The sequence below is a fragment of the Vipera berus genome (assembly GCF_964194415.1).
Source record: "Vipera berus genome assembly, chromosome: 4".
Taxonomy (NCBI): domain Eukaryota; kingdom Metazoa; phylum Chordata; class Lepidosauria; order Squamata; family Viperidae; genus Vipera; species Vipera berus.
The window spans coordinates 56,445,535-56,510,983 of record NC_138206.1 but is presented as its reverse complement, the minus strand read 5'-3'; the positions used below and the strand labels follow the sequence as shown (position 1 = coordinate 56,510,983).

The 65,449-nt window shown below is 44.0% G+C and overlaps 1 protein-coding gene and 1 long non-coding RNA gene across 5 annotated transcripts; both read right to left on the bottom strand.

The window, feature by feature from the left end:
* Positions 1–6,529: 6,529 nt before the first annotated feature.
* On the bottom strand, positions 6,530–12,892 carry LOC308667434. Its single transcript, XR_014026282.1, has 3 exons — positions 12,820–12,892; positions 11,891–11,946; positions 6,530–11,174 (listed from the first exon to the last, which is right to left on the bottom strand). It is a non-coding gene; the product is annotated as an uncharacterized lncRNA (long non-coding RNA).
* Positions 12,893–23,825: 10,933 nt separating this feature from the next.
* On the bottom strand, positions 23,826–53,819 carry SH3BGR (SH3 domain binding glutamate rich protein). Of its 4 annotated transcripts, XR_014026234.1 has the most exons (9): positions 52,541–53,814; positions 38,169–38,354; positions 37,804–37,884; positions 35,258–35,332; positions 34,237–34,353; positions 31,414–31,443; positions 30,291–30,416; positions 25,704–26,195; positions 23,826–25,362 (listed from the first exon to the last, which is right to left on the bottom strand). XR_014026234.1 is itself a non-coding variant. In XM_081326232.1 (8 exons), exons 1-7 carry the CDS (start codon positions 52,583–52,585, stop codon positions 30,327–30,329), a joined length of 624 nt encoding a protein of 207 aa, XP_081182358.1. In that variant the 5' UTR covers positions 52,586–53,816; the 3' UTR covers positions 26,282–27,503; positions 30,291–30,326. The 4 variants fall into 4 exon arrangements, 1 of the variants encoding a protein (XP_081182358.1); XR_014026233.1 differs by lacking the exon at positions 35,258–35,332 and having other exon boundaries at positions 52,541–53,819; XR_014026235.1 differs by lacking the exon at positions 31,414–31,443 and having other exon boundaries at positions 52,541–53,812.
* Positions 53,820–65,449: the final 11,630 nt, after the last annotated feature.

The window sequence follows — 65,449 nt, the reverse complement described above, 5'->3', positions numbered from 1 at the left end:
AGGCAACTGGTGGTACTCAGATGTTGCCATATCCTAAAAGTGGTACAATGGGTGAAAAGGTTGAAAAGCTCTGGTCTAGAGACTGCCACAAAGAAAAGGAGGTGGACCTATTCTGCAAAGCACCTGAAGGGAGGACAAGAAACAATAGATGGAAACTAGTCAAGGAGAGAACCAACCTAGAATTAAGGAGAAATTTGCTGACAGTTAGTACAATTAATCAGTGGAACAACCTGCCTCCAGAAGCTGTAAATGTTCCAACACTGGAAGTTCTTAAGAAGAGACTGGACAGCCATTTGTTTGTAATGGTATAGGGTTCCTCTTTGTGCAGGGCGTTGGACTAGAAGACCTCCAAGGTCCCTTCCAACTCTGTTATTCTGTTATTTTTTTCAAAAACTGGAAAATAGCCAACATAGCTGCAAAATTAAAAAAAACAGATTGAAGACTATGGGGAATCAAATCTTAATGGCCAACAGGAAAAATGCTAAAAAAAATGGAACGTAAAAGAATGAGTCTTCTGAAAAGCTTCTTCAAAGATAAGTGCTCCCTCATTAACTATTTAAAATGTATGAAGATAACAGAAAGAAAGCAGAGACGTTCCAAATTTCACTATGTACTTGGAGTTCCAAACGTTATTTAACAAAATTCCTCACTGAAAGAATTAGGCAATCTCAGCAGCTCTCAGTATTTGCTTTAATGGATTAATGACAGAATAAACAAGAGACAAAATAGATTAAGCAGAGAATGGGCACACTGGGAAATTATGCCGCCTAGTGATTGGAGCTGGGATCAGTAATTTTTTACTTTATTTTTGAAGTTTCTGATGTTAAAGGTGAGCAATGGTAGTCAAAGTTCCTGATAATCAGTAAAATAATAAAGGGACTTTCAATAAGTCCGACAAGTCTTTCAAAGTTGGTAGAACAGCCAACACAACTCACTGTAGACAAGTTAGTTTGCTTCTTGCTTTTCTCTATTCTTATGTAACAAATCAAGAGTAAAAGTTTAATAATACTGAACTGAACTGGATGTAAGCAGGTGCAAAATAATACATGTTGTTACCATCACAGTGCCACTCATGGAAAACGTATACACAGAAAAGCTTTTCACTTTTATTGTGTTAGAACTCTGCGTCTTTCATCATATTAAATGAAGATAATTCAATAAAAAGGAGTTCTTATTTACACTTGTTAAACTATGGAATTTGCTGCCATCGCATCTAGTGATGGCCACCAATTTAGATGGTATTAGAATGGCTATTGGATTTGAGGGCTATATTTTACCACCCAGAACTATAGACTGTAAATTTCAAAACATCGATTGCTAGAGAAAAAAAGTGAAAGAGTGTTGGTTATTCCTTCATCATCTGCATGCAGGTTTTTTGTATTGCTTGGCTGGCCATTGTCCAACACAGAATGCTGGACTATACGATCCCTCAGACTGATCCAGGTAGGGCTTTTCCAGCTTCCCTTCATTGTAGGCAGCTTCATCTAATAGGCTAGATTAAGCAAAAATTAATCTGCAATATTTTATAGATTAGTGTGCTACATGAATCCAAGTTGCCACATTTTAAGATCTCTTATTTACCATCTTGAAAATGTTAAACTGGTTTGTTATTATCATATTTACAATAATCCATTACTAGAACTTGTATAAATTGAATAATATTTTTCTTGGATTTAGCCCATTTTATAAATAGAGACCAGTTTTTAATTCTGGAAAAGAAAAACATTTTTTAGAAAAGAGATAGTGTCATATTCTTCAGATGACATTTTTTTAATCTCTATTATCTGAAGCTTAGAATGCATAATAAATTTTCAAGGATTTTCTATACTATATCAAAGTAGTCTATTTCAAATTAACAATTCTGGGTTTTAGAAGTTTTCTGCCTTATTCCAAACTCTGATACTTTATTTGCTATGTGTTTTATACTGTTACATTTATTTAGCATTTCCGTAATGTTTAGTTCCAGAGATTTTAGTGATTCAGCTCATTTCCTTTCATAATAATTATTTAATTTTGTTTGCAATTTCTTGTATCACTGCCAGAATCTATTTTGTGTATCAGAGGTGGGGGGGGGGTTGAGAGAGAGAAAGAGAGAGAATCAATAGGCTTTCTTTCTGTTAAACATGACTTTTTAGATCTTTCTTTTGTCATGCGTGGTGTAACAGAATGACCAAAAACCTCTTATTTACAGGTAACATAGCAAACATGTTTACTCAGTGTGTAACAACTGGAAATAATGAACTTCATGTGACAAATGCAGTAATAGAAAACCAAATGGAAAATAAAACTGGCAATATTGGTGTATCTGTGTTTAAATGCTATGTACCAACATATCAAGAATAGAAAAAAGAAATCAAAATGACAAGTTAAAATTAATGCAGTTGGATTTAGATCAGACAACAAGAATCAAAACTGTTAAGCTACTGAAGCTAAGCCTCCTTGAATTTTTGGTGAAGAAAGAGTCATCCATAGATGTAGAAAATGAATTGTCCTCACAAATTTCAAACAGGTTTTCTTTAAAGTCATTCTTAAAAATAACCATTTTCAGTTTTGCAACTGCAGAGAGAAAGAGAGAGAGAGAGAGAGAGAGAGAGAGAGAGAGAGAGAGAGAGAGAGAGAGAGAGAGAGAGAGAGAGAGAGAGAGAGAGAGAGAGAGAGAGAGAGAGAGAGAGAGAATGGGCTAAATAAATACTAAATACTTGGGAAAATAATGATCTTAAGTGGAGTTCAGATTTGTCTATTGTGATTGCATAAATGTCACAGCTCTTTACTGAATTGTGTGTTGTGATGGTGGCTTACCTCCTCCACTGCCTTTAAATGAATAAAGTTAGACTGCATCTCCAGATACTGCACCATACCAAATGTAGAACTTTATGGAATCAAAAGAAGGGGCAAAGCAATAGCAATGAGTTATTGTACTGGAACTACAGTGACTTCAGCATGGAATTTTTGAAACCATATTGTTGAATGCTTCTGTTCAAAGGGATTCCGAGAAGATGTGGCCAAAGTAGTCCTTTAGATCCTGTCCATTCATCAGGATTACTTAATATCTTTGAAAGCTACGCATTTCCTTTTCTCCTGTGCTAGTCCATGCATCTAGCAACACGGCTTTAATGATTCTAATAGCAAGCATGCTAACAGTAATCTCACAGCAAGGTTATTTTGCTTTTCTTCATTTTGTCAAGCCCCGTGGGCTCGACATTGATGGGAGGGTGGAGGGGGATGTTGTGTAGCCGGTTCTTTGCAGGCATTGAGCGAGATGGAAGGTTCAAAACAGCAACATGCTTTATTGAAGGTCAGAACAGAACAGAAGGAACAAGGGAGCTGCTGCGCAGCTATTTATACGGTTGGCCAATAGGCGGTGACCAATAGGTTTGAAGCATAGGTTTCCTGCCCCAAGACCTACTTAGCCGGCTGGAGACAACTAGTCTGGGCCAGCTAGCAACCGTTACAACATACATGTGAACTAGCACTTACCAATTGAATGCAAGCAATTAGCAAGCAGTGCAACAAGAGCAAACACAACATATACAAAAGGCTAATACATTACTGGGGACACAGACAATGCCTGGGAGGAGGCCAGCGATGGCCTTGCCCTCCCCCGCACCTGGGCTGGTAGAGCATGCGGTCACTGCCAAACAGCTGAGCGGCTCAACAGCTGGCCTGCAAGACAGCTGTTTGGCACAGGGAGGCATCAGGGAGCTGGAAGCCTGCCATGCATCCCAATGAGCAGCTGATCGGTGCAGGGACATACCAAGAGGCCAGACGCTTGGGGTAGTGTGTGTATGTGTAAACGTGTGTCTGTTTTCTTGAATTATTTCCCACCGTTGACCAGTCTGGAAGGGTTTGTGCCAGCCACACCTAGGGGCCACCTCTTTTTTAGGGTGCTGGGGGCACCTAGAAAGCAAGGGGCATTAATCTTGTACTCTCGTGCTCCAATGGGTTGTGAGTGGTGTGTGGTTTGAGGTTTGTGGTTGCTCCTTATATATACAGGGGTTGCTCCTCTGTCCTAGTCCTATTAGATCTCTCAGCAGCTTTCGATACCATCGACCATGGTATCCTTCTGCGGCGTCTCAGGGGGTTGGGAGTGGGGGGCACTGTTTTACAGTGGTTCTCCTCCTATCTCCTGGGCCGCTCACAGTCGGTATTGACTGGAGGGCAGAGATCCACCCTGAGGCCTCTCGCTTGTGGAGTTCCTCAGGGGTCGGTTCTCTCTCCCCTCCTGTTCAACATCTACATGAAGCCGCTGGGTGAGGTCATTCGTGGTTTCAGGGTGGGGTATCATCAGTACGCTGATGATACCCAACTATTTTTCTCCACCCCGAACCAACCCAGCAATGCCCTTTCCGTGATGTCCCATTGCCTGGAGGCGGTTCAGGTCTGGATGGGGAGAAACAGGCTTCGTCTCAATCCTGCCAAGACTGAGTGGCTGTGCGTATCGGCATCTTGGGCTAACCAGATTATTCCACCTTTAACGATGGGGGGTGAGGTGTTACCCCCCCGTTGATAGGGTTCGCAACTTGGGCATCCTCCTGGATTCACGGCTCAATTTTGAAGATCATATAGGAGCCGTGGCCAGGGGGGCTTTTGCCCAGGTTCGCCTGGTGCACCAGTTGCGACCCTATCTGGACCGAGATGCCCTACGCACAGTCACTCATGCGCTCATGACCTCCCGTCTAGACTACTGCAACGCTCTCTACATGGGGCTGCCCTTGAGGACCACTTGGAGGCTTCAGCTGGTGCAGAATGCGGCCGCGCGAGTTGTGATGGGGGTTTCCCGATACTCCCATGTAACACCTCTACTCCGCGAGCTCCATTGGCTTCCGGTTGCCCTCCGGATGAGATTCAAGGTACTGGTGATGACCTTTAAAGCCCTGAATGGCTTGGGTCCGGGATATCTGAGGGAACACCTGCTGCCGGCGTCAAGCTCCCTTCGTCCAGTGCGTTCCCACAGGGAGGGTCTTCTCAGGGTGCCGCCGATAAAAGATTGTCGGCAGATAATACCCAGGGGAAGGGCCTTCTCTGTGGGTGTGCCTGCCCTCTGGAACCAGCTGCCCGTGGAGCTTAGGACTGCCCCCGACCTCCGCACATTTCGCCGGGACCTGAAAACCTGGCTCTTTGAGCTCTCCAGCCCAGGCTGAGAATTTTTAACTGGGGTTTTTAATTCTAGGGATGATTTAATCTTTTTTAATTTGTTTTTAACTTTTGTATTGGTTGTTTTAAATGCCCTGTAAACTGCCCTGAGTCCTTCGGGAAAGGGCGGTATATAAATGTAATAAAATAAATAAATAAATAAATAAATAAATAAATAAATAAATAAATAAATAAATATTTCCTGCTGTTGACCAGGCCTAGGTGTGATACTGATCTTAGCTGAAGGTCAGTGGATCTCTTGTGGCCCAACAAGTTGTGCAAGTGGTGTGAGTGACTTGAACACATGGGCTCAGCCCAGAAAGACCAGTTTGACTGAATAAAAAGACAGTTAGCATGAATAAAAGGAAGGGATGTATCCTCAGCCCCCTTGAGTGTGTCATAAGGAACTTTGGTAAGCTTAAAACCTGTCAGGGATATGAAATCAAAACTCTGATTAAGTACAATGCCCTCTGTCACCAGGACATACCCACTGTTTGGCCCACAGAGGAATCCATAAATTTGGGAGTTTTTGAAACCATGGAGACTGTGCTTAAAGAGACATGGATCATGATCAGCATCCTTCATATGCTCTTTTGGTTTTTTTTGTTTTTTGTTTTTTTAGACCTTACATGTGAATAAGCAGGTGCTTAGAGACTGTGGGCTGTGGTGACCTTCCACGGCACCACCTTTTCCTGCTTGAGCTTCTGCTCCACCACCCCATGAGGAGATCTACTCCCTCACAGGGCAGGTAGCTGTTAGGAGGGGGGACACTGATGTGGTCCTGGTTCATACTCCCTTCTCCACATCTGATCTTTATGCATGGGAGGACCAATTGGGTTCTTACACTGACACCCCACACAAATATTCTGAATTGGTTCTGTCCACTAACTGGGCAGACCTCCAAGCCACGTTGGATATCATTTTAACAACAGAGGAGGGTAGGCAATGCTACTAAAAGGAAGGAAGGTCCTTGATCTGCAACTTAAAGGTTTCCAAGATATTATTGTCACTGCATCGCAGATTGCCCTCCCTAAACAGGAAATGTGGGCATAATTTATGATGTTCATCAGTTGCCAGCTGAAAGTCCCAGTGACTTCCTTGAGCACTCCAGATGTTAAGTGTGAATTACAGAAGGTGGAGGGGACTTCAGGTGATGATAGACAAATTGTTGGAAGGAGTGTATAAAGCCTACATGACATGACCAGAAGTGATAACCGGGGGGGGGGGGGGGGGGCTGAAGAGGGTGAAAAAAAAGCACAGTATTGTTTTGCTGGCTAAAGCTCTGTAACAGGTGCCCTGGTGCGGGGCTTTTCAACCTTTTCCCCCATTGTACTGCTTTTCAGATACAATATCAGTTACGATATTTGAGAATACACCCCAAAACTCTTATGCATCATGTCAGTTGTAGGACAAATAATATGAGCAGGAAAAAAGAGACTGTGCATTTCATTGATGTAGAACAAAGGAACAGTGAGTAACCCGGACTTAAGAGGAAAAAGTAGGCTAAGGATAAATAAGAATAAAAATAGTTGACACTAAGTGAAGCAAGGTGCCAGAAAGTGGATTTTATTCAAGAAGCCGGACAGAGAACTGATTCAGCGATGACTTCTGGACTAGCTTGTCAGAATCACCTACATGTGTGGTACACTTTATACTCTTTCCTGTTTTAAGTTTTGATGAGATTTGTGAGGGGTTTGTTCTTAATTTCCTAGCTTGGTTTTTTCCCCCCTTTCAGTAGGATTGATTACTCCTATCGCCCAGGGATGGGAACAACGTTGATGTGGCTTTGTCTTGTCTTTGTCTTTGTCTTGTCATAGGTGCTGGTGTGTTTGGGATTAATACTGTTGTTGGTTTTTATGTGTGTGTGGGGCAGACCTGTCAGCTTTCTGTTGATTTGTTCATGGTTAATGATTTTCCTTTGTGTTTCTTGGCTGTCTCCCTGGGGCTGTTAACTGTGCTGGGCAGGGGAGGAAGAGAGAAGGGAGAAAGAGAAAAAAATCTTCCCTGGTGCTTTTTATTTTTCATCTTGACTTTCCTGAGACAAGGGGGGGTTGCAGAAGCCTTTTGTATTTTAATAGTTGGTTTGTGGGGCTAGGTTTTCTACTTTTTCATCCATGCTGGCTCATGGATTCTGGGAGCCGAGGTCCATAAATCACAAGAGGACCAAGGTTGCCTGCCCACCAAGCCCTGCCCTAGTGGAAGGGGGAGGAAGTGGGACTTGTGGAAGAGGATGGCGAGGAGTGGTAGGGTCCCCTCAAGAGAGAAATGGGATGATGTCACTCAGATTCCAGGCACCCCCAGACCACCCACTGCAGTCTTTTGCCCTGAGACAGGACCGGTGTTGTATATGCATGACATTTGGCCACTGGAGCAGGGAATGTCTTTTATGTTCCCTTCTTAACTGTCCTATAGGGTACTGTTCCTTAACCATGCTCTGGATAGAAAGGAGGGGTGAGGGGCTGGGGCCTTGATTAGGATTAGGATTTATTAAATTTATATGCCGCCCTTCTCCCTAAGGACCCAGGGCGGCTCACAACAATAAAAATTAAGAGACATAAAATACAAAAATTAAAAAAGAATTAAACAATGAATATAAGAAATACGGGACAATTTAACACAATAAAAACCAAATTAAAAACCATGGTCAGTCCAGGCCCGCTTGTTGGAATAACCATGTCTTCAGGTCATGGCGGAAGGATCAAAGGTCAGGGGCCGTCCGCAGCTCTGGAGGCAGTTCATTCCAGAGGGTCGGCGAGCCCACAGAGAAGGCTTTCCCCCTGGGGGTTGCCAGCTGGCATTGCCTGGCCAACGGAACCCTGAGGAGGCCGACTCTGCGGGAGCGAACTGGGCGATGGGAGGTTGACATTGGCAGCAGGTGGTCTCGCAAGTACCCTGGGCCTAAGCCATGTAGGGCTTTAAAGGTAATTACCAGCACCTTGAATCGCACCCGGAGGGCAACCGGAAGCCAATGCAGCTCACGCAGGACAGGTGTAACATGGGAGTATTGCGATACTCCCATAAGCACCCGCGCAGCCGCATTTTGCACCAGCTGAAGCCTCCGGGTGCACTTCAAGGGCAGCCCCATGTAGAGAACATTGCAGTAATCCAGGCGAGAAGTGACAAGGGCATGGGTGACCATGCATAGGGCATCTTGGTCCAAAAAGGGGTGCAACTGGCGCACCAGGCTAACCTGTGCAAAGGCCCCCCTGGTCATGGCAGTTAGATGATCTTCCAGGTTAAGCCGTGAATCCAGGAGGACACCCAAGTTGCAGGCCCTTTCTGAGGGGGCCAATAGCTCTCCCCCCATCAAAAGAGATGGAACATGTTGGACAATACGAGATGCCGGTATCCACAGCCACTCGGTCTTGGAGGGGTTCAGCCTGAGCCTGTTCCTTCCCATCCAGACCCGCACCGCCTCCAGGCACTGGGACATCACGTCAAGGGCATCACTGGGTTGGCTCGGGGTGGAGATAAACAACTGGGTATCATCCGCATATTGGTGATACCTCACCCCAAAGCCACGGATGATCTCACCCAGTGGCTTCATATAGATGTTAAACAGGAGGGGGGAGGGAACTGACCCCTGAGGTACCCCACAAGAAAGGGGCCTCGGGGTAGATCTCTGCCCCCCTGCCACTACAAACTGCGAACGGCCCCAGAGGTAGGAGGAGAACCACCGTAAAACAGTGCCTCCCACTCCCAACCCCTCGAGCCGTCGCAACAGGATACCATGGTCGATGGTATCAAAAGCAGCTGAGAGGTCAAGTAGGACTAGGACAGAGGAGCAACCCCTGTCCTGGGCTCGCCAGAGATCATCTACCAGTGCGACCAATGCCGTTTCTGTGCTGTAACTGGGTCTGAAACCAGACTGGTATGGGTCCAAATAGTCCGCTTCGTCCAGGAAATGCAGAAGCTGATGTGCCACAACACTATCAACAACCTTCGCTACAAAGCAAAGGTTGGAAACAGGAAGATAGTTATTTAATGAGGCCGGATGCAGAGCAGGCTTCTTGAGAAGAGGCCTCACCACCTCCTTTTAAGGCGGAGGGGAAGACACCCTCTGTCAATGAAGCGTTGACAACTGCCTGGAGCCAGCCCCCTGTCACCTCCCCAGCAGCTGAAACTAGCCAGGAGGGACATGGGTCCAATAAACAGGTTGTAGCACTCAGTCTATGCATAATCCTGTCCACATCATCCAAAGATACAGGGTCCAACTCACCCCAAATGGTATAACCAAGACCTGCCCTCTCCACTCTGCCGGATTCCACCCAGTTGGAGTCCAAGCCAGTCCGGATCTGAGCAATTTTGTCCTGCAGATACTATACAAATTCCTCAGCCCTACCCTGCAAGGGGTCATCCCTTGGTCGCTGATTAAGCAGTGAGCGGGTCACTGTAAACAGGGCAGACGCAATGAGAGCAGAAAAGTAAACATGCTTGCCACTTCCATCACCACTAGGTAAGAGTTAAGATACGTTCTTAGCTGTGTTCAATCTGATTCGGATCTGCTGGACCTCCAACAGCTCTCTAGGTGTCTTTTCCGGCGCTTCATCTCTCGGAGTCCCTCGGTAAACCAGGGGGACACCCGGGATCTGCAATGGGTCAGAGGCTGCAAAGGCACAACTCGATCCAAGGCCCCAGCAGCCGCCCTCTCCCAGGCCACCACTAGGGCCTTGGCAGAGTCATGGGCAAGGGAAGCAGGAAATGTCCCAAGCTCCGTCTGGAACCTCTCAGGGTTCTGGAACCTCCCAGTGGTGGGGGGTGGCGTACTGAAAGTCTAGCTGGAGAAGGAAATGATCAGACCATGACAGGGGTTGGATGGTTAAATCTCCCCTACCCAGACCATTAATCCACTGCCCAGAGATAAAAACCAGGTTGAGTGTGTTCCGTCCATTATGAGTCGGGTCCTGAATTATTTGAGTCAGGTCCATGGTCATCATGGAGGACATGAACTCCCGAGTCAACTCAGATGCCTCACCTATGGAAGGCAAATTGAAGTCCCCCAGAACTATGAGCCTAGGGAACTCAATCACCAACCCAGACAAGACATCAAGAAGTTTGGGCAGGGCCGCTGACACACAGCTGGGAGACAGGTACGTAATCAATAGGCCCAACTGAACTCCAGGATCCCACTTCAAAAGGAGAGACTCACACCCGCCTATCTGAGGGATAGTGGCCACTCGCAGACAAAGACTCTCCCTAATAATAACCACCACCACCCGCCCCTGCCCTGGGCCCATGGCTGGTGAAGCACCCAGAAGCCTGGTGGGCATAATTCCGAGAGGGGGACACCCTCCTCTTGGCCCAACCAGGTCTCCGTGATGCAGGCCAGGTCCATGTTCTCCTCCTCAATAAGATCATGTATGAGGGGAGCCTTGTTCACCACGGACCTGGCATTGAAATAAACCAGCCTAAGCCTAGGGTCCTGCAATCCTATGCCCCCAGGGGAGTGAAAAGAGCAATGAGGACGGGAACAGGCAACTGCTTGAAGACAGCGGTGGTCCGTTCCCCGATTACAATAGAGCCCTCTGCTCCCATACTCTCCCCCAAGTTCATTCTGGCTCCCTTGGGCCTCCCCCCTCCCGGATCCCCTTAACATTTTATTTAAAAATCTCAATAAAAATCCCCTTAAACTCCTCTTTGCAGCATGCCATCTCTCAGGGTCCCACAACCCGTCATCAAGAAAGATCTTCTGCAAAACAGATGGATGCTCCTGCGAGAGGGGGGAATCTCTCAGCGAGTAAAGTTCTTTTAAGGTATACGCTGGCATATAAAGGGAGACGGTAATGGTAACATCAGGCAATGGAGGGTGCCAGTAGATGGAATCGATGAAAAGTTGAAAAGTTCAGAAAAGTTCAGTCGGCCGGTGGCAGGTCCCAAAGCCACAATCATGATGATAATGGAATAATCAACAGCAGCGACAGCAAAAGCCATAATGAGGTAGAGATGACAAATCCAGAAGAGGGGGGAGGAGGCAGCTCGATGACAATGCCGATGGACCCAAAACATCTCCCTGCCCTTATGATGATTCTTCCTCTTCACCCCTGATACAATTCAAAGTAAGAAAAGAACAAGACCCTTTTTGGTTGGTACAGGAGCATCACATTCAGTATTAAATAAGCCCCTTGGAGACCCTTCCTCGCAAACGTTTCAAGTCTTTGGGGCCAATGGCCCTTCTGTGTCAGCTGCAATACTCAACCCTTTGGAATGCTTTATGGGTGGTATTGGCCTTACTCATCTTTCTTTACCTTTCAGACTGCCCTATGCTCTTTTAGGATGTATTTGCTTGCTATGTTACAAGCCACCATCTTTTCTCTAGTGGTTAAGTCCCTATATCAGGCCACTACAGGCATGGATAAAGAACCCTTTACATGGACCAAGGATTGTCAAGTGGCATTTGATAACATTCAAACTGCTTTAGTCAATGCTTCAGCCCTTGGCAATCCTGATGTCACTTAACCATTCCTCTTGTATGTGGCTGAAAGTAAAGGGGTGGCTGCTGGGGTCCTTACTCAAACCCTTGGTACTTGGTTTCACCCTGTAGCCTATTTTTCCAAACAATTGGATCCTGTTGCTCAAGGATGGCCAGCGTTCCTTGGGATGGCCGCAGGGCCATTCTTTTTTGGGGGCTGCTGAACAATTAAACTTTGGGGCTCCTATCACAGTGAAATCCCATCCAAGATTTGTTAGCATAAGGGGGGGCATTGGTTTACAGCCTCCTGACTGGAATGGTATCAGATAGCACGCCTTGACAACTCACAAGTTCATAGAGTGCAGTAGCAGATTTGCAGATGGAGTGTGGTTCAATCACCGCTCCTATAAAATTTGGACAGGACATTTTAAGGCTATTGTCGGGCCCCGCTGGTTTGACACTTCAAGGGGACGCCCTGCCCACCCGAAAACACACCCGCCCGTTCGATGACACATAGCTCACTGTCCCAGGACATCCCTGAGCTTCCGGGCACTTCCAATGGGTCTTTCACACCGGGGAGGACTCCTGCAGCCGCCCAACAGCTGAAGACCATGCATGCGGCCGCCCAACAGCTGACGGCCACGTCTGCGTGGTCAGGACACCCCGCAGGCCCTCCAGCATGGCCTGCTGGTTCTCCAACGCGGCAAGCAGGTCAGAGGTGACCCGAAATGGCCGGCCCTGCTAAACGGGGACGGCAGACCACCACAGAAGGTGCTGGACTTGGCTACAATGTTCGGCAGATGGCAGGAAAGGGACGACTGCTGCAAAGGGTGATAGAGAAGGTGGCGGACACCAGGCCCACGCTGGGCACCATGGGCATGGGGTCTCTACCAGTCCTGTCTGGGGATGCGGGGCGACAGTTTGCCAGGCTCGGGGGTGGTGGTTTTGAGGTGGGGGTCGTGTGGCATAGGTGGTGGAGGTGTGTATAAGACGGATAGGGGGGGCAGGAGAGAGGGAATTAGGGGCTGGGCTGCGTGTTACCTGGCGGACTTACCTGGCATTGGCGGGCGCTTAGTGGGGCATGGAGCAGGCGCGCATGGGGGGAAAGGGTGGGGTCTTTATCGGCCTGCAGACGGATGTTGGTTTGCGTTGGCAGGGTGGAGTTAGGGAGTGGTTAGACGATAAAAGGTGTTGGAGCAAGACGCTGCCAACGCTGACTTTGTTCCGGTTTAGTCTTTCTGTTTGGTTGCATGAAGAAGAAACAACGTCACTCGTACCTTTGGCTGTCTGTGGATTTTTCGTCAAGGATGCATCGTGATAGTAAGGTCGGGTATTCACGAGATTGGACCTGTGTGAAGCATATTATTGAGTATGGATTAAGGCTGGGGACGAATGGAAGACAGCATTCAATAGCCCATTGGGCAGTTACCAATTCCGGGTGATGCCATTTGGTCTCCAGGGAGCCCCAGCAGTATTTATGCAGTTCATAAACCAAGTACTACACAAACACCTGTACCAAGGGTTCCTCATCTATCTTGACAACATATTAATATACACTAACACTATGGAGGAACATGTCACCCTGGTTCGGCAGGTTTTGAAGACGTTGTTGGCTGCTCGTGTATACGTGAAGCTCACAAAATGTGAGTTCCATAAATCCAGCCTGGATTACCTGGGGTACAGTGTATCAGTGGCTGGGTTGGAGATGGACCCCCGGAAAGTGGAAGCCGTACAGCAGTGGCAGGCACCCCGAACACGTAGACAGTTGCAAAGTTTTTTGGGATTTGCTAACTTCTATCGGCAATTTATCCCAGCCTTTGCACCAATAGCGCTACCATTAACAGACCTACTGCGTACATGGCGGTCTGGGGAGAAACCACGTCCCGGACTAAAAGTGGCATGGACCACCGAATGTCAACAGGCATTCGAGTCTCTTAAGGCTTTGATTGCTAGAGAACCCATGCTGTTGCATCCCAACCCAGATGTCCCATTTGTAGTACAGGTGGATGCTAGTGACGTTGCGGTGCAGCTGTATTGTTACAACAAAATGCTGACGGTGCACTCCAACCGTGTGCATACTCCTCCAAAAAACTGACGTCCACTGAGCGCGCATGGATGATATGGGAGAAGGAAGCATTCGCTGTCCGCTCAGCTCTAGAGACATGGCGTCATCTATTGGAGGGGGCAGCCCATCCCTTTGAGTGTGGACAGACCATAAAAATTTGGAAATTCTGCAATCACCAAGGAAACTGGCACCCAAACACGTCAGGTGGGCTATTTACTTTCGGCGCTTTAATTTCACATTGAAATATGTTCCGGGTGGAAAGAACTTCCTCGCCGACGCGTTGTCACACCTGCCCCAATACGACCACAAACAAGAGGAGGTAGTCCAGGCATTCATACCGCCCACTGAATCAACGGACGACAAGAACGTGGCAGGCAAGGTGAAGTATGATCTGACTCGTGTTCTCCGTGAGACACTTAAAGGGGATGCTTGGTTAAAAGAGCATTCACATCTCCTCACTTCACATGATGGCCTGACTTGGCACGGGGACAGAATGTACGTAACCCTGGTGCTTCGGCCTACTGTGTTATACCGGTGCCATGATACCAAACAGGCCGGGCATTTCGGTTATTTAAAGACTTTACACCTGGCGCGATGGCAGTTCTGGTGGCCATGCATGAAGGCAGAAATTTTTCGTCAAGGATGCATCGTGATAGCTATTGGATGCTGTTTTGCTCCCACATAAGGTAGCTGTCATGCATGTGAGGGCCCATGTTAGGATTGTACTGTACATGGAAGTGCCTTGGCCAACTGCACCTTAAAGTCTGCCGCATCAGGTCCACTGTCCCCTTGGTATATGGGTGCGCTTGTACCCCCATGTTTGCCTGTGCTGGCTCCAACATATATGTACTAGATGGGCACAGAGCTAGGTGCTGTTTATTGTGACGTAGGCTGGAGAAGGATGGGAAGTGCCTTCTCCCAAAACATGTATTATGGGCCCTCTTACAAAACTTGCATGCCAGCACTTATTGGGGTTACAAGGCCATGGCTAAGTTTCTTATTATGGACTATATTTGTCATGGGATCTATAACAGGGCCCTCACAATGACCAGGTGATATGTGTTTTGTGGATGTAACAACCTGTGGAAATTATTAAGTTCCCCTTGGGGAGGCTTGGGGCTGGCCAGAATCCTGCTAGTTTTGGGGAATTTGATTTTACTGAGTTGCCATGGATGCAGGGTTTTAGGTACTTGCAAGTTTTTGTGGATGCTTTTTCTAGAGGGAATGAGGCCTTTCCATGCCATTATCCTGCAGGAAATTCAGGCCCTGGGTGTTTTTTGGTGGTTTTGTCTGTCCTATAGGCTCCAGTCTTCAGTACACATGGGGAGGCCTGTTCCCCTTTGGGATGGTGTATGGTCAGCCCTTTTGGTACTGTCCTCGTGTTGCGGGTGAAGAAGGAGAGTGCAAAATTTGGGTTGAAACTTAACATTAAGAAAACCAAGATCATGGCATCCGGCCCTCTCAATTCCTGGCAAATAGATGGGGAAGAAATGGAGGTAGTGACAGATTTTATTTTCCTGGGCTCCAAGATCACTGCAGATCACTCCAAGATCATTGTAGCCAAGAAATTAAAAGATGCTTGCTCCTCAGGAGGAAAGCCATGGCAAATCTAGACAGCACACTAAAAAGCAGACACATCACCCTGTCAACAAAAGTGTGTACAGTCAAGGCTATGGTCTTCCCAGTTGCAATGTATGGTAGTGAAAGCTGGACCATAAAAAAGGCTGAGCACCAAAGAATTGAGGCCTTTGAACTATGGTGCTGGAGAAGACTCCTGCGAGTCCCTTGGACTGCAAGGTGATCAAACCGGTCAGTCCTAGAGGAGATCAACCCTGACTGCTCTTTAGAAGGCCAGATCCTGAAGCTAAAACTCAAATACTTTGGCCACCTAATGAGAAGGAAGGACTCACTGGAGAAGAGCCTAATGCTGGGAAAGATTGAGGGCAATAGAAGAAAGGGACGACAGAGAATGAGGTGGCTGGATGGAGTCACTGAAGCAGTAGGCATGAGCTTAAATGGACTCCAGAAGATGGTAGAGGACAGGAAGGCCTGGAGGAACGTTGTCCATAGGGTCGCAATGGGTCAGACACCACTTCGCAGCTAACAACAACATGGTCAGCCCTTTCTTTCTCATTTGCCTTATCCACTGGTTTTTGTTTGGGTTGTTCATCCTTTCTTTTTTGGTACTCTGTCTTGCTTTTCTTTCCCTACACCATGGTCTCTTGCGGGGGGGGGGGGATTATGGGCGGATTATGGGCATTGGTCAGTTCAGTTATGGGAGGTGGTCCCCAAAATTTCCCAATCCCTCTTTGGGGACTTGGGGCTCCAATACCCATGCACTGGATATGCAAGCATGGGTTCAGCTTTTGAATGTAACAGATTGCTAAAGCTGTGCACTTATATCCCCCACTGGTATACATGGATTGGCCATGGAAACTACACCCTTGAAAGCCTTCATGTTCAGCATGACCAATGTAACAAGGGGCTGGACTCTTCCTGTTTGGGGCAGGAAAGTTCTTCCAGAGATAAGTTAGGGATCTATACACCTTGCACAGTCACATGGAAGGTCAGTACTGGCATGTGGGATGGTTGGCATAGATGTCATCAGACCTTTGGCCTTGACTACAAGAAGGTCCCCTCTGCTCTTTGAGGTTTGTTTGCAGCAATGGGACTCATGACTTATATGTCTGGTGTTAGAGCTTATATGCCTGAGGAGTTGGAAGGCAAACCAGGCATTTATCTTGCTAACTACCCGGACTGGTGGTTCCTTTGTGGTCAGTTTACCTGTAAGTCTTTGCCAGCTTACTGATCTGGTACATGTACCATAGGGATTATCTTTCCCTCTGTTCATATTATCCAACATAAGGATACCATTCATCTCATGGAGGAAGGAATTAGGAATTACCCTAAAGATCTGAAGATTTCTACTGATACTGTATGGTTTAGGGAATTATTCTTGGTACTCTCTTTGTAGTATTCCTTGTTCTTGTATCCTGTTGTGCCATTCACTGCTTGCCCCTACTCACCTCTGCCTGCCCTCAACAATGTGGTCCGCATACTGCGGAAGCCTATCCCATGTTCATACTTTTGCGCACTGCTCTAAGTATGAAAGGGGGGATTATGTTGACCCAGAATTAGGGGACAGTATAGGAAATATCAATTGTGAATGTGCAGATGGCCCTACTGTCTTTGGGCTTTTGCAAAGTCCTGGATGCAGGGTCATGAAAGGCCAGCAAGGAAAATACCCAATGTCCTAACCCGCCCAAGAATATACAATATCTTTAGGAAAACACCCAAAAGGGAACATGTTTGTTACTTCTGCTCTCTTATCTACAGTATACCAGACTTACTGGGTGAAATCTTTATCGTATGCATGTCAGCTTTGCTGGATGGCTTGCTTATGTAACCAGAAAGAATAAATACAAGGATTTCTTGTCTTTCAGGGCTGCTCTCATTTAGAGGAGCCCATCTTTTTGTTCAGCTGAATAAAAACGTAAAGCTTGAAGGCAACTTCTGGTTTCCTGTATTTTTTACCAGCAAAACCTCAGAACCTGCATATCACCATCTGAGGCTGGGGTGGCAGCGCCAACTTCAGATGCTGGAGATGAAGATGCCCAGCTGGTGGTGTGGCCCAAAGTGCATAAGGCCTGACCTGTAGGACTGGTGAGTGACACATGGGTGGTTCCGGTCATGGCCGGAACACCTGCTGGTCCACCAGTTCCAGGCTGGTTTGGACTGTGACCTGTGCTAGGCGTGTGTCTACCGAGGTATCCCCTACCGCTGATAAGGATCTATTGACCCATTTGGAAAAGGGTAGGGTGTTCACTAAACCCGACCTCCATGAAGCATATTACAGGGTCCAAGTCAAACAAGGGGACAAGTGGAAGATGGTGTTTAACCACCCACTAGGAAGTTACCAGTTCCATGTGATGCCATTCGGCTTGCAGGGAGCCCCTGCGGTGTTCATGCAGCTTATCAATGAGGTGTTACATGAGCATTTATACCGTGGGGTTCTCGTGTATCTGGACGATATCCTGATCTACACCTCCAAAATGATGGAACACATCTGACTAGTAAGACAGGTGCTAGAAAAACTACTGGGGGCACACCTGCATGTAAAGCTGTCCAAATGCGAGTTCCACCAAACTTGGTTGGACTATTTAGGGTACCAGATATCGGGGGAAGGTATGGAGGTGGACCCTACCAAAGTCAGGGCTGTGCTGGAGTGGCAGGCACCACAGACCCGTCATCAGTTGCAGAGCTTCCTGCAGTTCGCAAACTTCTACGGGCAGTTCATCCCCTCATTTGCTAAAGTGGCCCTACCCCTAATGGACCTGCTCCGCACGAGACATACAGTGGGCAAACCACACCCCGGTCAACCACTGACATGGACTCTGGCCTTTCAGAGGGCCTTTGAGGACCTGAAGGCCCTCTTTGCAAGGGAGCTGGTCTTACTACATCCCAATCCTGACCTGCCATTTGTCATACAGGCTGATGCCAGCGATGTTGCAGTTCGGGTGGTTCTGCTCCAGAACGGGCAAGGGACACTACAGCCCTGTGCATACACTTCCTGATGTGCACAGAATGGGCATGGGCGATATGGGAAAAAGCATTCACAGTACGGTGGGCACTGTTGACTTGGCAACACTCTCTGGAGGGAGCCAAAGAGCCATTCAGGGTCTAGATGGACCATAAAAACCTTGAGGCCTTGCAGATACCATGGCACCTGTCCCCGAAACAAGTACGATGGGTGCAATACTTCCAACAATTTCATGTCCAGTTGAAATATGTGCCTGGGGGGGAGGTGTAGTAATTTCTTAGCAGACACACTGTCATGTATGCCCCAATATAATAGGCAGGGGGAGGTGGTACAGGCCATTATGCCTCCTTTCAGGCAGTCGGCCGCTCAGGTGGTTGCACGCAAACTGGTGGTCCAGGAGCTGCACAGAGTGAACCAAGGTGATCCCTGACTGCTGGGACATCAGGCCCTGCTGATTGAGAGGGAGGGGTTGGCTTGGAAGGGCAACAAGCTCTACATCCTACAGGCAATAAGGCCTAGGGTGCTATGGAAGTGCCATGATGTGAAACAGGCTGGTCACTTTGGGTTCCTAAAAACCCTGCACCTGGTGAGACACCAATTCTGGTGGCCACGGATGAAGCCGGACATAGAGGCATACGTACAGGACTGCCCCGTGTGTGCCACCACAAAGCCCCATACAGGGAGGCCACCAGTATTGTTGCAAAAAGTGGCGGACCTGACCTGGCCATGGGAGGATATAGCCATGGACTTCATTGTGGAGCTACTGGAGAGCCATGGATGTACAGTAATCGGCCTCTTTTCTAAGCAGGCCCATTTCATTCCATGCAAGGGGTTGCTGTCTGCTCGTAAGATGGCCAAACTGTTTATCACACAGGTGTACCGCCTGCACGGGGTGCCCCAATGGATTATATCGGATCAGGGGTGGTGGTGGTGCAGTTCACTGCTCGCTTCTGGTGTGAGTTCATCTGTTCCATCGGATCGTCCCAAGGACTTAGCTCAGCTTTTCATTCCAATACCAACGGGAAGGCCGAACGAGCCAACACAGTGGTGGAACAGTACCTGCTGTGATGACCCAGGGCCCCGCCTGAGGGCAAAGCAATAGGCTTGCAAGAGAAACAGTCCTTTAATAATTGCCAACGTTCCCCAAGAGCTCCCACATATGCTGGCAAGCCTTCAACCAAAGCACACACCCACACGTTCCTTTCAGCTGCCTCTGACTGAAGGCAATTTCAATACAGCCAGAGAAGTATTCAATATCCTCAAGGCCAGACAGAAAACAAGAAAACAAAACAGAAACTTAATGAGACCTTTTAAATCTCAGCTTGCCTGCAGTCTGCAAGGAGAGAGTCAGGAATGCAGTCTGCGGTCATAAAGCAGGAAACCAGCAGGTCTGGTATTCAAGGTGTCCAGGTTAAACAAAGACAAGAGCACAATTCACAACTGTCCCAAGATACCCTGGTTGTTCCCAGCAAATGCCCCACCCCACAGCGTCTCCTTAAATCTTAATCCCCAGGTGTGTCTTGTGGAGTGGGACAGGACGCTCTCTTCCCAAGCAGGTACCTCAGGTTGGGACATTGAAGATCAGTGTGCTAAAATTATTACATTGCAAACTAAAATACGATATTAAGGAAACACACTTAATAAAACATGGAATTTTTGTTGTTTTAAAGTAAGTAAAGGTAAAGGTAAAGGTTCCCCCGCACATGCGTGCTAGTCGTTTCCGACTCTAGGGGCCGGTGCTCATCTCCGTTTCAAAGCCGAAGAGCCAGCGCTTGTCCGAGGACATCTCCGTGGTCATGTGGCCGGCATGACTAGACGCCAAAGGCGCACGGAACGCTGTTACCTTCCCACCGTAGTGGTCCCTATTTTTCTACTTGCATTTTTACGTGCTTTCGAACTGCTAGGTTGGCAGAAGCTGGGACGAGTAACAGGCGCTCACTCTGTTACGCGGCACTCGGGATTCGACCCGCCAAACTGCCGACCTTCCGATCGACAAGCTCAGCGTCCTAACCCACTGAGCCACCGCGTCCCCAACGTTTTAAAGTAAGAGCTTAATAAATGCTAAATGGAAAATGTCAAGCTGCTTTAGTATTAGGTAGGCAGCTAGCAGTTGAATATCAACCAAAACTGCAAGTAGAGGAAATACAGAAATAAAGTTAAAATGCTTGTCCTATACTACCAGGAACTGAGTCATGGTTCACACATGGCAGCAGAGAAACTTAGAAAAAGGGGGAGTAAACTTTTAAAGTGAGGGGAAAAAGAATTGTTTAGCTCCTTGTGGAAAGGGACCATTCCAGATTCTATTGACCACCAACACTGCTGTGAAGTATCAAGATTTGGCTTCCTGGAGGCATGTTTTGCACTGCAAGAGAGTACCAGCCCCAGACGAGGAAGACATCGAGCCCCAATCACCTGACTGCACCTAGGCAAAGATTGAAGCTTTGCCCAAAAGAAGAGCAAGTTCTAGTAACCTCTGCTTCCCACCAGCATGCAATCTTCAGCCTGGACAGCACCAACAAGAAGTGAACTCTGCTTTGCCATCCTCAGACAATTGAAAAACTTCATACAATCTTTTCCGACACAGTGGAAGTCCAGAGGCGCATGAAGGAAATGATCTGCATCAGGAAAATACTTGATGCCTGCTGTATGGACCATAGTTGTGTTGTTGTTTATTGGCATTTGTATTTTCTTATAAGTCTTAAACCTACTGAGGTTGTATGTGTTTCCCAATGAAATACTTTCTTTACATACCCCTCTGGAGCTATTGTAGACCCTTTATCCCAGAATCTCTCTAATCTTATCTTTTTGCTTATGTTTTGTGTCGTCCTTACGGACAAGAAGTGGGGACTGTGGGAAATGAAAATATAGCCTCCTCCTCATATAACAAGTTGAGGCTGGAACAAACCTGTGATAGGCCCCACAATATAAATGGGATTTTAAAAAAATAGTGATTTAAAACAAAGCTTTGACTTGAACTTCATACTATTTCACAATACAAACGTACTATCTGTAATCTAAAAGGGACGCGGTGGCTCAGTGGGTTAGGACGCTAAGCTTGCCAATCAGAAGGTTGGCAGTTTGGCAGGTCAAATCCCAAGTGCTGTGTAACAGAGTGAGCCCGTTACTCATCCCAGCTTCTGCCAACCTAGCAGTTCGAAAGCACGTAAAAATGCAAGTAGAAAAATAGGGACCACTACGGTGGGAAGGTAACAGTGTTCCATGCGCCTTTGAGTCTAGTCATGCTGGCCACATGACCAAGGAGACATCCTCAGACAAGCGCTGGCTCTTCGGCTTTGAAACGGAGATGAGCACCAGCCCCTAGAGTTGGAAACGACTAGCATGCATGTGCGGGGGAACCTTTACCTATACCTTTTTATCTGTAATCTGCTGAGCTTTGTGCAATATGAAATTGCGAAGTAGATAGGTCTATGTATATTTGGAACATGAATATTATAACCATGGGAGAAATAGGGAACTGAAAGAAGCTGATGGATGCCAGTTCCAATGCACATGGGTATATGTGGAAAGTAGGTTAGCAGGGGGTCAGTAAGAGGTCAGCAAAAGTCAGCAGACCATCTGACTATAGTCTTAGAACAAGAAAGGGTATAAAAGGTTGGGACTGGACCTGATTGATTTGCCATTGGCCTGTAGCTGTCCGATTGGATTCTGCTATTGTCATATGGTTCGAATTATTACAGAAATAAACCTCTGAATCTTAAAGTAAGAATTATCGGTTTGCGTTGCTGTCTCTTTTCTTTCCAATTGGGTTTTTTCAATGAAAGTCTCCTACCAACAGATGGACTGGGTTGACCTGTTACCGTTCGCCGAAGTGGTGTATAATAACGCAGTTCACAGCAGCACCGGATTCGCCCCCTTCTGGGTGGTACATGGGATGGAGTTTGTCCCGATTCCCGAGTGTCTGCAGGGGGACCCCTCCCCGTCACCCCAGGATTGGATAACTCACATTGGTGTGTGTGTGTGTGTGTCTGGGAGACCATGAACAAAGCTTTACTAAAAGCAGAGGAGGCCTTAAAGGCACAGGCAGATAAGAAAAGGGTGCCTCAAAAACCTTTTTGGGTGGGGGATATGGTATACCTGTCAACTAAGTACCTGCACCTGAAAATAACCTGCAAAAAGCTAGGGCCAAAATTTATAGGGCCATTCTGGATTATGTAGGTTATTAACCCAATCGCTGTGCGGCTACAGCTACCCCAGCTTCTGGGAAAGGTACACCCAGTTTTCCATTGCAGCTTACTGAAGCTGGTGGAGGCACCCTCCTTTTGGTCTGTGAAATGGATACCAGCCCCTGTCATAGGGGACCATTATGAGATCCAAGAGGTGTTAAGACTCCCGTATCCGATAGGGTCAGTTACAGTACCTGGTACGATGAAAGGGGTACCCTGTTACGGAGGCATCCTGGGTGGGGGAAGCAGACATACAAGCCCTCCGGTTGTTGCAGCTCTTCCACCAACAGTGTCCCCATAACCCAGGAGGGGGGTTGGCTGCAGTATCCGCCACAGCACGATTAATCACACGTTTCTCCTTGTCTTCCAGGTGGAGCCCTGGTAGAGGCGGCTGCCTGTCAAGCCCCATGGGCTCGACACTGATGGGAGGGGGGAAGGGGGACACACAACGCCTGGGAAGCAGTCAGCAACGGCCTTACCCTCCCCCCCTTACCTGGACTGGTAGAGCATGCGGTTGCTGCCGAACAGCTGAGCGGCTCCACAGCTGGCCCACTGGACAGCTGTTCAGCACAGGGAGGTATCACGGAGCTGAAAGCCTGCCGTGTGTCCCAACGAACAGCTGATCGGTGCAGGGACTTCCCAAGAGGCCAGACACCTGCAGTGTGTCCCGATGAACGGCTGAATAGAGCAGAGAGCCGGAAGCCTGCAGGGCATTCTGCATTGGTGTTCATATCACTTTGCACACCAGATATTGGTTAGGTGGGGGGGAGCCAGTTGGGAAACACATATGTAAGGTGCTGGGAGGAGATTGCTCCCAGCGCTAACTTTGTTTGCTGTTTGCGTTGTTTGGTGTGACTAAACGCATGACAGAACGTTCCATTATCAAAGCCACCCACCTGTGAACTCTACTACTTGTTTCCTGTTGGAGCCAAGGAGGTGGTAAGGATTTCTGACACATTTATTATGCCATGATAAACTTATTTCCTTGAAGTTACAGAACATTGATGAATATGGGGATAAAGGAGCCTGGGTATATATAGATTTCCGGAAAAAGGGGAAAATGCAATTTTGAGATAACTCTATTTCTAAAACCATTTTAAAACCTAAACTTGTGCTCACTTCACTTCTTGGGACTAGAATTCTGTAATTGGGAATTTTAGGAACATCATCCCCAACTTTTTGAAGGCATGAGGATGATGAAGAATATTTACATATGTATATTTGGTTTGCTTTTTTGTGTACTCCAGCAAAATGGGTATTCTGCTATTTTTAAAAATCCAGATAGCTTTTAAAAGGCATAGGCACTGAAATAACAACAAACTATTTTAGCTTATTATAGTTTTCAAATGGTTACATTCTTAAAATTCCTTGAAGCATGAATAAATCTACTGCTTTCCATTAAAAAAGTGCTCTTAATATTTTTCTCCCACAATATCTTAACATTCTTTCTTTGACATGTGAAATAAACAAAAACACAGGCAGATGGATAGAAAATGTGTTTTTTTAGTACATTGAGATTTCTAGCAGCTTTTACATGATACAAAGGGGAGGGGATAAATAAATAACACAAGGTGCAATCATTACAGGTAATGGGGTTGCTAATTAAACCTTCACTCTAAAACAGGCTAATGCACATCCATCCAGAAAGAGACTAGTTTAGAAGTTGGTTGGTGGTAGGTGATGGATTTCAAGTTCAATAGGTAAAATCCTAACACTGTCTCTAGCACAGGTGGAAACCCTTAGGTCTCCAGATGTTGATGAACTACAACTCTAGCAGCCCCAGCCAGCATGGCTAATGGCAGCTGCAATTCACCAACATTGGGACAGCCATTAATATATATAAGCAGTCCTGCAGCAATTTCAATGTTCCTTCACATTTTTTCAACAATTTATTAAGCTAATTACAGAGAGTGTACAGATGTTAGAACAATTGTGCTTGTCCAGCTCCTGATGTAAACAGCAGCAGTTCTGATTGTTTTCAACCTAATAAGATTCTTTTGCTAGGGAAGTTATGCATTCTGGATGTATTCTGATGATTACAATGACTCCCAATGGCTAAAAGAGAAACTACATGTAGAGTTAATTAACAGTACGTTGCTGCACTTCCTTCTTTTCACTTATTCTCAAGTCATTAGGCAACATCAAGGTAAGTAACGCAGCACACCGATTTAGGAGGGTTACCTCTTTCTTTTTTTTTACTGTTTCATTTTCAACTTCCTCTCCCGTATCACTCCCAAATCACAAAGGCACAATTCAAATAGAATGACTACAGTATATGGGAAAATAATATTTCTCACCCTTTTCTTTCTCATTTCCAATTAACCTTCACCCAAAGGAGCACCCCCAAGTGGCTTGTTGGGATGAGCCTTAAAGATTCAGCTAGTCTCCCCTAAGAAATTCCTAGCCTGAGAGATGAACTAATCAGGAATATGAATTTGAGTCTCCCTAATTTAATTCCAATACTTTGACCATTACGCTGCCGGAGCAAGACCTAAGTGGGGTTAGTCTAGCTAGCACCTGAGTAGCTACATAAGGTTATTTCAGAAATAGGCTAGATTGGAAAGTTGAAAACCATATATATCAATTGCAAACATCAAATATTTGATTATTTTTCCTATGCCCGTCCTTATTGTAATCACATCGTGCTGGGGGAGGGGGGTTGCAGTTAATTTCTTTATGGTAATGTTACTAGTTTATTTACCAATGGGTTTTCCATTAATGTCCATAGCTTCCCACAAAACATATCAAGGGTTGCAAGAGAATGGGTTAGACAATTTTGCCCTCCATCAATTATCTTCAGATATTTTTGGCTTTATATAATATTTCACTAGCAGAAGGGAAACCTATTATTCCAGCTTATTCACTTACACTGATACAGTGATTAGTATATTTTTGAAAAAGGCCTGCTTCTATTAAAAGTGGAATCATGATAAGAAAATGTAAATTAGTGTAAAAACTGGCACAAAAATAGACGGGGCGGAGATTGCCATAATGCTTTTTGTAAGGGAAGGAAAAATGAATGATTTTTTGGCTCAGTGGGTTAGGACGCTGAGCTTGTCGATCAGAAGGTCGGCAGTTTGGCGGTTCGAATCCCGAGTGCTGCGTAGCAGAGTGAGCGCCTGTTACTCGTCCCAGCTTCTGCCAACCTAGCAGTTCGAAAGCGCGTAAAAAATGCAAGTAGAAAAATAGGGACCACTACGGTGGGAAGGTAACAGCGTTCCGTGCGCCTTTGGCGTCTAGTCATGCCGGCCACATGACCACGGAGACGTCCTCGGACAAGCGCTGGCTCTTCGGCTTTGAAACGGAGATGAGCACCGGCTCCTAGAGTCGGAAACGACTAGCACGCATGTGCGGGGGAACCTTTACCTTTACCTTTAATTTTATGACTGACATTGACAAATGAATGCTTGTACAAGCACAAGCAGGCCACTGGCATGAAATGGGTTTATTTCAGTTGCTGTATATTATGCAGCTATTTTAGAGATCAGTAAATTGTGGCACATACATTGAGAGCTTCTTTGGGGTTTTCCAGTTGAGAATAGCCTAGTATGTACCTATCAGGAAACCACTATGGAGACTGAATTAATCCCTGCTCAGAGGTATCACATATCCTAAAGCCAATCTCATAATGCTTGTTGACCATCAAGATTTGAAGCCCCACTGGACGCCAAGGCAGAATAGCACAAACAACTGTACATATTCAACACAACAAAATTTATGTAGAAAGTTCACATGTGGAGCTGCTGAATGTCTCAAATTATATCTGTGCTGATATCTGAAGTTGCATAGAAAAACAGTAATGTTTTTGTGGAGGAAAAGTGATTGTTGTCTTCACTGCAGAGTGATATCATCAGTTCCCAGTTCCTATAGTGAAAATACATTCAGAGGGTTACACAGAACAATATGGTTCAGAAATAATATTATTTAGAATTAGTTTGCCTATTTGTTCCTTGGCTCTTTTCAATACTTGATTCCAGATTAAGCAACAAAACATGTTTTTGTTAGCAACCAAGCTTCAACTGGAAGCCATAATTTGATGTCAATTCTGACTTTTTACACTATATTTTGTTACCTTGGTGTATCCTTGTTTCTTTTTGTGCTCTACCTAAGCTTGTTAGCAATCCACAAAGATGCAAATGCTGCCCTTCTCAAGCAAAATTGAACGATTTTTTTCAAGGGCCCAGTTTTCTTTTTCAGTAGCATTTTTCTCAATATTACTCTCAATACTATTTGACAAATAGTGATCTGTTTTCATATATAGCTAAAGTGTAAGCCATGATTTAAAAATCACAGTAAGTGGGTTCATACACATTAAGCCAAAATCAATCATAGCACCATTTGTGAACTAAGCATTACTGTATGCATGGCTTAATTGTTATAAGTCAAATAGTGCCCATGTGGAAGACTGAAGCAAAAATGGCAAGGCACAATAAATATAGACATCAAAATTATCCAGTTTGACCCAGATGCTGTGCTTGATCATGCAAGATGACATTCAGCAATTCAAAAAGCAGACCCTGCACCTGCAGGAATAACACTAGGAAGAGGATGATGATGAAGAAGAAATGCCAAGAAATATCCCTCATTTTCAATTTGGAAATAATTTTTCTTTAAGTGGTTTTATTAGAACAAGAATGATGGCAATTATTCAGATTTTACAGGTATTTTTGTTTGCTTTTTTAATTAAGAAAATTGAGGTAATTAGGGTATCACCGAAACAGAAATCAGCATACTGTATTTATGATTTGGGCCCTGGTGACACTTGCAGGCAAACTCTGCCCACAGCCTGGAGTTAGATCCTGACAGGGCTGAAGGTTAACTCAGCCTTCCATCCTTCTGATGTTCGTAAAATGAGTACCCAGATTGTTGGGGGCAGTATGCTTACATTGTAAACCACCCAGAGTGTGCTGTAAAGCAGGGTTTTTCAACTGGTGGTAAGCGTACCACCGGTGTTACTTTGACACTTGGCAGGTGGTACACAACTGTCCTAAAGAAATGGTAGCGGGGAGGGGGAGAGGAATGAGCTGAAGTGGCGGCAGCGTTGCAGGACTGTTGGGACTTGGCAGAAGCCCCAGGATCAGTGCCGGGCTCCAGCTGATTGGCGCTTCTACAAAGCTGTTGACGCTCAGCACCGGGCTCCAGTTGATTGGCGTTTACGAAAGCAACACATAGCTGGAGGTGTACGGAAAAGGAGGGGAGAGAGGAAAGGAAATATAAAGAGGAGGTTTTGGCGGGAAAGGGCCACCGAGGGGCTGCCCCTGCCCCACCCCCTGGGTACATGCACAGGAGGCAGTGAGCATCCAGGGTCCCTGCTGACCACTCAAAAAGAAAAGAGGCAAGCCCACGCCGACTGGGTGCTGATTTACACCTTGTAGCTACCATCAAAGCCAGAACACGCTGAACCTTAGATCCACGGGGCAGCCCTGGAACCAGCAATGGGCCACCACACCGCCTCAGCCTTGCCCCCTGGGCATGCACAGCCATGTTCTGAGCACTTTGCAGGTTCATTTTTTAAAGCTGCCTGAGGCTCTGGGCAGGAGACTTCCCATTTTGACCCCTCCCCCCTGTTGTTGCCTCTGCTTGAAGAGCCTCTGCATGGCTCTCAGCTCACCTCTCCCAGACCCATTCACATGTTTCTTTGTGTGTGTGTGTGTGTGTGTGTGTGTGTGTGTGTGTGTGTGTGCATGCGCGTGGGGGTTTGTCTCACTCCTTGCAGCTCCACACTGTGACATTGGGGAGGACAAGAATGGGAGAGATAAGAGAAGCTGCGATGGGAACTTCTTGCAGCCTTCCACAGGGCTGGGGGGCAGGAGCTGAGGGGGCCAGGGCATGATGCAATTGGCGTCATTTTGAGAAAAAGAAACAAGTACCCAAAAAAAAGTTTTCATTAATTTGCAGCCTGCCATCGCTAACAGCCTCTGTTGAGGGCGTGGGGCTGCAAGGGGTGAGACACGCACACACCCCGTGCGCACGTGCGCGCACGCACACACACACACACACACACACATGAGTGTGGATCTGGGAGAGGTGAGCTGGGAGCCACCAGAGGCAATGACAGGGGAGGGGTCAAAATGGGAAGTCTCTGCCCAACGCTGCCTGCCTGTTGCCATCTCTGCCCGGAACCTCAGCAGCTTTAAAAAAAAAGTGGAGGAAGGAAGGAAGGAAGGAAGGGAGGGAGGGAGGGAGGGAGGGAGGGAGGGAGGGAGAGGCAACTTGATTGGAAATGCCCTAATTCAAAGGAGAAAGCAGGTTTTTGTTCTGTTTTGTCAGAACTTTGTTGGCAATCCAAGTTAACATTGGTATTCTTGAATTGTGAGCTCTTAGGAAAATATCCCCCCCCCCCCGCTTGTGTGTTGCAAACAGCCATTTCCAGTGGGGAAAACAGGACAAAGCAGAGTGGGGAAAAATATTTTCCTTTGCTGTATTTCCAGTCTGAATTAAACCAAGGCAGGGTCCCTACAGAAGAGCCCTTTTAAGGATTATGTATTAATAAAAAAGCAACTAAGCTACCTCTGTTCCTAAATGCTAAAGCTATTGCACATATAAAATGGTGGAGCTCTGATCAACTATCACCGCCACAATTTTGACAGTTTTTCTGTACTGTTGTCTGTGGATGCCCCCCTTAAATGCAAGCACGGGATAAACTGAGCCTAGTTTTTCTCAATCTTTTAAGTGGCCAGAAACTACTAGCAAAAGTGGCATTTGATCACAAGGCAAGGAGGCATCAAGAAATGTTTCCCCTTTTGCATTTGAGCGTCCAAGAAGGGACAGGAAATGAGAAATGGAAAGAGGAAAGACAAAGAAAAAGAGGGGAAGAGAGCAAGGAAGGAAAAAGAAGGAAAGAGGGGAAGGAAGAAGAAAGACTGAAAAGGGAAGGAAAAAAGAAATGGAAGGAAGGAAGGAAGGAAGGAAGGAAGGAAGGAAGGAAGGAAGGAAGGAAGGAAGGAAGGAAGGAAGGTAGGTTATAATGAGAGGGAGGGAGGCTGTGAGGAATGTCCTGCCTTAGCACTTGGCCACCAGCAGCCCTGCTGCCCTTTCACCATCCCTTTGCCCCCTCCTCCTGGCCTATCCTGGTGGTCTCCCATCCTACCATGAAGGATGCTTTGGTTACAAAGCCAGGTCTCCTCGCATGGAGAGGGAGTGGGCCTCCCTCTGACCCACACACTTTGCCCTCCTGCACCCACCATGAGCAACATGGCCAAGTAGAGTGAGCACAGCAGCAGCAGCAGCCTCGAGGAGGAGGTAAGTGCAGCCGGGCACCCCCTCAGGGAAGTGGGGCTGGACTCGGTTGAGCTGCAGGCTCCTGGTGCCCTGGAAGCTTGAGGGCCAGGCTGGGCTCTTGCCCTCTGCTGCGCAGGGCTCTGGGCAGCCCACACCACAATCCGGGAGTCCCCTGCATGGCCCAAGAGGGACAGTGAGGCTCCTCTGGTGTACCATGCCATGGTGCCCACCCCAGTCCCACCCCCTCCACTGGAGACCCCTAGATCCTCCCCACAGCGACCCCGCCTCCCCTCACAGGCACCCCCTGACCTGAGTGACAGTAAGTTGGCCATGCCCCACCCCCCCAGCCATTGACTTTGCTTGTCAAAAGGTTGCAAAAGGGGTTCACTGGGACCATCAGAAATATGAATCAGTTGCCAAGCATCCCAATGTAAATCACATGACCCTGGGGATGGTCATAAGTGTGAAAAATGGTCATAAGTCTCATTTTTCAGTGCCGTCGTAACTTCGAACAGTCACTAAGAGAACTGTTGCAAGTCAAGGACTACCCGTACTTTATCACTTTTTTTTCCTTTTTTATGGCCATCAAGTTTTTGACACCTTGCTAGGCGATAGGTGGTACTCGAATATTGCCATATCCTAAAAATGGTACAATCAGTGAAAAGGTTGCAAAGCCCTGCTGTAAAGCACTATGGGTTGGTATATTAGTCTAAGTGCTATTCCTATTCCTATACTTACCTGAAACATCTGAATAAAAAGTAGCAAACAAATGTACTAAGATTCCTCTTCGTCTTCCTCTTCTTCCTTTTCTTCTTCCTCTTCTTTCATTTGTTCCTCCTCTTCTTCCTGTCCTGCTTCTGCTTCCTTTCGTTACACAAAATAATGGAAGAATAGTCAAACAATGAAGTTAAAAGAAACATCTGTTATAGCAGATGTGCATATTTTCTCATGGGACAAAATAAGAAGCTTATGCTACAATGCAAAGTTCATATTGATTTTAAAAGTAACCAAGTTCAGTACTCTTGACATGCCACATATAAACTGGTCTCTAATTCTGACATAAATTGTGAATAAGAAAGAATTCCTTCATTTGAATGTAGCATATACCATATGCAATTATAATGCATTGCCAGCAATTTCATTTTGCTAAATAAAAATGTAAACTTCAAGTAAAATGCTTATTGCATTTTATGAATATTGTTTCTTTACAGAAACACATACAGACATAAGTAATTACCCCTACTGATTAAATGAGAACACAGAGACTTTTCTCTTGGTACAAAATGTCAACTTAACTTTCTACAGTAGTCTATACACATACACCTAAGTACAAAGAGTTGTTTAGAATAGGCCCTTTGACTTTCAAGCCTTTCTATTTAATTAGGTAATTATAAGAAATCTCATCACCATACTGTTATATTTGTTGGGAGAATAGCTCTGGAATACATTGGAGCAAATAATGTACATTAGATTATCTACACAGGCATGTTAGGTGGTTATATAAATTTGTTAAATATATAAAATACAATAGTTGTATAAAAATAAAATAGTTGTATATAATACAACTACAATTGAAATGGTAACTTCAGTTTAACGTTGGTTCCCTAATCACCCACAGATATTCACTACCCTCTGAATTATCCTTACCTCTGACCAGAAGAGGGCACTGGGTTTGTGCCCAACTTCAACATGCTTATGAGAATTAAATAAAAATGTTGCTTGTTAGATTTCAGTCCTGTTATATTCCCAAAGTTAATTTGGAAGAAAAATAGCTGTCACAGCACATTTTAAATATATTTAAAAGGAATGAACACAATGAAAAAAATCATGTGAAATAAGGAATTCAGACTTGTTACTGAACTTCTGTTGCTGGCTGCTCTTCATCTTGTTCCTGCAACAGACCGTGAAAGACTATTGCTAAAAAGGGATTTAAAAAGAAAGCCAAAAAAATGATAACACTACCGTTGAGATACATATAATAATAATAAACCTTTATTGTCAAAGTACATGTGTACATTGAGATTAGCTGAGCCTCCCCCCCCCCGTGCTCCCTCCCCTGTGACAACAAACCCCCCATCCTACCACACCATGTGAACCAACTACACCACACACCGGCCTCCCAAGTCAATTCTGCATAAGTTCACAGAGATTATATCCCATTCAAAAGCCTAACAGCCCACGGATAAAAGCTATTTTTCAGCCTGTTGGTACGGCTGGCTATACTCCTATATCTCCTACCCGATGATAGGAGAGTAAAGAGATACCGTGCAGGGTGTGAGTCATCCCTGTAATACTTTCCTGTCCGCGGCTGTCAGACCAGCATACCAAACCACAATACCATACGAGAGGACACTCTCTATAGTAGACCAGTAAAAGAGGGTCATAAGCAGTTGTTCTACCCTGTTCTTCTACAAGACCCTGAGAAAGTGAAGCCTCTGTTGGGCCTTTCTAGCCACCTGGGTTGTGTTAACTTTCCAGGTCAGAACTTCACAGAGGTAGACTCCCAGAAATTTAAAGGAGGAAACTCTCTCTACACAGTCCTCCCCGATGTAAAGGGGGGCATTGTTATTCTTATTGTCGAAATGAAAACCATCAGCATTGCCTGCACTTAGTGACTCTCCAGTTGCATAGCATGGGATTTGTCGCTGGCTACAGAATTCGGCATTTGGTGAACATCAGATTTCTCTTTTAAAAAAACCCAAATGCTTGTTGAAAAGACAGGCTTGAAAAATCAACCACCTACTGGAGAACAAATCAGAAGGTATGGGGCAGGTCCTTATTGTTCTCCACTTCTGGCTGAAAGACACTGATATGCTGTATGAAAGCAGTTTAAATATTTCTTCGGTGTGCATGTAGTAGAGGTTACAGAATTTGGCTCATCTTGGCACAGTTTTGGTTAATCCTGTGCCAAATATTGTAAATCTTAGCCTTTTCTTTCTTCTTGTTTTGTTCTGCTTCTAAGCTTCCCCGTTACCATTCCTGGGGAAGGAGATCAAGGGCCATGGGTCTTCTGTTGTTTACTTACTTGCCCAGATTTCTATAAGGGTTTAAAGAGGTTGGGTTGATAGGGACTAGCAGGTAGAAGAGCAACAGCAGTAGTGTTAGTATTTGCAGTGTAATTCTGCCAAGGCGATTCTTGACAACAGACTTGCTAAGTGTCATATAATGCTTAATTTGAGTTAAACGGAAAATGAATTTAAATATAAGGAAAGAAGGGACAGTGGTTGTGCAATTTTTTATGCCTGCAGCAATGCTGGGAACACTATTGTTTTTGTTGCAACCTGTTCTTTGCACTGCAACCAATTTCAGCTTGGAACTACAGATAAAAGGGCTTATTTTTATTCCTCCAGAAGGAAGAATTACTTATCACTCCTTAGCAGTCATTTGCCTGGAAATATGAGGCTTGGAATTATGTAAGGAATGTGACTGTGTGTGATAAAGTACAGTTTCATATTGTATCTCCCAGCATTGCAGTCATGAAGAACAGATTCCAGGGCTACACTTGATTTTCTGGGGAATCCCGAAGAAGCCTAGAATGATTGGAACTCCATCACAATTGTGGATGAAGCAGATTTCTTTTCAACATTTGTTTTAGGGTTTAAACTTTACAATTGCAGGCCATTGTACTACCAATTTTTGGCAAATATATTAAGAGTATTTCACAAAAAGGTGAGTTTGGTGCACAAAAAACCTTGGGGCTGCCTCAAATTCTCATGCATTTTGGTGAATCTAAACCATGCTATCTAACTGTGCTTGGTAGAAATGAAAATTGGGCAAAAGATGATTTATTAGCTCTAGTGGGGCTTTTTGTCTGGGTAATCCTCAACTTACAACCGTTTGTTTAGCAATCATTCAAAGTTAAAACAGCACTGAAAAAGTGACTTACAACTGCTCCACACACTTGTGATTGTTGCAACATCCTTATGGTCATGTGATCAAAATTTGGGTACTTGGCAACCAACATGCATTTACAATGGCTGCAGTATCCCAGGATCATGTGATCCCCGTCTGTGACCTTCTCACCTGGCTTAAGGTTCACTTAACAACCACATGATTCACTTAATAACTGCAGTGATTCATGGCGGAAAAGGTTGTAAAATTGGGTGTGACTCACTTAACAACTGCCTTGCCTAGCCACAAAAATTCTGGTCCCAATTGTGGTTACAAATTGAAGACTACCTCTATAATAGCTTATGCCAGACATGTCAAACTCGTGACATCACGTGATGTCGCGCAACGTATCGGGACAGTTTTGCCATTGCCGGCAATGGGGTAGGCACAGCTTCTGCATGAAGTGTCCGGCCTGCAGGCCGGCAGTTTAACACCCCTGGCTTATGCAGTCAAGTAACACCACCCCTGCAGAACAGCCAGGTATCAGCAGGTTTAGTGGAAATCCCACAATTAGAAAATATTTATTTTGAAGAAAGGGGAGCTAAACACCCCAAAATCATTTTTTGGTCCATGAATATAGGAATGCTGAGGGGTCGGGGGGAGGGGCAAGGGAGAGAGGGAGGGCAAACTAGTAGGGAGAGAAAATGGAAGAGGACAGACTGAATTCTGCAGCAGCCACCTTGCTGCAGGTCACATCTGTAAATATTCAGAGACTCATTCTTGCACAAAATGTAGAGGAATAAAATTGAATGAGAAAAGTTTTGAATAAAACCGGCAAGAGAAAGAAAATAACCTTTGCTTCGGTAGTCTCAGCCTGAGCTTCACCCTCAGTCTCCGCCTCGGGCGTGGCCTCAACCTCATCTTCTGCTTGTATCTCATTTTCTTCAGTAACTGAAGATTTTTCAGTCTCCTGGCAACAACATGAGTAATATCAGAATCACATGGCTCAGTGAGGCTCACTATGATGATTTTAAATAATCTGATTTGGTCACTTAAATTTTTAAAGGCATAATTGAGTGATACCTTTATGTTCTGAGCTTGCATACTCTTTCATGTTATATTGGTTAGACACACACATTCGTAGATTAATATGAGTATTTTTGTGATTCAGTCAGGTGTGCTATTTCAAGTTTAGAATGGTTAGGTCTGCAAACTCGTATTTTTCTGTTCACATAATGGGAGCACATTATATTTCAAGCAGCATTCTGACTAATCCCTGGAGAGCTGTCATCCTCAAACAGAAGCCTTATTCATATCTTACCAATGAATAGGGCACACAGATATATTGGCAGATCTGGGAGCGTGCTTTTCATCCACCCTTAATATTGCACTTATGAGCCAGCTGTGTCTTCTGACTTCCCACACTTAACGTGAAAGCCTGAATGTGAAATCGTAGTTGTAATTTGGATCGCCACACAGTCTGGCATCTGGCCTGCCTAGATCTGCTTATAACTACAACTATATGTACACTGTGAGTTTATGCACTCAAAACAAATTCTTTGTGTGTCCAATCACACTTGGCCAATAAAAAGTTCTACTCTACTCTACTCTACTCTACTCTACTCTATTCTACCCCACTTCTGCAATATACATAAGCATCCTATACCCCTGCATGCAAGTAGAAGAATTTCACTCGCAACCCGGTGTCTTTCACACCTTTGCGATCACAATAGCCTTTATAGATAACAGGCAGATAAAACCTATTATTTAAGAATTCTGTTTTTTCCCCATGAAACTAAATTCAGCACAGATGTGTGCATGCATACAAACATAGATTTAAATATTTTTTGATATACAGAAAAGAAATATATTGCCTCTGCAATTTTGTTCTCTTCTCCAGAAATATCCCCATTTGGCACAGTCAATTCTTCCTCTGTAATCCTCCCTTCCTGTGCAAAAGGATACAAATAATTGAAATCTTCTGAAAAACAGGTAGAAGCAAGTGAGCCAGGCAGTTTTATGGCCTAAACAAAGTGCAGTGATAGATGGACTCAGCATATTTAGTTGCATTCTTAGGCCATAAAAATATAGCAGAAACTAGAGCAAATACAGGTTCTCTTAACTTTTGCTATTTATTATCTTACTCTCTGGAATACACAACATCAAAACAATTAGAAGGCATAGAATAACTTAGAGAAAACACTGAAGCATTATCTCATTCTTCATTGATAGGCAATGCACTTCTTTGGTTATGATAATCCTTATGTAGACTTCATTGGGCAGAATGAGGATATTGCTTCAGGCAACAGATGCTAAAGACAGAGTGGCTGGTTTCATACATTACACCTAAGGTATGAATGATGCTTTGCAAATGGCAATGGTTAGGCTTATACACCACTCTGATCCAAACCCAAACAAGCTATGTTATTGCTTAGTGCATTATGTGAACTCAGCCAGGAATCCATGGATATGTTGGTATTTTGGGAGGAGGGAGATGGTGGTCAAGGCCAGTTCCCCATCTTTTGAAACACAGAGCCGTTGAGTAGTGAATGTTGTAGGCTTCCTGCACTCCTTAAACTAAACTATTCTCAGTAGATGAATTGTCCTATGAATATTGAGATGAAAAGTATTTTGATTGTTTTTACAGAATGTACATCTTCCATAATGTCATCATAACCCTGCTATTAAAACATTGTGAGTATCATTTTTAATGCATTATTACTAAACTGTATGTCTACTTTTTATTATTCAGGGAAATTCCAAATGCAGATTAGTGCAGAAATGCTATATTTGTTAGGATTAAGAAGGAATGTAAATTAGCATTAATCAAACCGAATACTGATGGCAGAAACAAGTTTTGAGAGGCAAGCTGCATTTTACATAAAAACACTTTCCTTTTTGAATGTAAGAGAATTGTTCGTCCTGCATAGAATTTATGTATTCATTATTTATTTATTTTATTTATTTTATTGGATTTATATACCGCCCTTTCCCGAAGGACTCAGGGTGGTTTACAGGGTATTTAGAGCCTTGGTGGAGCAGTGGGCTAATGCCTCCTTAAGTAACACCAGCTGCCTGCAATTAGTGCAGGTTCGCATCCCACCAGGTTCAAGGTTGACTCAGCCTTCCATCCTTCCGAGGTAGGTAAAATGAGGACCCAGATTGTTGGGGGCAATTAAGCTGACTTTGTAATAATGCCGCTTGGGGTGTGTGTGAAAGCCCTAATAAGCAGGCATATACATAGAATGAAGGCTACTGCTAAGCTTGTAAGCCGCCCTGAGTCTTCGGAGAAGGGCGAGATATAAATGGAATTAAAATAAAATTAAAATAAAAAAATAAAACAAAGATCGATACAAAAGTTAAAAACAATTTAAAAAGATTAAATCAATCCCTGAAAAAAAATAAAAGCCCCAATTAAAATTAAAATTCTCAGCCTGGGCCGGAGAGCTCAAAGAGCCAGGTCTTCAGGTCCCGGCGAAATGAACGAAGGTTGGGGGCATTGGTATTTATTTAAAAAATGACATATCTATTTTCAATGATAAGAAATTTTAAGTTGTTTTTTTTTAGGATTCCAGCTCTGTTTGACTTAAAAGAAAAGTAATCTTGTTTTCCCTTTAATTTATTATCCCCCTTATTATGACATAGAAGTGTAGAATTGCATGTACTGTTCTGTATATGCGTTAATTGTCCTTAAGAAAAGATTCTGAAAGCAGAAATATCAGTCTATCCTTGCAGGACAGCCAGCTGCCCCATATAATCACTGTGTTTCAAATTACATTAATTGCATTACAAGGGTGGAAAGAAAATTCTCAGAAATTTAATTTAGCACACAAATGTGGTGAAAGATTATTAGGAAATACAGTATATTCCATCCAGCTCTTTTTCTTTTTTCCTCACTTCCCTTCATATTCTTACAATATGTCCATGCTACTGTCCTTTAAAGCAGAGGTGGGGAACAATGGCCCCTTTATGAATTGTGGACTTCAACTCCCAGAATTCCTGAGCCAGCTCAAGAATTCTGGGAGTTGAAGTCAACAAGTCATAAAAGTTCCATCATTCCCCACCCCTGCTTTAAGGTTATCAGAGAAAGGGGACATTCTCTTATGGAAAGGAATAATTATTTGGCTTTTCATAAATTTCTTGATATTATTTTAGCTTCTTGATCTTACTTTATACTCCCAGATATCTGTTCAATATAGGGTTTAATAATATCTGAAGGGCCTACAGGTTGCCTGCCCTGGTCCAATGTATACATTTTTTAAAAAGAGAGAGCTGGGAGATGAAGGGCTCACTGGACTATGCAGTAGAACTAAGTGGCCTACAGCTATCTGAAACTGCAGCTTCATTTTTTAAAAAAAAAACCAGCATATCAATTTTATAAGACAAATCAAAAGAAAAATAAGATAAGATAAATTCATACCATTGAGCCTGGGGGAGGAGCAAGTCCTAGGAATGAATAAATATAATTTTCTTCTTTTGCACAGAAAAATGAATCAAAATCCTAAAAAGGAAACAAAAACACATAAACATGATCTTAACTTTTCAAATTAAGCCAAACCAATACAGTAAAGAAAAATAACTGAAGCAGGATAGTGGAATGTCACTTATTTCAACTATCCATCTGACCGACCTATTAGCATAGTCTTTCCCTGTTAACATGCTCCTGCATTGTGGGCCTAAATTAATTTAGATCAAGGAATCTCTTTCTCACAAACTTTATGAAGCATGTTATGTGCATTTCGTAAACACATTATCCCTTAACCACATTAAACTTTTTTTTCTTACCCCACAATACTGTTCCTCATTGAATATCTGGGGAGGGAGAGGGATCCCATTTTGTGGCTTCTTTTCACCTGGAACATTTTCTCTCATCCATTTCCGGTTGTCTTCATCACAGGCTATGTCCATTTCTTTAAAATCAATTTTGTTGGCCTCTAAAAAACCTACTACTTCTTGCTGTTTTTTTTTAATCTGGTCAGATAAGAGAGAGAAAATGAATTGATTATTTCATATTTCAATTTATGGAGGCATAAAAACCCAATTCTTTATTCAAATTATAGCTGCAGTTGAATATTTAACAAGGAAACTGAAAAAGAAAAACTACTTGCTGAGGGCAGAGCAGATGCTAATGTGAGAGAGTAAGAGTGACTATTAATAATGGATGTTACTTTTGCAAAGCAAGCACAGGCATGATTATATATAATTAAGTCTCACTGATTTCAACTTATTGCCAATTTGTGTTTAGAATTGTATTATTACTTGGTAAGTCCAAAGCAGGTAGCTCCATTAGCAAATCTTAGCTGATCTCAGAAAAACTAACTAAGCAAGATTAGTCATGATTATTTCTTGTAAAGGAGACTGCCATGATGAAGATAAGTTCTGAGTCTTGACAAAGCTGATATTGCCATACTGATGGCTTTCCCCCCCCCCCCCAATGATCTCCAACAGGGAATTTGCCTATCAAAGTAGAGTAGATACGCATTGGGTTAATGTGTTAATTGGCTTCCACAAAAATAGCAAAGGCTAACTGAAGATTGCTATCATTGGACAAGCTCTAAATGGGCAGGAAGCAGCAGCCAACAACTTTAACATTACAGAAAGAAAATAGAAGCATAGAGAACTGCATTGCTGGATGTGAAAGAGATAGGGTTGACAGTTGACAGATGGACTGCTAGCAGGGGTACCAATCAAATGCCTTGTCTCTTTCCCAATCCAGCCCTCATAACTAGCCCTTTGTTCTTATATGACATCAACTGTCCTGTACTGCCTTCAGGTGCAAAGGGGAATTCTACCCCATTTGCAAGCACTGAAGTAAAGTTCAGCTTTTAGTCCAGATGATTTTTAGGATTATGAGAATATAGGATGTTTTGCAAGCCACTTCTTACAAGTAGAATTACTTGATTATATGAGATGTGGTCAGGATAGGCAGTTTATCTTACAATATCGGGTAAGTAAAAGAATAAGAGAGAAAATGTCTCTCTACATTGTTCTTCCTGTGGAAGACAAGGTCATGCATTCTTGGAATGCATATATGTAATTCTCCTGTCACAGAATAATTTGTTGACACAACAGTAACAGAGTTGTTTTTAGCCACCCTGGTCAGCACCCACTTAGCAATGTTCATTTATAAGGAGATGGAGGAATGTCTCACATTTACAGGGCTTGGAATGTTTTAGTTTGGCAAGAACTTTTTCTGATGATTTCCAAGAGCAGAGCACACATCACCAATAAGGATCATTGGTCATCCATTGTAGCCTGAACTTTTGCAAGTGCTTCACTATTAAACTTAGAGATGAAGCAATAGCCTCATTTGTTTGGAGCTGTCTCCTTCAATGCTTGTTGGACTCAGTGGGAGTAAGCAACCAAATCTGAATAAGGAAGAGATGAGTGTCCTGAGAAAGGGAGATTGATTAAGGGTACCTTTTTCCTGTTCTCTAACCCCAAATCTTGCACTTACTGGATGTAAGCAGTTTTGAAATGGCAACTGGAAATGATAAGTAGCAATGAATAAATAAATCAACAGAAGAAAAATAAAATTACATTAGCCCAGACATGTCAAACACAAGGCCCGGGGGCTGGATCCGGCCTGCGAAGTGGTTTCATGTGGCCCGCAAAGCCATCCTGGAAACAGTGAGGGAACGGCCCCCACTGCCCTGGCCCAGAGACCCTCCTTCTGCCAGAGACCCTCAGATCTGTCCCATTCCAGACCAAGCCGCCATAGGTACCCTTGATGCAAATGATATAGAGCTAGCCACGCCCACCCAGTAGGCCATACACACTCTAGCCACGCCCACCCAGTAGGCCATGCCCACCCTGGCCATACCCACCCGGCCCCCTGAGGGCAACCGCAATGCTGATGTGGCCCTCAATGAAATTGAGTTTGACACCCCTGGATTAGCCTATGAACAAACTCCATATGAAAATGTCCAGGTAAATAAAAATATTAATGTACCTGCAACGTTGCATTTGTAATGCAGTAATTTCAATGTGTCATATTTCCAGGCATTTACAAATAGAAACATATGCATTTAACCCACAAGACAAGATTCAAATCCGGCCCTTAATCTTAATCAAGCCTTCTACACATTTCTTATGACTTCTATTTATAAATCTAGTTCGGAAACTGTCCTGAATATCAGGCAGATTTTAAATCAGCTCCAAATGCTAAGAGTACATCCAACAACAACAACAAAAAATCAATAAACCTAAATCTCAATTAATTAAGCAGCTTTTATTTCTAAATTAATTTGAAAACTCAGCACAGAGATTTAGCAGTACTGAAATCAAGGTCCTTAGTGGCATGGTGGGGCTTATTGGATGAAAGATTGGAGGTCTTAAATTTCCTTTTCCCCTGGCGTCCTCTCCTCAGTTCCTTGGCTCCACATCCTGTATTACTTTTTCGTAATTTCAAAGGAAGAGAGAGAGAGAGAGAGAGAGAGAGAGAGAGAGAGAGAGAGAGAGAGAGAGAGAGAGAATTTCTATTGGCAGTGGTGGGATTCAGATATGTGAACAACCAGTTCTCTGTGTGGATGACACTTCTGGAAGTCCATTCTGGGCCTGGGCAACAAAAAATTAGCTACTGGTTCTGCCGAAGTGGTGTGAACTGGCTGAATCCCACCACTGGTCTATATCCATTTTGATCCAGGATTCTCAGAGGCAGCTGCTCGCCAGATTCAAGAAGCATTTCTTGCAGGCCTACCATAAGGTGCTTGGGATTGAATCTGGATCTTTTTGAATGCAAATCATATTCCTTAGCCCTAAGTAGGAGTCCATCACAAGGGTGCCAATGAGAACCTATTACTGCTCATCCTTGCAATAGAACATGCTGTGTAGTGAGGAGAGATGTGGATACAAACTTCCACTTTTAATTTGCTTCATTCCTTTTAAGAATGGAAGCAGCTAAATAAATAAAATAAACAAACAAGTTATTATATGTCAATAAACAATAACAAATGGTTTGGTGTGAAAGCTCAATAAATATAGGTAGCCCTCACCTCAACTTACAACCACAATTGAGCCCCAAATTTTTGGTTGCTAAGCATGACAATTGTTGAGTGATTTGTCCTCATTTTATGACTTTTGCCGCAGTTGTTAAGCAAATCACTGCAGTTGTTAAGTGAATCATATGGTTGTTAAGCTAATCTGGCTTCCTCCATTGACTCTGTTTACCAGAAGCTGGCTGGGAAGGTTGCAGGTGGTGATATGCAGGTTCTGAGGTTTTGCTTGATAAAAAAAATACAGGAAACCAGAAGTTGCCTTTAAGCTTTACGTTTTTATTCAGCTGAACAAAGACGGGCTCCTCTAAAAGAGAAAAGCCCTGAATGACAAGAAATCCTTAAATTTATTCTTTCTGATTACATAAGCAATCCACCCAACAAAGCTGACACACATAAGATAAAGATTTCACCCAGTAGATAAGAAGGGAGAAAGCAGAAGTAGCTAAAAATGTTCCCTTTTGGGTGTTTCCCTAAAGACATCGAACGTTCCCAGGTGGGTTAGGACATTGGGTGTTTTCCTTGCCGTCCTTTCGTGACCCTGCATCCATGACTCTGCAAGTGCCCAAAGACAGCAGGACTGCTTTGAAGGAGCAGGCAGGACAGCAGGCTTAACAGAACTCAACTTTATTCTGAACCAGGCAAAGAACAAGTAAACAGCACTCCTATTTATACTTACAGCTGTCAGATATTTAACCAATCGGGGCTGTGCCGGTTTCCCGCTTGTTTGTCTTAGCCAATCGGTGTCGGGCCGGTTTGACAGCTCGGAGCTGTCAAACTGGTGGCGCGTGCGCGGTAGCCGGCGACTTTGACAGCCGAGAGCTGTCAGCCGGCTTGCGCTTGCGTGGTTGATCTCCGGCAGCTTTTGACAGCTGTCAAAAGCTGCCGCGGCTTTTACCTCAGCCCCGTTGAACTATATTACTGACTTGTGTGTATGATTAAACATGTAAATACATAACAAGGACCATCTGCACATATTCACAGTTGATACTTCCTATGCTGTCTCCTAATTCCTGGTCAACGATGGTGATCATAGGCACTTGGACAGTGCAACTGTCATAAATACATGCCACTTGCCAAATGATGTGGATTTTGATCACATGACCATGCAGTGGTTGTAAGTTGAAAAATGATCATAGGTCACTTTTTCCCGTGCTGTTGCAACTTCAAACATTCGCTAAATGAATGTCTGTAAATCAAGATTACCCATATTCTATATATAAATTTCACTTCTTGATTGTTACCTGGATGACTTCAGGAAGAAAAGTTAACAGGTAAAAATTTAACTTTTTTTTAAATAAGATTTCTTGGCCAGTTCCTATTTTATCGTTATTAAAAAAATGGTATCTGCAAATGTGGTTAAAATACAGTGCAAGAAAAAGGGGTCTATATCAGTGGTGGGAATCAAATATGTGAACAACCAGTTCCCTGTTCAGATACTGCTTCTGGAAGTCAATTCTGGGCAACAAAAAATTAGCTACTGGTTCTGCCAACTGGTGCGAACTGGCTGAATTCCACCACTGGTCTATATCCATTTCGATCCAGGATTCTCAGAGGTGATAATTTCCATTTATGTGCACATGTATTTTTATATTCTTATAAAAAAATGGTGAGGGAGAGAATCTGTTATTTTAATCCTATCATTTCTTTTCAAGTTAAGCAAAACTAATGAGGTTGAGAAGAAACTGCATTAGTGTGTTTTAACTATCAATATGTGAAATTTGAGCATGGCATTCCAGGCTAACAGCCTTGTTTAGACATGAATTTTACTTGATGAGCCTGATAAATATGTCATCTTCAACCTAGATTAAATTAATTACCTGAAAATACTATTGACTTAACTGTTTCCTAAAAGTGACATGGCAAGGTACCTATAAATGAATCTAGTTGTGATCCATCAACCAGAATGGGAACAACATTTTGCCCAATTTTTCAAGCCTTTCTCACACACACACACACACACACACACACACACACACACACACACACATATATATATATATATATATATATATATATATATATATATATATATATATATATCAGTCTAACATAAATATTTTAGAATAAAAACAACAAATGCTTGTTCCTATTACAAAAAAAGATTTGTAGAGTTAAATTATTTGCCCAACAGCCTTTGACTGATAAGAGTTAGCAACATTATCAAAGAATAAACACTTAGGGTTATAAATACAAATAATTGCATCATTCTCAGCATAATCATTTATCCACTCTGTAAATCAGACATGTCAAACACAAGGCCCGGGGGCCAGATCCGGCCCGCAAAGTGGTTTCATGCGGCCCGCAAAGCCATCCTGGAAACAGTGAGGGAACGGCCCCCACTGCCTTGGCCCTGGCCCAGAGACCCTCCTTCTGCCAGAGACCATCAGATCTGTCCCACTCCTCCCCAGGCCCCCATAGGCACCCTTGATGCGAACGATGTAGAGCTGGCCATGCCCACCCAGTAGGCCATACGCACTCTAGCCACGCCCACCCAGTAGGCCACACCCACCCAGGCCACACCCACCTGGCCCCCTGAGGGCAACTGCAATGCTGATGCGGCCCTCAATGAAATTGAGTTTGACACCCCTGCTGTAAATTAAAAAGTTATATCGTATAAAACTCTACACCTCTTAAAGCAGATATACATAATAAAATGCATAACTTCTGAAGTGATATGTTTTGATTTGAAAAAAAATCAAATAGATTATTAATATACCAAATATGTTCCTGCATGGACTAGTCTACAAACTAGTACTCTGACATTTTACACAGTGGCTTTATTCCCAGAACATGCCTAACAGGATTAGAAAAAGAGCAAAAGGGCAAAAGAAAGCAAACCTTCTAGTAGAGGATATGGTATCAGTGTCTCCCAAGCCATAGATATAGTAGTGGCCCAAATCATAGTGTCCCTTACATGATCAGTTGAGTGGGAGACTATTAAAGTATTGTCAGCCTTCTGTTGATGCAAGAGATACCATACACTACCTGAAAAAGTGGGCAGTGACTTCTACATTCCCAAAATGGTGACTTCTGACTCAGTTGGTGTATTTTGTGGGGCAAAAATTATTGGAAGGCAATTGAAAGGATTACACTTTACAGTAAACTGTATGTTTTAATAATGATTTTTAAAGAATCCATATGTCTCTTATACGAGTGCTAAACAATAGTTTATAGATCACTGTGGTTCACAAACCAATTAAGCTCAAACCAAGTAAACCATATTACTGGTTTGCGTGAACAGAATCCACCAAAGGTTTGACTTTACAATGTAATTTACATGCCTATAATTTGTTACTTTTGTAGACTATTATGGGTCCTCTAATTAGTTGAAGATATAAAATAAGGCCAGTTATTTGAGAAGACCTTAGCTTAACCAGAACACAGATGAAGGATATAGGTCAATTTATCTGCTATAGCAGGATGTATTGTACATGTGGTTGCATGTTTTTTGTTCTTCCCATTGAGTTGGCTTTTCAGGACCTGTCTTATCCTTTGATGATACTTGGATATTGCTGTCTCTCTTGGTTCTTCATCATGGTTCCTATGTGACTATGGTATACCAAGATATTTGTAGCTGTCCTTTATGTCTGCTACGTAGCCCACTGGAAGTTTCACTCCATCAGTCTTAACTACGTTTTCTCTTTTGACCATCATCTGGTCATACTTCTCTTGTCTGAATGACATCCCAGTGTCCTCACTATACATTCATATTAGAAGAAACACATAGCTTGATGTCATTCAAATAGGGATGTCTGGTGATAGTTCTACTCTTGAATTTATACCTGTATATAGTCCTTTTGATTATCTGTCTGAGGAGGTTCAAACCTATGCAGGACAGCACTTGATGACCACTTGTGCAAACTGACTTAAGTTGACTTTCAATGTTATTTTCCACAGTCCCACTGAGTTCTTGGGGAAGATCCTTAGTGGCCTGTTTACTTTGAGTGACTTGCCTAGGTCATACAGTTGTTAAATAGAAATTTTCAAGTATTGTAAAGTTGAATTAAACATTGAATCAAAACATTTCAGGAAAATGTTAATATTGCTCTACATATTTCAGCATCATATTATTTTAAAATTTTAAATTAAAACCAACTTAGTACAATTACAAAGAAAAATGAGTCTAATATCAATCAAAATAAAATTTACAATAATCTCTGTCTCAACTAAAAATCCTACCCTACTTTAGCAAATCAAATAATGATCTATGTATTAAGATGTACAAGCATGGGCACAAGTGTTAAAACTCCCATGCTTTTTAAATGTTGATTGATTCAACAGCATTCTATTGCCTTAGGAAACATTGAATTTTATTAGTGGAGATGGGTTTCTCTGACTTCAGAACAGAAGGCTGTTAAAAGGAGGGGGGCAGAACAAAGGCTTTTTAACTTCTTTCAATCCCCCCTTTATGCATATCCAATTTATTGGATTTTGCACATCAATAAAAGGTCCCTAATAATTGTGGTAGCCATGGTTTGTCCTTTATGGGAGCCATGATCTGTCCTGTACGGAAGACATTCCCAGATCTGATGTAGAAAAATACTGTTATTGCCAGCCAAATTCCTTTTATTTTGTGTGAAATTATAAGATTACACCAACAAGTTTAACCCTCACAATATATACACTTGGTCTTCTGCAATTATTCTCTGGAGTTTTATTTGATGGGTTTGTTAAGGTCTGGCTTGGCTCTGTGTGTGTGTGTGTGTGTGTGTGTGTGTGTGTGTGTGTGTGTGTGTGTGTGTGTGTTGTAACTACACGATATAATAATTGCACAGAATAGGTGAAAACATAGCAGTAATTGCAAGCATAGAGATCAGTACTTTTTATCACACACACACACCCAATTCTATTAAGTCAATCTGCTAAAGAGTACAACATGCAGTAGTCCCAGTAAAAACAAATCAATTGTTGATATTGTTCAATGATGGGAATCTAGCTACTGAAATGCAAGAGGGAGAAAGGCAGGCTTTGTTTTTTCTGGTGAAAGCATCAATGTTCCGTGTGAAGCAACTACAGTCCTTCTCATCCTATTGAAGTCTACCAAAAAAGACAACCATCAACTGTTATTGTGGGGAAACTAGGGTCCTCATACACCATACATCTATGCCCATTAGTGTTAGGCTTGTTCCACAACAGGAATTATTTACCAGGTTCCTGCAGCTCTCTCTCTATTGTGTCTACTAGTAGGAAAACGGGCTCTTGTTTTCAAACCTTTTTCCTTTTTTTGTTGTTGCATAGACTAGGTGATTCCCCTCCTTCAATGGTCAGACAGGAGGCAGATAGGCTGGAAAAAAAAACTTTGAGGAAATTGATGGGTCCACATTTCTATTTTTCCTGTTGGTGAAGTAACCAGAGTACTTGTAAAAAGGGAATTTGCAATGCAGAGGATGGAAAAATCTCAGTAACTTTCTTGCCTTTCATGGGGATGGCCCATTGCTTATGATGAGGTTGCTAGGCTGATTTTTAAATTAGAAGAGGTTAACGTGATTGCAAAATAGATTCAAATAATCCTGAGGCAAAGCTGGACTGACCATCACATCCCCACTCCATTCAATTGCAAAGGATTTTTATACCTTCCCATTTCCTTACTAATTTCCTATGGTCAGATCTAGCACAGCTGGGAGAATATACATAGCAATACTGTATATCCCCTTAGTATATGGATTGCTTCCAGAGCCAAAAGTTGAAGAAATGAAAGAAAAAAAAATCTTCAGATAGATTATCCAGGGGTGGGGAACCTTGGCTCTTTTATGACTCGTGGACTTCAACTCCCAGAATTCCTGAGTCAGCATGGCTAGTTCAGGAATTCTGGCTATTGAAGTCCACAAGTCATAAAAGAGCCAAGATATACATTTCGAAATGTTCCAAACTTTACTTTTTTCTCTCCCCGCTTTCTCCCCTATCAGATGCCATGTTAAGGGACAGGAAGGAAATCCAATAAACTTGTTCTCATGACCCTCTAGGGTTTTAAAGGTAAAGCACACAGAAGATAAAAGACACAGGTAAGAGTTATGCATTTCAAAGCCCAGCCTTGAGTTGGAATGTAAATCACAGCAGGTAGGAATAGGGTAGCTGGGGAGACAAATAAATGTACCCCCCACACCTTTCCGCAGCCCCATCAGGTTTGGCAGAAAAAAAATTACTATTACAAAAGCCTTGTTTTCTGAAGATTAAAGGAAAATTTAGATAACAATTTCCTAAAAAATATTAAGCTTATGCTGTTGAATCCATCTTCTTGGCAACTCTTTCCGAAGTGGCTTGCCGGTGCCTCTTTCCCTAGGACTGAGAGAGAATGATTGACCCAAAGTCATCCAGCCAGTGCCTTAACCACTTAGACCAAACTATTGGTAGCTCTGTTTCTTTTCTTTTTTAAAAAAAACTTTGCCTTTTTTCCCTTTGCTCCAAGGAAAAGGACAGCAGATTTAGTATCTACATTTAATAATAATTGTCACCCCTTTTTGTAGTAGCAAGGGCTTCCAAATGCACATGCTTTATTAGATCTTAAATTATATTAAGCAGAAGCACGTCAAGCTTTATATCTTTGGTCCTTTGGCTAGAACCAGAGAGAAATCATTCAGATCCTGATACACACACACACACACACTACGCACTACATAATCTTTCCATTTGCTATCAATATTCCATTTACATAACCATCAATCATCTTACCCACAAACAAAGCATATACTTTTAAAAATCAAGCATACCTTAGCACAAAAAAAATAAGAAACACGCAGAATATCATGAAGGTATGATCCCAACCAGCCCCACTTTCCAGAACTCAACATGCTGTACAAGGAGTACTGAGAGTTTAGTCTTTTCATTGCAAGCACCAAGTTTTTCCGCTCTTTTATAACAGGCTACTTTCTTTTTTCCAATTCAAACGCAAGTTTAATTGCAACAAAGTTGTTCCTTCAGTTACAGTGGGAATCATTCAGATCCTATTGTCATTTAGCTTGTAGAGAATTTGAGTAGGGGATGAGGAACAGAGAGTCAGGAGAAGAGATGGAGAAGTGGAATGGGGTGGGGTGAATAGTTTGCAAGCAGAATTTGAAAAGTCCAAGGCTTAAAGATATTATTGGGAAAAAGAGGTTATTTTCTGGCTTGTATACTGAAATGAGCTAACAGGAGAAGACATGCACACACAAACAGACGAGGATAGAAATAAGTAGGCATCTGCAGATAGGCATACTGCATGGCTTACAGACAAAATCCACCCACAATACACATACCTAAAACATACATACAATCGAAAATAAAACTTTATTTTTAAATGAATTTAGAACATTCCCTCCTGACAAACTTGGGCTGTTCTTAAAAGCACAGGGAGAGAAAAAGGAACATGGCTCCCTTCGCCCTGTTTTCCTAGCCAGGCAAACAAGGGTGAAGATATATATTTGACTTATTTTAACATTTTCCTAACAGAATTTTTTAAAAAACTTGTCCCTGGTGATTAAAGATATTTGACAGATGCATAAAAGCGTCATCAATTTCTCTGTACTATTTTCATTATTCTTTCACCTCAAGGACACACAAAGACTTGAATACACATACATACGCAGAAAGAAAGAAAAATCAGAGCTCTTAGTTTTATACACCATAGTCAATTTCATCTTAGATCTTAGTTTGATTCCTGTTTCAGAAGGTACTTTTCAAGAAGGCTTACCAATTTTGCCATCAACTGTATAAGTAACTCATTTCCCCCCCCCCCATTTACTTCCCATGCTTGGGATTTTTCTGCTTCTGCTGTTCACTTGGGAATTAGGGAGAGGGACTGTTTTTGGAGACTGGACGGACTCCTTCCCAGCCAGTTTTTGCCAAGTTCCAAGGTCTTCACACCCTGAGTGTGAACTGTTATGTGTCTAGCACCACAGTGTTCTCAAAACATCTTCTCGGCATCAAATTGGCTGCCAGTGAATTGGTCAGGGGGGTGGGGACAGGGAAACCGAAAGAACTGTTTTACGCTTTGCGCAGGACCTTCAGGTTCCACCAGACTTTACTGCATCAAGTTTCTCTCAGTAATAGTTATTTTGATTCAACTCAGTGGATTCAACAGTCTTACTTTCCTGAGGGGCCAGCTAGGGTGGGTCTGACATTCATTTTCAAAGGCAAAAAAGCTAAATAAAGATATCCGTTGCTCAATGATTGCAAAATACACAGATATGGGGAAAAATCAGAGTTTTCCTCTTTTTTCTTTTTTTTCAATTGTGAAAGTACCTTTATTTTGCCAAATCTGACTGCCTGCTGCATCTCTGAACTGGGTCCATTCCCTACATAATTGTTGTGCGCGCACATTGCTCAGGCCATTTTTGTCATCCCATGCTTCTAGCAGCCTCCCCTATGGGGATCCTGGGAGAAATCTTTTTTTTTATTGAAAAGTTTTACAGTACATTTTTTAAATAGAAAAAACTCCCTCCCCTCCCCTCCCCTCCCCCCTCCCCGACTTCCCAGAGCTGAATACAGGGTATAAACTTACAAACTTAAGCTACAATATGCTAACAACAAAAATAAAACATTCAATTCTATCACACTTTAACTCTCCATAAACATAACTATATTACTAAGAAATAACAAGTAACTAATAATACATCTTATAAAACCACTACTTATTCAAATGCTAAATGAAACTTTTTAGTCCCATATTTATTCTGAATATATTCGATCCATCTTCTCCATTCCACAATATATCTCTGTTGCGATTGTTCTTTCAAATATGCTGAAATCTTTGCCATTTCCGCCAAGTTAGAAACTTTCAAAGTCCACTCTTCTATAGTAGGCAGTTCCTCCTTCTTCCAATATTGCGCTACTAAAAGTCTTGCTGCTGGGAGAACTCTTAACAAGGTGTTCCCCATTCTATCCAACCGTGGTCGCCTGTCTTTTTGGAGTGCACACGTGCACCCAAGGGACCTCTTAGGGAGGTAAGCATCCCTTTGTTTTTATGTATTGAACCCATTCGCTGCTTCCACACCTTAGGTCTGGAAGGACTCTGGCTTGGCTAGAGCAGGGGTAGGCAACCTCGGCTCTTTTATGACTCATGGACTTCAACTCCCAGAATTCCTAAGTCAGCTATGCTGACTCAGGAATTCTGGGAGTTGAAGTCCATGAGTCATAAAAGAGCCAAGGTTGCCTACCCCTGGGCTAGAGTAAGGGATTTTTCTTCTAATACAGCTGGACTCTACTCAGGGATCAGGAGGTAGTTGCCCAGGTGCAAGCTTTCTCTCTCTCTCTCTTTCAAACACACACATACACACACACACACACAGTCCTCTTCTCCTGCAGTAGGGCTTGTATTTTTGCCAAAACCTCTTGCTTTCCAGATTCCCTTGGTCACAGCTTTTTGGGCTAGTAAGAGGCCAGGTGTGGTTAAGAATAGCACAGAAAAGACAAGATCCTACTGCAGAGGAGAAAAGGAGATTCCCCCTTCATGTACTTACTTACACATCCACACTCACCGCTGAGCACAAAAATTTGGTGGTACTCTGACCTTCTTTCCAAGCAGCTGATGAACTCAAGACTCCCTTTACTACCTCCCCCTGAACAGGCAGGGCCCGGGAAAGCTTACCTACAGACAAAAGGGTCTGTTGTTGCTGGCAGTGGTGAAAAGCTTATGCGGCCCAGGTCTGTCCATCAAGTCAGTTTCAGAGTCCCATCTTGGAGGTGCCAATTGTTGCAAGAATCTGCCCGAGATCCTTTCTCCGCGGGAAAAAAATGCAAAGGCAGCTGCTTGGGAAGAGGCTTCTTATAATATTTGGGTCAGAAACAGCACAAACCTTGTTCCTGGAACAGCTGACCACACACTGGCACATCAGCAAGGTTTATATACAGCTATTAGCCTTGGGTGTGAGTGAAATGTTTTTATGACAAGAAAGCAGGAAATATAGCTTTTATGGTTAGAGGAAATATTCTGTCCTCTTCTTAATCAGCAGAGATCTTCCTGGCTAGGCAGAGGTGTAAGAGGACTGGCACAAGTGTTAAAACTCCCATGCTTTTTAAATGTTGATTGGTAACAGGGCTGTCTGTCAGCATTTTATTGCCTTTAAGGAAACATTGCATTTTATCAGTGGAGATGGGTTTCTCTGACTTCAGATCAGAAGGCTCTTAAAAGGAGGGGAGGGGGACAGAGCAAAGGCTTTTTAATTTCTATCATGTTCATTCTATGTAACATTTTACTTTCCATTGAAACTTCCATTGTTCCATATTAATTGCCCTGTTAAAATTCTGAATTTCTAACACAACCAGGAAACATAGACAACTTTCTCACAGACTACTGCTGTTATTTATTTGGTGGACCTCAGGCTGGGGAAAAAACAAACAAACACCAGCTAAATTTCTTTAATCTAGTCTTGCCAACAGTTTTTCTCTGGAGGTTTCTTGAGGTTGTCTTCATGAAAGCCAGCAAGCAATGAAATCAGTTATGTGCGACTGCAACCAGTTTGTTTAGACATGTCGCTGTGACTGATTGCTCAGCCAAGACAGTAATTTGAGCTCATGTGGGAACTGGATATAAAAGGAAACTGTTCATTGCCAGTTCCCACCTTCCCTTCGCCTACTCTTTCTTTACTTCAGCAAACATAATGGTTCTAAGAACAGATACCACTACCAAGATACAGGATAGTAATATAGGAAAGCTTAAAATAACCTTAAAAGAAATTGGAGATAATATGTGTAATAGCTGGAGAAAGGAATCCCTTAATATATCCACTGCATCTTTCTATTAAAAGAAAGTGCTTTCTCCCCTAATGTGATCAGAGACTGTTATTATCTTCCAATATGTAATTAGCCTAGTTTAACCAGTTCTTACCAAGGTTGCTAAAAATAAAACATTAGCACGCTGTGCTTTTTTCATCTGTATGAAATAAATATTTTGTCGTTTCACTACATGGTGAATAGACTAATTTGTATTACAGGAATCGACAAGCTAAGAAAGAAAATATTTTCTCTGACGCTCTGGACACTAACTTTGGTTGCAACAACGGACTAACAAGGCTGCACCCTTGCAGAATTTCAAAGCGGAGAGGGGAGAGGAGGGGGGGGGGAGAGAAAGAGAGACAGAGAGTGATATGGGGGCACATCTTTGCATCACGCCCCTTTCTTAAACAAGCAAACAAGTAGCTTCCGAAGACTTCTGCAGACACGCATAAATCACATGCATATACTTACCGCTGTCGACCCCGAGGACGTTGCAACAAACACTTTGATCACCATTTTGACAACAGCACTGCAGAGAGACTTGGCACCAGAAACAGCACGGCTGCAGGCTCCAGTGCGCACAAAAAAAAGCGGAGGGTTAGAGGCCCTGCAGCAGCTTGGCAGGCAGAGAGAATCCCCAGGGCATCTCCGCTTCTCCTAAGTTCAGCTGGTCCCTCGTCCTTCCCCCTGCCTCACTTCATTGGCTCTCGGGTATTTCCAGAACAGATGAACGAAGAGACGATTGGTTTGTGAGAGTATCTGTTGCGAGGGACTTCACCTGCTTGTCACTTTAGATTGACCGGTTGGCAGCCCTTAAAAGGCCAGGGACTTGCAAGGCACCAATCATTGCAAGTTGCTGGAGTGAGTGTGGTGGGGAGAATGAAGCGCCCAAGAGGAGTAGGAGGAGAGGAATCTGTGTCTTTAAGGGTTGGTAAGACAAAAAACTGGTCTTGACTTAGGGCTCAAGGATCTTCCTTACTCTTCTGGTCAGAGTAAAATTCTCCAAACTGTAAAATCCTGAAAGAAAAAAAAAACCTATATTGCCTTACAACATGAAAAAGAAAAATATGATTTTCAAGTGCTTAAAACCAGTTCAAAATTCTCCTTGGTTTTTCAATGGCTCTGTATAATGCCAGCTTTTTACAAACCTTCTATCAGTCCTGTAACAGAAAGAAAAGCTGCATAACTACGCAATGAGGAAGGTTTCAGTGATAAATTTTCTTATCCGTCAATGAAATGAAAATCTCTAGATACAAAAAAAGATATCATTGGAAAAGAAGAATGTAGGAAAACCAGGAGAAGATTATAATTAGACACAGGGAATTGTGTATTAAAATTGATACTGGTAGGGTAGCTAAGCTGATTACTTATGAATCTTATTTTCAGCATACGATCAGAGATGAATGTTGAAAAACATTACCTCAGTGTTATGAGTGAATGTTGTGCAAAACCTTTTACTCTTGCCAATTCATTTTTGCACATGTAAGCAGGGTGCAGCTGAGATTTTGGTAAGAATGTCTCTTGCTTTAACTACTCAGATGACATGGACCTAGCCAGCACTTTGAAAACTATATAATGGCTACACCTACCTTACTTAGCATTATATCAAGACAAAAAATAAAGCATATTGTGGCTTTATTAGAATTGAAATGAACAAAATTTTGCTCTCGTCTTCTTCACACCTCTATGTCAGCATTATGTTTATCATCTGAAAGGTATAGTATAACTTGTAGCTTTAGTATATTAAAATGGCTTTCTACTAATTATTCGTTGTGTTTTAATTATGATGAAATTTCAGATTCCTCCAGTTACAACTATGTTATTATGGTTCATCACAGCGAGATGTCCAGAGTGGATTTGGAATTTTTATCCATGTAATTGAGTCATTCTCAAGGACCTGGCAGAAGCATTATTATTATGCTTGTAAAGTCGCGTGCTTCACATAGAGACGGACACAGAGCTGGGGGTAACGATGAGTTTATTCTGATCAGAACGAACTGGGGAAACAGGGGAACCTGGCATCTATTTGTACCTGCCCAGGTGGCTGGCAGCCAATCAGTTCAACCCTGGGCTTCCTGCCAGGCTGACCATGCCTGGGGCTGTCAACAGCTTAAGTCGTTAGGCTTATCCCTGGTGATCATTATCGCCCAGAGCTGTCCAACCCTCCTGCTGATCTGCCCCATCAGCCTCCTGCTGTGCTGTCCTTTGTGTATGCTGGGAGGCATACACTGCACCCCTTCCCCCATAGTGAGGAGGATCCTCTGTCGTTCCTTCTTAACTATATACAGCTTATTTACAATTTTTACATTTAACCCTCCAGATTCCTCCTCCCCCAGGCTTAAGAGCGAACATAATCACTGAGGTAGCTGGGGGCTTTGTGTGTCCTGTTTGATCTTCTCAGGCTTGGCTCTGTAGTGGTTTCGGTTCTGCTTCCTGTTCCTTGGTCTGGCTGTGTTGGTCTGGTTTGTGTGTGTGCATGTGTTTCTGTGTTGGCTCTTTGTGACCTGCTGCCCTCAGGCTCTTGCCTACTTTCCCTGTCAGCTCCCTGCCAGGCAGATGGCTGCCCCAAAACCCTTCCTGCTGTTCTTCTGGGTGACTGTGACTGTGGCTGTGTGTGTGTTTGCTCTGCCTCCTCCCTTGCTGTTTCCCTAGATTCTCCACCCGTCCTCTCAGGGGCTCTCTTCCTTAGTTGATCTATGTGTCTCCTCCACAGGAGTCCCCCTCCACCCTTACTCTCTAGGAGAGGGGGCCTGTCTGTTCCACCACTTCACCAGGCACCCATGGATGGCCTGTGCTGTAATTTCTGGCCCAGATCTGCTCCCCTATGTTAAAACTTGCTTTGAGGGTTGGGGGTTCTGTGTCTGCTGAAACCCTGTCTGGGTGGAGTCTGTCTAACGTAGTTATGAGGCGTCTGCCCCACCTGAGCTCCGCTGGGCTCTTTCCTGTGGCTGTGCAGGGTGTTGCGTGTTGATGGAGGAGGAATGTGGCCAGTCTCTGTTTCCAGTCCCCTTGTACTATTCGTTTGAGTGCATCCTTGGTAGTCCGCACGAACCTCTCTGCCAACCCGTTACTGGCAGGGTGAAAGGGCGCTGAAGTGGCATGCCTAATCCCCAAGGTCCTCAGGAACACCTGGAAATCCGAGGAGGTAAATTGCGCTCCGTTATCAGATACTACTACGTCTGGTAACCCATGTGTGGCAAATACTCCCCTTAGTGCCTGTATTGTGCCTGCTGATGTCATGTTGGACACAGGTACCACCTCTAACCACTTGGAGTGACTATCCACGATGACTAAGAAGGTGTGTCCCTGAAATGGCCCCCGCATAATCTATATGGACCCTGGACCAGGGGGTGTGAGTCTGTTCCCACTTGTGGACTGGCGCATGTGCCTGCTCAGGGCGAGACCTTTGGCATGTGTAACATCCTGCTACCAACCCCTCTATCTCTTTATCCAACCCAGGCCACCACAGGTAACTCCTGGCCAGAGCCTTCATCCTTACCACTCCCGGGTGACCCTCGTGAAGGGACTGAAGGACTTTCTCCCTACGTTTTGTGGGGATGATGACCCTGCTCCCCCACAGCAGGCAGCCTTTATGGGTTGACAGCTCGTGCCTCCGCGTAAAAAATGCTGTGAACTCAGGTCCCGGTGACTTGTCCTGCCACCCGCTGCTAACCCAGGACTGAATTCTGCTAAGAATCTTATCCCTTGGAGTTTCGGCTGCTATGTCGCTAGCGTCTAATGGGCACTCAGCGAGCTCCTGTATTGCTAATATCTGATTAGCAGGAGCGGGATCCGGTCCAGCCTCCCTTAGGGGAAGTCTGCTGAGACCGTTGGCGTGTCCCATTTCCTTTCCTGGTCTGTGGATCAGCTTACAGGAGTATGCTGAAAGGAAAATGGACCAACGGAGCATCCTTGGTGAGAGGATCTGTGGCGTTTGCTTCTCCGTGGTGAATAATCCAAGCAGGGGCTTGTGATCCGTGTAAATGAGGAACTCCCTCCCGTACAGGTAGTCATGGAACTTTTTTACCCCCGCGACCACTGCCAACGCCTCCTTGTCTATCTGCGCATAGTTTCTCTCTGCCGCTGACAGGGTCCGGGAATAGTATGCTATGGGAGCCTGCGTGCCATCCTCCCTTAAGTGGCTGAGAACTGCCCCTATCCCATAAGGGGATGCATCGCACGCTAGGCAGATGGGCTGGTCCTCCCTGAAGTGAGTGACCATTGCGTCCCCGGCTAGAATGTTTTTAAGGGTCCTGAACGCACTTGTGTGTGTGGCAGTCCAGTCCCAGGGCGTTTGTTTGTCCAGGAGCCTGTGCAAGGGCTCTGCGATGGTTGCCTTGTGCGGCAGGAATGTATGATAAAAATTTAAGAGACCAAGGAACGCTTGCAGCTCCGCTTTGTTTTTGGGAATTGGGGCTTCCTTGATAGCCCTCACCTTGGAGGCTGACGGGTGGATGCCCTGCGCGTCTATCCTGAATCCCAGGAACTCCGTCTCCGTAACCCCAATTTTACACTTGTCCCTTTTCAGTCTTAGACCCACATCCCTAAAACGACCGAGTACCGCTTTTAGCTGTGATGCCAGGACGTCCTCCGAGCTGGCCACTATAAGGACGTCGTCAAAATACGGGCAAACCCCGGGGATCCCCTTTAGCGTTTTTTCCATGACTTCCTGGAAAATCCCCAGGGCTACGCTCACCCCAAATTGCAGTCGGTTTACCCAGAACGCCCCTTTGTGGTTGATGATGGTCTGGGCCCTTGCTGCCTCGGGGTCTACTGGCAGCTGCTGATAAGCCTGGGCAAGATCTAATTTTGCGAATACCGCCCCACCTTGCAGGGATGCCAGGATGCTGCTTACGGCGGGAACCGGGTACGAATGTGCACTTAACGCCCGGTTGATTGTCCCTTTATAATCTGCACAGATTCTAATGTCCCCATTTGCCTTTAACGGGGTAACTATGGGGGTCTCCCAGTCCGCCCCATCTACCAGCGTCAGTACCCCCTGTTCCACTAACTTATCCAATTCCTGCTCAATTTTATGCTTGAGCGCAAAGGGAACTCTCCTCGCCTTCATCCTAACCAGTGGGACTAGGCTAGGGGATTTAATTTAAAAGAGATCGGGGCCCCGGTGTACTTCCCCAACCGTTCGTCGAAAACATCCACGAACTCCCTGCAGATGCCCTCCAGGGAGGTGTGGCTCTGCGTTTGGTGGATCCCGGTGATCCCAATGCCCAATGCCCTGAACCATCCTAGCCCCACAAGGCTGGACCGTTGTCCTTCGACGACCAGCACGCTCAGCTTCCCCTTAAACCCTTTGTAGTGGACCGTCACCGACGCCTCCCCCCTGACTTTAATCGGAGAGTTCTGGAAGTCTGAGAGGGTCAGTTTGGATGGCCTCAGGGGAACCCGCTGGCCGCTCCGCTTGCAGATTTCGCTGAATGTCCGCGCGGAGATAATGGATACGGCTGACCCAGAGTCAAGTTCCATTACGCAGGGGACCCCTTGAATTTTAACCCTCAGTTTGATTTTTGGGAATAAGGGGTGGGTGTCCCTCGGTTTCACAAACAACTGACCATTCCGCCGTGTGGCTGACCATAAGCCTCAGCGGCCTCTCCCCTGTACCTGTGGCCAGCTGGAATTCTGCCTCCACCTCATGCAGACTGTCCCTTGGCCGGCTCCGACAGACCGCCGCGATGTGGCCGGTCTTCCCGCACGCTCTGCACTTCGCCGATTTGAAATGGCAGGTAGACTGGGGGTGCTGTCCTCCGCAGCTGGTGCAACGGGTAGATCAGTTGGAGTTTCCTGCTCCGCAGCCGATGCACGGGGTAGACCGGTGTTGTCCAAGTGAGCCGGGCTGGGTAGACCTGGGGCCGCCGCCGCACTGCTGGGTAGATCGGGAACAATGGGTGCTGCAGCCGGAGAACTGGGTAGACCAGGGGCTGCTTGTTCCGCATCCTCACTCCTGGTACCGCTGCTCGGCCATCGCTGGGCGTTGCTCCTTCACGCGGTCCCGGGGATAGGTTGTCGATCGCTGCTGGTGGTGGATGGCGTCCACCTCGAAGTCTCCCCCTTCTGCGTCGTCGTGGCCAGACAGCTGATGGATGGCCCCGTTCTCCCTTGCGTCGGACTCCTCCGCTACGTCCCAGGCTAGGAACTCCTCCTGGATGTCTCGAAGGGTCAGCTTCGGCTTGGCAAACATCTTCTGCCGCAGCTTCCGGTCCCTTAAGCCGCAGACGATCCGATCCTGCAGACGGACTTCGAGGTTGTCAAAGTTGCAGAGTCTCGCCGCTTGTCGCAGGGCAGCCATGTATTGCTTTGCGGTCTCGCCTGGATGCTAGTCCCGTTTCTCGAAACGGTACCGCCAAGCTATTTCTGATGTTTCGGGCTTAAAATGCTCCGTTAGTTTAGTTATCAGTTTGCTGTACCCGACGGCGTGAATGTCGTCGGGCGCGCAAAGACCGACCGCCAGCTGGTACGTCTCCGTGCCACAGCTGCAGAGGAGCGCCGCCGCTCTCTGTCGGTCATCCTTGACCCCATTCCCCTGTAGGTAGCACTTGAGCTGACCTACAAACACCTTCCACTCCTCAGGCCGGTTGCTGTTGAAGATGGGGTATTGTCCCAGTTGTGCCATTACCTCGGTCGGGGTTGTCCTGCGTCGGGTCCTGAGCTGCCGATGGGGTTTCGTCCGCGGCTAGCGTTTTCCGGAGCAGTATCCCACCTTCGTCGCCAGTGTAAAGTCGCGTGCTTCACATAGAGACGGACACATAGCTGGGGGTAACGATGAGTTTATTCTGAACAGAACGAACTGGGGAAACAGGGGAACCTGGCATCTATTTGTACCTGCCCAGGTGGCTGGCAGCCAATCAGTTCAACCCTGGGCTTCCTGCCAGGCTGACCATGCCTGGGGCTGTCAACAGCTTAAGTCGTTAGGCTTATCCCTGGTGATCTTTATCGCCCGGAGCTGTCCAACCCTCCTGCTGATCTGCCCCATCAGCCTCCTGCTGTGCTGTCCTTTGTGTATGCTGGGAGGCATACACTGCAATGCTTCAGTCAGCCAGATATTAGACTGGATTTGGCATTTCATCACCTATCAAGTCTCTCACCTATCATATTCATCTTCCTCTCTAGATGTGAGAGATAAGAGGAGAAGAGTTTCATGGATATTTACTAAAAAAAATCCCACTAAATGATGACTTGTAGAGTCTTTTAATTTGGGATATAAGCCTGGCTGTGGAAGTAAAATGCTTTTATTCCCTCATGCCTTGGTACCATTATACAAATGAGATAAATTATGTATTTTGAAGCAAAATGTGTTATTATGAGGCAAATTTATTTGTCAAATTTATATATGAAAGTTGTCCATTTCATTAGAGCTACATATAGTTCAAGATGAAATTACTGCTGTTTCTTCCTCCAAATTTAAAGCCCCACTCATTTTTTCCCAATTCCACCTCCCTCGTATACATTGAATATATAGGTTGAATTAATAAGGAGAGTGCATATAGCCATTTCTCACCCCTTTGTCTACCTCTGCATTTTGAATAAAATACAGGAGTGGTTTATCATTGCCTTGTCCCATGCCATATGAAATAATCCCCTTGCCATTGCCACTGAAGAGTTTATCTAACATCTTCCTATCATGATGCTGCTATCCAATATACACAGTCCTCAAATTATGACTGTAATAGAGCTCAGAATTTCCATGATAAATTATGACTATCATAAATAAAGGCACCCATGTGACCAACCTGACTTTATAATCTTTTGCGGTGGTTATTAAGTGAACTCCTCAGTTGTAAAGCAAATGCTGCGATCATTAAGCAAACACTGTAGTTGCTAAGCAAGTCAGTACAGGTAATCCCTGACTTAATGAGCGTTCACTTAATGCTCGTTCAAAGTTATGTGATAAGCTCCCCCTAGTGCTTAAAAGCAAGTCCCAAAATTATGTATATTGCAGCGCCACAACAGTCGTTCGCCCTTAGGAGCGACCACAGTGGCTCTGCAACATTCACCCTGGTTATTCCCTCCCTCCCCACTCCTGCCCCAGATATCCCTAGGCACCAGGCCTTCAACACTCACTCTGCGAAGATCAAAATCTTTCGCTTTCTTGGCTGATCCAGGCCTTCGGTGCGTTTGTACAGAATGGAAGCCTAAAGTAACGCAAGTTCACACGAGAGCAGTGAGGCAAGATCTCACGCTACTGATCTCGTGTGATCTCATGGTACTTTAGGCCTCTGTTCTCTGCAACAGAGAATGGAACCAAAGCTAGGGGACGCTTCCACATGCCACTGGAGGCTGGATCTGGGCATCGGAGGGCTTTTCTAGGCCACTGCCACCCGGATCTGAGGCCAGGGAACACTTTCATGCCCCCCCCCGCCGGTGGCCTGATCCAGTCTCTGGAGGCCTTTGATGGCCTGTTTCTGGGTGGCAGCAGCCTGCAAAAGGCCTCCAGAGACCAAATTGGGCCGTGGGGAGGCTATGGAAGTATCCCCTAGCCTCAGATCCGGGTGGCAGCAAGAACCACAGAAGAGAAGAGACGGATCTTTTCCAGGTGAATCTGGCGCGGCAGGAAGGGAGGTAGAAGCATGAGTTATCTTAGTGGGTTGGGGAGGCCTTGAGGGCCTGTTCCATCACTAGGCCCTCCATAGTCTTCCCTACCCTGAGATACCTCATGTTTACTTAACAAGCCACGTGCGTTTTAATGAGCAAGGGGGTGAACTCATTCAAGGTACGAGATTAACTCTATGAGTTTTCTAATTACAAGTGGAATGGGCAGGCTCCATTACACTTGTAACTCGAGGACTACCTGTACATCCTCATGGCCATTTTTTTTTTGCCAGAAACCAACCCAAAACTCTGGTTACTAGGAAAAAACACTGCAATTGGCTGTAAACAGAGTCATGTGACAGTGTGGGGAGCAAATGGCATAAAAATAGGGTCATAAGTACTTTGGGAGGAGCATCAGATCTCTGAATGCAAAGCTACTGTATGTTAAGCAAGGAATATTCAGTCTAGGCTGAAGCTACCAGAACTAACAGTGGTGAAGGCATGTAAGCAGGGTGGAGAAAAGCCAAGAAAAAAAGGTATGAAGGAAAGGATAAAAGTTTGGCCTGAGCACACAGCAAGCCCCTACCCACATCTCTCAACCAAGGAGCTGGACCTGTGTGGGAAGCCCCTCCCATCAACACTCTGGGGAAATTGAAAGGTATCCTGAGGCCTTTGGAGTCATTTTTGGATCAGGTCTTGGCGGCTTCTGCTTTGAAAGGAGCAGGCAGGACAGCGAAGTTAAGCAAAACTTAACTTTATTAGGAACCAGGCAAACAAACAGAAGAACATTGCTCTATTTATACTTGCAGCTGTCAGATGTCTGACCAATCGGGGCTGTGCCGGTTTCCCGCTTCGTTTGCTTCCGCCAATCGGTGTCGGGCTGGTTTGACAGCTCGGAGCTGTCATCTGGTGGCGCGTGCGCTGTAGCCGGCGACTTTGACAGCTGAGAGCTGTCAGTCGGTTAGCGCCTGCGTAGTTCTCTCCGGCAGCTTTTGACAGCTGTCAAAAGCTGCCGCGGTTTTACCTCAGCCCCGTTGGTTTATATTAAAGTGGTTAACGTTAGTTTACATTAAACATGTGAATACATAACAGCTTCCATCCCTCTGGCTAGTGCCAAGCATCCTAGTTGTGGATGTGGGTTAAATGTGGATGAGAGTGTGTGTAAGTGTAAATGTGTGTGTGTGTAAGACCAAATCGATCTACTTCATAATCAGTAAAAGTCTGCTGTTGTTTTAAATTCACTGGGTCTCTGTGTGTTTTAAAGAGTCATTTGCGTTCATTTAAAATTGGTTTGAGTGTGGTAATCTTCCAGGGTTGTGAGAGTTTGAGTGAGTGATCATAAACTGAATGTGAGAGCATGCTTGTGTAACATACACCTGTAAGTTCCTTCTTGCTTTCCCTGAGTAGCTGAGATGATCTTCCTGCCATGGGTGACCTTGCTGGAAGAAGAGACTCTTGGAGTTTTTCACTCAACGCCCCCCCCCAGGAACAGCCTTTCCACTACCACAAGCCTTCTTCCTAGAGTAGACAGAGGGTGACTAGCCCCAAATCTCCCATTTTGTTTCTGTGCCAAAGTCTGATGCCTTATTCACCAAATCAAACTGGCTATTTGCATTAGTAACGACTAAAATGGAAGAAAAGCAATGTAACAGCATAAGAAATGAATCACATGGTAGTAAAATATTACTTGCCTATCACTAATGTGTCTCATGCATGTCATTGTTATTATTATTAATTTATTTCCCACCAAACTTACTAATTCAAGGTGACAACTAGCTAAAGCAGGAACTTTTTCTTCATTTTAACCTAGTAAATTCTTCCAATTTATCACCTTGCCAAATGAACAATTCTGAAAAATATGAAAAACTCAATTCTGTGATCTTAGATTGCCCAATGAAAGATGTTCCCCTAACATGCATTTTAAAATGCTTTCTATTCTGTATAAATTTATGCCCTCCATTAATTTACCCCAGACCAAATTTCATTGTACTCGGTGGAACCTACACTAAAGTAGGCATGAATATCTTTATATACTTTTTTTTTGGCGTGCTTGGTGGGATAGATATTTACCGTGAAAAAAATATATTTCTAAAATGCTGTAAAAATTGTAGGTTTAAATCAGGAAAAGGGAACTGGTCCTTTTTTATAGCCCAGGATTGAGGAGTATTATGCCCCATAGAAAAACATAATTTATTGAATGACTGCAGTGAGGAGTATGAAGGAAATTGGAGGTGATGGTATTATGAAAACGCCTCCTTAACTTCTGGCATATTACTTTTCCCTTCCGTTCAACTTTGCCCTACAGGTCCCATAATACTCAGAGAAGAGGTTCTCTAGTTGCCATAGTAGCAAAGAACTAAACATCAACTTCTTTGTCAACGAAGCCCAAGAACCGGGTAACGTGAATAAACGGACCACAGGTAGAAGCCTCTGCCTGGGCATGGTAGGGAGGAAGTTTAAACTCTGGGTGCTTAGCGGGCACTTCGATTTCTTCTTCTCTGGGCAATCGAGGAGGGCTTGTTTCCAGTTGTGGGTATGCAAAGATAGCAACAGTTAATGGGAAGCAAAAACATGTGAAAGATAAACTCCTCCTGGGGACAAGGAAAATGGAGTAGTTCCTTTTCCCCTCCAAGTTGAATTGTGCTGTCAACTTCCTTTATGTCCAGCTTCCAGTCAGCAAAGTAGGCATTTGTACCACTGAAGCATTATCCGGTGACATAATTGTGTGGCTCGCTGAAACCGTGTGATTTTAATAACACATTTTCCTATGTCACATGTATTTAATTAAATGACTAAAGAACTGGTCAGAAACACCCCAAAATGTTAATATTTATAAATATTGTACAACAAAGGAATATTTAGAAACTAATTTTTATGCATTTCTTTTCTCCTTTCTATTTTGTCTGTTTGTGTGTGTTATCTGCATTTTTAAATAATGTACAGCGAAGATTTTGGCACTTAGCCCAGAGACTCAAATCTTTTTCCATATTGTTAAAATATTTTTATGTACCCTTTTTATAGTTAATTTCTCATCCATGATAACTGAGCATTCACAATCTCTGCCTCAATTAGTTTTTTTCTTTGCTCTTTTCATTTGTTTGTTCACTCCTTTTTATTTCTTTTACAAGAATTGAAACTTCTTCTTTACTTCTTTACTTTTTAATTTTCTTTTAAATATATATTTAAATATATGTTGGGCTCAGAACCTTCTTTCCAACTACTTTTTCATTTGTCTTTCTAATAATTTCCTTGATCATATTTTCTTATGTGCAAATGAATTTATTTCAGCAATGGGACTAATTTTTTCTTCTTTTTCATTCCCTCCCTTCAAAAAAACCTCAGACTATTTTTTCATTTTTAAAACTGCTATATTTATCCCCACTTTTGTTCCTACTTTTATTATCCAATGTCATTTTTCAATACTATCTCTCTTTCCTGCCCCTCTCTTTTCCTTAAGCTAGTTGTATATGTGATACATAAGTTAACACACAGCTTTTTTTCTCCTAAAAATTGATGTGCTTATTCCAAGGTAAGTGGACAACAAGACAAGGAAACTAATCTCTGCGAATGATCTTCAGCTATAGGTAGCTTCCCAGAAGCATTTTTCCACATCTTCAACAACTTCTCTTCCCAAGTGAATGAAGTAAGAAAAACAGAGTCTTCATTTTTCATTTTGGTAGTGGGGGCCTGGGGACAAAATGAGTGTTATAAGCCTTGTAGGTCTTAAGGAACTATCCTTCAAAGTAAAATTCCTCTTAGAAATAAGCCCTGCCCATTTCTGAGAGTGCTTCTCTTGTTTGCCTGTTTATTCAGAATAGCCATATGCAAAGGCTGGTTTTGGTCCCAAATCAAAAGAACTCAAACATATCTGAAATAAGAGGTTTTGTGTAGGTAGGGCTAACAAAAAGGCATTGTACACCTATTTTCATTTTTTCACAACACATTTTAAAATGTACGAGTTTTTAAAATGTGTAGAAATAAGGAGAATCTTCAATGTTGGAAGGTTTCTGAATGAGCAAGGAATAACTTGCTACTTTTTTTACCTTGATATATCAGAAAAATATTTTCTCTGTCTAATGTATTCTGTTAGTAGCTGGGTGAAAGCTTGAGCAAGGGATTGGACTAGAAGCCCTCTAAGGTCACTTCCAACACCATTAATCTGTTATTCACTGTTATTCTGTAAAATGTAATACTATTATATTAGTCTTTTCTGCTCTGTGAAAGAAATCAGAGCTCTGGTGTCATTGCATTCTTTGAACGAGAATGCTAAGAAAATAGCATATTAATTAATAAACACATCAGTTCACATGATTTCAATAATTACACCACGGAACAGGGAGTAGGGTCCAGAAAAAGAAAAGGACTGGCCTAGCAATTCTACTTTCGGCACGAATGGCTAAGGAGATTTAGGAGTTGAAGACCATGCAACTTAAAGTTGTCTAAACACTGTTTTAGCATAGTATGTGAGTATAGCAGTTATGAAAGCTAATATTACAAGAGCTTATGTAAAATTATGTGATTCTTACTTTGCTCAATCTTATATGGCACCTTCATATTTCTTTAATGTAGGAGGTAAAACACTGTCTAAAAAGAAACCTCAGCAGAAGACCATATTTACAAGTGACCATAACATGCCTTGCCGTATATTGTCAGCAACAGACCATAACATTAAAGAACTGAACAATGAAGTGGCTGTGATGCGGAATCAATTGCAGACATTTACTGTGGAAAATAAATTCTTGAAGCATCTTCAGACTCAATATTTAAAAGCCATCAGTAACTATCAAAATGCAGAGATTAACCTGCCTGATCTTTTGGCCACACAGTCTAAGGAAG

Coding starts and splice junctions, on each gene's coding strand:
- SH3BGR (XM_081326232.1), bottom strand. CDS start 52,585: ATGGTGATCAAAGTGTTTGTTGCAACGTCCTCGGGGTCGACAGCG. Junction 37,885..38,168: donor ATGAGGAACAGTATTGTGGG/GTAAGAAAAAAA, acceptor TTTCCTTTTTAG/GATTTTGATTCATTTTTCTG. Junction 31,444..34,236: donor CTGAGACTACCGAAGCAAAG/GTTATTTTCTTT, acceptor GGTCTGTTGCAG/GAACAAGATGAAGAGCAGCC.